We start from the raw sequence: 71234 nt of genomic DNA on the forward strand, positions 1-71234 counted from the left end.
AAAAGGAACCATTATTTCAGGCTTAACAAGTCTGGGCCCAGCTTATTAACATGCTGTTTGTGTTGTGAAATCGGAATCCGGTGCTGTCCGTGAGGGGTGGTTCGAGGGGGCCCCAGAAAATCGCCCACCTATCCCTGAATTTGCTGTCGTGTTTTCTGAAATCTCACCATTAGAAATAGACTCTTGTTAGAGCCGTAAGGGGGCCTGACGGACGTGGCCTCGCCCTTGAGGGTAGGGGACCACAGCTTCACCTCCATGGGACCCACACGCTCCACCCCAACAAATATTTTGTGACCCTCCTTTACGGTCTTGAGATGGAGTCGCAGATCGCGTGCCGCTGCGAAAAGCAATCTGATGCCTTCCTTTCGTAGGAAGGAGAAGTGGAAGGAAAGTCAACGTGGTGGCTCCTGTTTTGTGTCAACCTGGCCGTCCGTGGTGCCCCGAGTAGACCCCATCCTGGCTGTGTCTGGGACGGGGTGTTCTGGTGAGATCCACATTTGCGTCTGTGAGTCTGTAACCCAGATGGCCTCCCCAGCGTGAGGGGCCTCGTCCGGCCTCGTGGGGGCCCGAAGAGAAAAGGCAGAGGAGAATTTGCACCCCTTTTCTCGTTCGCCCTTGAGCTGAGACGTCTCCTCTCAGCTTCTGCTGCCCTCAGACTGGCCTGCCCGGGTTTCCAGCCTGCAGATGGCAGGTCGTGGGACTTCTCAGCCCCCGTGACCCTGTGAGCCAACTCCTTATAAATCTCCTCTCACGTATAGCTTCATATTTTTCCCATCGGTCCAGCTGCTCTGGGGAACCTTATACAATAATTTAATAAAATAATGTGTATTTTTGTATGTGAATGCTGGGGGACAATAATCTGGAAGATTCCATGGAGTAGTCTGCCGCTGGTTGGCCACTCACTACACGTGAGGTCACCAGCTACAATAATTAGCGTTGTGGGCCGACAGCAAGACATCACGGTGACTCGAATAACGCAAGTTAGTGGAAGTTTCAGACAAAGTTCACGGCAACGTGCCTTCACGTCGGGTGCTTGTGGATTCGAGGGGACATTCGAAGCGCGTTAAGACTGTTCATGAAGAGGGGCGCCTGGGTGGCTCAGTCGCTGAAGCATCTGACCAGCTCAGGTCATGATCTCATGGTCCGTGGGTTCGAGCCCCGTGTCAGGCTCTGTGCTGACAGTTCAGAGCCTGGAGCCTGCTGCGGATTCTGTCTCCCTCTCTGCCCCTCCCTGCCTTGCACTCTATCTCCCTCTTCCTTTCTCAAAAGTAAATAAACATTAAAAGAAATTTAAAAAAAAAGACTGCACATGAAAAGGGGTGCCTGGGTGGCTCGGTCAGTGGAGTATCCGACTCCTGATTTCTGCTCAGGTCATGATCTCGGAGTTTGTAGGTTCGAGCCCAGCGTCAGGCACTCTCAGAAAGGAGCGTGCTTGGGATTCTCTCTCTCTCTGTCTCTGTCTCTGTCCCTCCCCACTTTGTGCATGCACACGCTCTCTCTCTCTCTCTCAGAATAAATAAACTTAAAAAAAAGACTGTGCATGAAAACTAGTGTTTGTGGGTAAAACAGGCTTCGGTTCTGTGCACACAGTTAGAAGCAGGTTTTCTACCTGTGGGACTATCCCCTTCGCGACAGGAGGTTTAGCATTCTTGCCACAGACAACTGGGAACGTGACACCGTGCTGAAAATGTCCCCTAGGGGGCAATGTCACACCGGCCTAGGAGCACCGGGATGGGCCACAGAGAGTGGAGTGGTGGCCCCAGGAGACAGAGGATGAGGGAAAGGCCGTCACTGGGATGCTAGCGAGGGGGGGATACCCGGCAGAGGAAGGTGGGCAGAGCCCTTAGGAGGATGCAGGGTCCAAGTCGTCTGTGACTCTGATACTGCCCCCTTGCAGCCCTTGTGCCCGTGACCCAGCACGATTCTCATCCTGCCATCAGTCCACACAACTCTGCGTCCACACTGTGCCCCGCGGGCCCCTGGAAAACCCCTGATAGGAATGAGGGGACTCATTTTGTGTTGACACAGTATTTATAAGGTTAGGGAGAAGTGGCAGGAGAAGGTCTGTCCCCTCCTTTCCTGGGCGATGTAAGGGGGACCCAGAATAAAGTCCATGCAGGCCCTTTGGGATGCCTTTGGGGAGCCTGGTCCCATTCCTTCGCCTCAGGCTGAGGCTTCTTCTAGAACATCTGCAAGACCCAAGATGTGAATTAGCTTCCTCTCTCCAAAAGACCTACATAGAATTTCACAGCAGGCATTAGATCTCCCCCACTTACAAATTCTTATTTAGAAAGATGGAAATGGGGGGCATAAAAAACAAAGGTAGGGAACTAAATATCACGTGCTTTCTATACACAGTCCCATTTATTCGTCAAAACATCCCTTCTGCGGGGCACCTGCGGGGCTCAGTTCCTTAAGCGTCCGACTGAGGCTCAGGTCGCGATCTCACAGTCTGTGAGTTCGAGCCCCACATCGGGCTCTGTGCTGACGGCTCGGGGCCTGGAGCCAGTTTTGGATTCTGTGTCTCACTCTCTGCCCTTCCCCCACTCTCTCTCTCCCTCTCTCAGAAATAAATAAACAATAAAAAAAAATCTGCCAGGATCAGAGGATTTCAGCCAGGGAGCTGCCACCCATACCTGCGACCCTCTTGCAGAAGAACTTGCTGGAGACCACGGCTTCTCAGGGCTTTTCGCTTGGCTTCCCGTCTCCTGGGGCTGAATGAGACACCTAGCAGAAAATGAGAATGAATTTTTAGGCAGAGAATCTTACACCCCTCAGCTCCTGATATTTTGCTATGGAGTCCGGAGTAGGATTTGTCTTCCATTGGTCACCTAAAACAAGTAAACCATCTGGGGGGGGGGGGCTCATTTTGTTTCGCAACAGGCACAGGGCAAACTGGCCAGAACCAAGGCTTTGCTTTGGGCTCCTGTGTTCTTCTGACCCGTGTGGGGGGCACCGAGCTGGCCCCAGCCCAGGGACCGACAACTGTCCCTACAAACCTATGCTGATCTCTCCAAGCGAGGTTTCAAACTGGTCCTGATCTTTCTAAGTGGGGTCTCAAACCGCACAGAAAAGCCAGATTAGACCTGAAAAGAGGCTAATTCAGACACAGGTTCATTTTTTTTTTAATGTTTATTTATTTTTGAGACAGAGAGAGACAGAGCATGAACGGGGGAGGGTCAGAGAGAGAGAGACACACAGAATCGGAAACAGGCTCCAGGCTCTGAGCTGTCAGCACAGAGCCCGACGCGGGGCTCGAACTCACGAACCGTGAGATCGTGACCTGAGCCGAAGTCGGAGGCTTAACCGACTGAGCCCCCCAGGCGCCCCAAGACACGGGTTCTTTTACATCAGCTGGGAGTCTGCTGAGGTCATTGCTAAAAAGAACAAGCAGAAAAGTATTTTGACGATAAACGTCATTGTTTTAAGTATTTAAAATGTAAGGAATTTAGATTTTAATTTTTTAACTTAAAAAATCGTAAAAAATAACGGTGTGATGATATCAACATTATATATAATACCTCAAATACTGTTGTTTCGGTACTTGACAATAGCACCACGTATCAGAATCTCGGAATATAAAGTACGTGTTGCTATCATTATTACGATAAAGGGTTTTAGGATAAATAGAAGTATTTGACAGTTACTTGAAACTCATCCATCACCAAGGCCCCTTTGGATGACTGAAGTGTGTTACAACCTTAAACTTGAGACTTAGTAAGTGATGCGGGAAACAAAGGCCGAAGGAAATGGCAGACAAAATTAAATTTCCTTATAACCTGCAGCCCATTGAGGAATTCTTGAGGCCGGCAGAGTAAAATGTGTCTCCAGGAACTCCTTTGCTAGAGGGAAAAACAACCTTGGCTTGACCATAGCCAGGCCTCCAGGAAGCCTTGAGCTTGTGAAAGTCTCTTTGGAAACTCCCTCTTGGCTTTATCTCCCGACTCCTTGAAACGGTCACCCTCCCCCCACCCCCACCCCACCCCCACTTACAGGGCAGCTCTTTCTGCCCACGGATCCTGTCCCCAGGCTTTAATAAAATCACCTTTTTGCACCAAAGACTCTTCAGGAATTCTTTCTTGGCCATCAGCTCCAGACCCCACGAACCCCACCATCAAACCCCCAAAGCCTCATCATGGATAACCCCAAAACCTTGGCCAAGAGTGGAAGGAAGATGTGGCGAGGAAAATGGGGTGGGGAGTGTTTGAGGGTCAGTCCTTGTCGTGCCTGTGCATTCTGACTCTGCTTCTCACTGTCAACCTCGGGGATTTCTCAGATGAGTAGAAAAGGGAAAAGGTTCATGGACGTGTAAGTAATACGTGCACACCCAAGGGAAAGAAAACTCTGAATTAAGTGAAACGTCAAGAACCCAGACCTGCCCGTATCACTCAACACGCTCCGTTGTGCATGCTCCGTCCGTGTTTTCCTGTGAACTTGGGGGCGGCGGGAGGAGGGATACCTTTCTCCCTTTCTGTATTAGTTATCTGCTGCTTCTTGACAGCTTACCCCAAACTTTGCAGCTTAAAACGATAAAAGTTTGTTACCTCAGTGCCTGCAGGTCAGGGTCAGGTGGCTTCGTGTGTGTCTGACTCAGAGTCCCTCCCGAGGGTGCCATCAAGGCCATCTGAAGGCTGGAGGATCTGTTGTTAAGATGGCACATTTGCATGGCCTTTGGGAAGAGTTCCCGGTTCTTCATTGGCTGCGGGCAGGAGGCATCCACTCCTCACCGCACCGACCTCTCCCCGGGGCGGCTTGAGTGTCCTCACAACATGGCGGCTGGCGGCCCCAGGGTGAGTGTTCCCAGGAAGGGAGCAGGGAGGGAGCCCAAGGCCTTCTGTGATTAGTCGAGGACGTGATGGAAGGTTAGCTCCATGGAATACTACTGGCCAAGTGCAAATCACTCAGTCCAGCTCACGCTCACGTCGGGGTTATCAAAGAATTAGTCAACGTGTCTTAAACTCAACACCCCTTCCACAAGGACTCTGCTGCGGGACTGGTGGGCTTTTCATTCTTAGTGTAACTACCTCTTGAAAACGCTGAACGAGCACTGACTGTACCACGAAAATGCAGGCGTTTGGCTTTTTCTTCATTTTGTGCGAAAACCAGGTTAGGGGATTAGGAACCAGAACGTGAGACTGGGCCGTCTTTGGTTTAAACTGGAGAGTAAGCGTTTCCACCTTTGGAATGCTGAGTACTGCTTTCAGCAAATGAATAACCCTACAGTCCTTACTGTTCAATTTGGGGAATTTGGGGGTCTTTGCCTCAAAACAGTCTCAATTCTAAAGGCAGGATTCATTTGGTTTAGAATGGAGGCCAATTCCTTTTCTAACTGTTTACGTTTCCTAATTGTGTCAGAATATCAAAGCCAATGCAGCCCACACCTATACATTGTGGTTTACTTTAGGAAGTGGGCCTGAGCAGTAACGTCGTGGCTTAATTCCCAGCTCCGGCCTTAAAACAACTCTCATAACCGTCAACGTGGCATGATTGATGACAGAAAGAGAAACATCTAGATCTGAGGTGTACCCACTGGAACCTCTGTCATTTTGGGGGGGGCATCCTTGTATTCAAAACTGGTGTGAGTTTATAATCATACCCTGTAAATTAATGAAACATTTGATAAAGCGTGCAATTGTGCAAATGTACTGAAAGGCCTTGGCAAAGACCACGCAGTGGTAATACGCCCTTTCTACTCCACTCGCATTTTCCATGATCCCCTTCACGTGGATAATTACGCGTCTTCCAGCGAATATTGTAACTCAGCACATTTCCTAACCCACCAAGGACAACGTGGAACCCTAAAACGTGACTCTTCCCAATGATCAGACCAGGGCATAGTCACATAGGCAAATGTGAGAGGCAGCTGAGTCGAAATTTGAATAATTAAAGCCTTTCCAGTTTAAAAACGCATAAAATACGAGACGCTAATTATTTCAAGTACTGACTGTGTCTTCTGAAATCGAGTGCAAGGGCAGTGCGTGTGGCAGCCAGAAGAAATTGTACAATAGAGGGGCTGGGGGATGCCGTCCTGCTCGGGTGGTCCCTCCTCCTGGGACGCGAGGCCCAAGTGTGGTCTCAGGCACCACACCTGCTCCCCGCACAGGCCCAGCTCCCTGCGTCCAAAAAACGTGCTCCCAACATGCCTTGGAGTCTGGTTTCAAGTTTTAAAGCCGTTATTTTGGGGACTTGATCTGAAGCTGAGAATTTACAGGGAGAATGGATGGGTTGGATCTTCCTCCTCGGCCAGAAAGGCATTTTTGAGGTTGCTTAATTAGCAATACAACAGAAAATGTCCTTGGCAGTGGGGAATTCAGCCCCAGAGGCACAAAAGGGAAAGGCAGGAGAGGGGCGGGGGGAAGGGAGGAGGGGAGTGAGGGGGGGAGGGGAGCGGGAAGGGAGGGGGGGAAGGGAGGGGTTGGGTTCTGAAGCAGGGCTTGGCTGACCCTGGCTCAGGGATCCTGCTGCCTCATGAGACCAGCCTTCCTGTCTCTCAAGCACGAGCAAGGAGAGGCAGACAAAACGGGGTTTGGGGGCCACAGGCGGGAACAGCAGCTGACAGAGACTCCTCCCGTTGGGCCTGGACACCGCCCCCCCCCACCCCCGAACCAGTGCAGCCTTTGGGAGATAAGCATTTTAATAACTTCCTGGAGGCTGCTGTGTTTTAAAGCTGATGTCTCTTGACGGATGCCCCGCGTCCTTCCGTAAAGGACCGCACCATGAACAAAAATGACTCGGGGAGCTGGGCTTCATGTAGCAACGCGAGCACCTCGTTGTTGACCTCCAGGGCGCGCCCTTTAATGGGCCAGTGTGTTAGAATGTTTGGGTCCCTGGGTTTTCCTCCTGCTTCACTGCTGTGGGGATGAGGACGGTCTGTGGTCTGTCCCAGATCTGTGTTCCACCCCCGGGTCCACGTTCTCGTTATCTCTACCTCTGAGACATCTGGCAATTTAGTGACTCACAAGACACATCAGCCACGAGTTCCAAGTGGTCACAGATGGGAAGGAACAAACACTGCTGGCATGAGCTGTACCAGCCTGAGTCGGGGCTTCTAGAATCTGTAACATTGGGACGCGCTTTGCGGAAGAAGCTAGCCTATTTGGTGTCGATGAAAGACACTCAGCTTATGCAGCTGAAATCGTGCCATAACCAAAGAGCCTCGAATTAGGACCCAGAAGGCCTGGCTTTTACACTAATGATTATGTGACCATGAACGGACCCTTTGTCTCTCTGAGCCTCAGTTTCCTCGTCTGTGAAATAGGGATATTACTACTTCTCGTGCGGTAGGCTGGATTAGTAATCCCAATTCTTCTATCACCTGTAAGGGATTATATACCTATCCTTTGCCACATGGGTTAGTAGTGCTTCCCCGAAGAAAATGAGAAAGAAAATGTCCCAGGCCATTGATATTGGGCGAGGCCAGGGGACTTGCCTGCCAACGGATCATGGACAGAAGTGTCCATGTGGCAGCTTTGGGAGGAAGCTTCAGTGGTTCTTGTATGCTCCTGCCCACTCTTTTGTGCTCACTAGGGGGCTCCACCAGAGAAGAACACGCCTGCTGAGCTGCCTTCCTTCAGCTGTAGCCCCAGAATAACATGGGGGCAGACCTAAATGCAGCCCGCAGCTTGGAGCCAGGCCACCCAAGCAACTCGGCCAAGCACAGTGCGGAGCAGTTGAGCCACTATTGATCCAGAGACCCATGCAAATGAAAATCAATACTTGTTCCTAGAAACTACTGAGTTTGGGATGGTTTGTTACCGGCATTACTGTGATAATTGCTGACTAATATGCTAGACCCCTCTCAGATTTTTGCAAGATTCTCACAAAACAATGAAAATGCTTTATAAACTGCTTTATGAAAGTACTCAGCTGGAGTGAACTCTCTGTAAGGCAGAAACTTTCATTATTCTACCTAGAAGAGTTCCTGACACAAAACAGTAGCTCAATAAATATAGTATTAATTGAATTGAAGGATGAATAGATGGCTGGCTGGCTGGCTGGATGGCTTCTTGGATGGATGGATAGGTGGATGGATGGAGGGAGGAGTGCACAGACAGATGGTGGGTGGATGGATAGATGGATGGACGGGTAGATGGAGGGATTGGTGAGGGGATGGATGGATGGATGGATGGATGGATGGATGGATGGATAGCTTCTTGGATGGATGGATAAGTGGATGGATGGATGGAGGGGTGGATAGAGGGATGGGTAGATGGAGGGATGGGTGGACAGATGGATGGATGGATGGATGGATAGCTTCTTGGATGGATGGATAGGTGGATGGATGGATGGATAGATGGAGGGATGGGTGGATGGATGGATGGATGGATGGAAGGACAGATGAATGGATGGATAGCTTCTTGGATGGATGGATAAGTGGATGGATGGATGGAAGGGTGGATAGAGGGATGGATGGATGGATGGATGGATGGATGGATGGATAGCTTCTTGGATGGGTGGATAGGTGGATGGAAGGATGGAGGGGTGGATAGAGGGATGGGTGGATAGATGGATGGGTAGATGGAGGATGGGTGGGTGGATGGATGGATGGATGAATAGTTTCTTGGATGGAAAGGTGGATGGATGGATGGATGGATGGATGGATGGATGGAGGGGTAGATAGAAGGATGGGTGGATAGATGGATGAATGGATGGGTGGGTAGCTGGTTGGCTGGCTGGCTGGCTAGCTGGCTGGCTGGCTAGCTGGCTGGCTTCTTGGATGGATGGATAGGTGGATGGATGGAGGGAGGAGTGGACAGAGGGATGGGTAGGTAGATGGATGGATGGAGGGGTGGAGGGAGGGAGGGGTGGATAGAGGGATGGGTGGATGGATGGGTAGATAGAGGGATGGGTGGGTGGATGGATGGATGGAATAAAATGTGTATTAACCTTGGAAATTCTACCACAGGCAATTTTCTTCAGGATTTAAATCACTTATTTCTGTTAAATATAAACATCCCCGAGAAAGATAAATTTTTGTTTACCATAATAGTTTCATTGGAGTATGTTCAATGCTAGAGACTTGGAGTGAGTATAGAAATCGTAGATAATCAGAGGTAAAGAGCAGGAATCTGAAACACGGATTTCCCGCTTTGGCTCAGGGCTAGTTTATATAGAACCTTTGGCAAAGGCTTTAGGAGTTTTACTAAAACTAGTGTTCTGCCCCAGGGACATTGTATTTCATAAAGTACATGCAGTCAGATACACATTAATGTAGTTTACGTATGCTAAATCTGTGTGTCTATTTATCTTCTATGTCTGTGCAGAGAGACATTTGTTGGAACAGCCAAGGAACTGATGTGGTTTCTCCCCACGAGGCTCTACTCTGGGAGACTAGAAACAGAACTTGGAGGGGACTATTTGACTTGTTCCGAGTCTACGCACAAAATGCGTGTGCTTCGGGAAGGCAGTGTGCAGAAATGTGGGCTGGAGCCTTTGTTTCTAACGGTGGTGGTGGGACCTCGAACGAAACAAAATAAGGCAGTTGGGTTAAGTTCTCTGAAATTTAACTATCCTTTGTAGCTGAGAGTGGGGAAAAAAGTGTGTTTCCTTGAATCGTTTGGCGACTGAACCAGGCCAGTGCAGGCCAGTGTACAATCCCTTGGAGGACCCACCTGGAGATTTTCAGTTTTCCAATCGGTACAATGATGGCTTCTATGTTCACATCATCCCCCTATCCCACTACCCCAGTGCCCGGGAAAGGTGTTAAAATGGTTTATCCAAACATACTTGCTAAGAAACCTGCGGTTCTCAGAGGAAAGACTGACTGCGGCATGTCGCTTGGTTGATTAAGAAAGATTTGCATCGTGGCGTAAGGACCACAGGAAGCCATGCGCGGCCACAAGATATTGCTTCTGGGTGTCTGTTTTGTTTTGTTTTCTCTGCTCTTTTTTGCATTGGTCGGAAGTTTCACTAAACTTGGGTGTTCCTCGGGGACAAATGCAGCCATCTGGATGTGTTTTGCAAACTCTGTGACCTTCATCACATGCCAGATGGCATCCAGGCCAACCGCACTCATGCTTCAGAGGCGAACGGGGGTGGCTCAGCTCCTCCTTGGGGGTTTACGATCCAGGACCCTTTGTTCCCTTGTTTGCGGGGGCAAGGACCATTTGGAGACCTGTCCAGCTGTGGCAAGGTTCACACCGTACCGCGCCCCCACCCACGCACGCTGTGGTTTATTTATGCTTCGGTGCAGACACCCAAGCCTTTCATTCTAACGGCTCTGTGCTCACCCGGAATCACAAACGGGGCAGCACGAGCCCGGCCCGAGGCCCCCGGGTGCAGGATGGGGACGGGGAGGGAGCACATCCCCGGGCCGTCTGTTGCCCTCGCCGGGACCAGCACTGGCCCTTGCTGCCTTCAGCTTGGAAGGCTCGCCCTCCCCCTCGGCCGCTGAGCCGGAACTGTGTGGGCCCACGGCTGCTGGATGTACCTGCCTGCCCAGACCGTTCTCAATTCTGGAACGCTATCTTCTAAGTCATGGGTCAGGGAAGGGGATCCAAACCTAGACATTGCATTTGTAGGGCCCAGGTCCAAACGCTGCACTGGAACCCGGTGCTGAGAGAGACATATGCTGTTCAACCCATTCCCCGCGGCGACACTGGGCGGGCGACGAGGCCCGAGCCTGTCCGGACCCAGAGCCACGGGGTTCAGGTGTTTGGGAAGAAGGCCAGGGGTGTCCAGCCAGCATCACAGGGCTTCCCTCCTCCTTCTGAGCTGTGGCCCGCAGCTTGGAGTTCACCTTCCCTAATCCACTGGGCGGCGTGGCTCAGCGTGGCAGCTGGTGGGATGGGACCCCTGAGCCTTACTGCCGCCGGGGTGCTGGAGGCCTCCTCCAGCCCAGGGCTCCAGGGACTCGTGGGGAGAGGGGGGTGGGCAGGGAGGAGGGGGCTGTGGGAGATGGGCAGCGGGTGGCTATAGGCAGAGACCCCTCTCTCCTCCTCTAGTCCTTGTCCGGCCGTGTCACCAGCAGCGAGAACAAGTCCACCCACTGCCTTTCAGGGACCGGGGCGCGGCCACCCGGGACAGGGGCATGAAAGTGGAGATCAGGGCTTCCTACCAAGCTGGCCTGGAGGAACGATTATGGAGCCTGATGAAGACAGAGTGCACCGGGCCGCGCCCTCGCCGTCCTTTCCCGTCTCCCTTCACCACACTTGCTGTGTCCTGTGGGGCCAGGCCCCTGAGCCCTCACAGCCGCCAGCCAGGCTCTCTTCGGACAGTGGGGGTCAGGGGTTCTGGTCCCAGCTGACACCTGCGAGGCACGTGGCTTTCGCCTTGAAACTCGCCGCCTGTGCCTCAGTTTCCCCCACTGTACACAGGACAATAGCAACAGCGTCTGCTCCCAGGGCGGCTCAGGGGACCGAATGGTTGAAAGACAAAGTGCTGGAAATAGGTGGGTCTCAGAGAACATTCCGGAGGCTTCCCTGCTGCTCTACCTTCAGCCCCTGTGTGTCCCAGGCAGATACGAATCCTCTCTACTTCCCTCAGCCCCTGTGCGTCCCCCTGATGGACCTACTAGCAGGAGCCACCACCGTGGTCCTATCAAGGGCATCCGAGCACAGGCCCTTTATGCAGCCTATGTCATTTACTGCACAAAACTATTATCACACCCACTAAGAGATGAGAACTAAGACCCAGAGTCTTAGTAATCAGGTAATCAGGGTAATCGTTAACTGAGGCCACACAGCATAGCCGGGACTTGAAGCCAGCCTCTCCGGACCCCAAAGCCTGCATTAGCCATTAGCTCCTGGGCGCCAGTGTTTGACCCCCTTCCACGGGGCAGGACCTACTCCCTTGTCCTGACGGCTCCTCAGGATCTGAAACCTGTCCTTCCCCCAACCCCCATTCCTGGACACTGGTGATGCCTGCCGTGGAGTCTTAGGAGCAGAGCGTCCGCCCTCCGTGCACGACAGTCAGCATCCCGTGGACAGGTGGATAGGCACACGTATGTGCCCAAATATGCCAAGAAAGCAAATAAATCCTCCGTTGTCCTCTGCACAGCCGACCAAATTTTCTTTTGCTCTCAGATTTTCTCTTCTCAGGAGGAAACCCAAAATCTATACTCCAGGGGGACTTGTAGAAGGCATGACCCTCTCTGAGCCCAGTCTCAGCGTCCCCAGGGAGCACCATCCATCAGACAGATGCGTGGTAACGAGTAGGTGGGGTGTTCTCTGCAACCCGGGGAACCACAGGTCGTCTCCACACGGTGCCCGTGGCAAGGCCACTGCGGTTATTGTTCCTACCACGGAACGATTTTTACTGGTGTTTCCTCGTGTCTGGTGTCCGTGGCCAAACTGTGTGGAGAACCATACACGTCACTCAGAGTATCAGAAGTTTTGCATCGTTAGCCCGTGGGTTTGGATAGACCCCAGTCCGCACACAGCAGGAGGCTAACAATTTATATGGTAAACATGTTAACAGTAAGAAGGTTACTGTCATAGCTAGAAACCTGAGAATAGATTTAAACCAAGGATTTTAGAACTAAACCGCTTAGCTAATATTTCCCGGAGACTGAGTGCGAGGTCACTTAAGGCTGACGCTTGGGTTGATTAGCTTGTTTCCAGCAACATGGAGCCTTCTGACTTAATTAGCCGTGAGTGGGCGTCATCCCCACAAGACCGTCCCGTATGTGGAACAGATTTTCACTGAAGAGTTCTTGTGGTGCGCTTACGAATTACTAGTCTCTCCTTCTGAACGGATGTTTTCTCCCTGAAATACCACAGATGAGCCGTATTTCCTTGTTGCTGGCATTTAACTGTTCTATCTGGACCTTAGGTTAGGAGTCTGCTCCACATCTCACGAACCCGTCTCAGTCTTGGGAACAGGTCCGTGCTGGCGAGCCATTGTCTCCTCTCAGGGCAGGGGGGCTCTCAAAGTTCAGGTACAAGTTAATAAAAGACATGTCTTATGGAAACAAAAAATATATATAGGTTAGGAACGAGCTTCTGTGTCCTGAGTGCTACCAGTGAAAATCCCCAGGTGTGGGGCTGGGCGCGTCCTCGGATGGGGTGGGAGCAGCCGTGGTGATCAGACAGGCTTTCCTGGTCTGCAGTTGGGAGGTCTCTGGTGACCCTTCTCTGCGCCCGTCCAACAGGGACACAAGGATTGTGTAAACTCATGGGCTGCTGTGACAACTTCTCCGAAGTCTACCTCATGCTGTCTAGCTGTGGTTTGCAAGGGTTCAGGAAGAAGGGCAGTTTTTGTTCTCAGTGATTCCAAGTCAATTAAAAAAAAGGGAGAACATTGGAAACCCTAGTTTAGAGAATCGTAGCCCAGATATTCCAGATATTTGAAGAAACCGGAAGAATTCAGGACCCAGCCTGGTGTTGTAGGCAAACAGCAAACACTCAGAGACAGTTAATCAGAACTAGAGTCTAACGTCCACAAAGATGTGTTACTAAAACATAATTTTTTTCTCTCTAAAATCGCCCCGTTTCCTTCAAAGATAGTAGGGGCAGAGGGCTGGCCGCCCCAAGATGGGCCACTTTGATGTGAAGATCATTTTGAGTCGAAGGCAATCGAGACTCTACGGGCTCACGAGAAACTTTTCCCTTCCTTAACTAGAAGAATCTCAGTTGGGTGTCTTTCCCAGAGTAAGGGTTATTACTAATGATTAATTTTATCCGAGTGACCCGTGTGTGTGGCAGGGCAAGCGTCTAATCACCAAACCTCTGCTCTTTTTATCCCCCTGTCGGCTGCATTGCTTCCCTCTGACGTCCCAGACGCCCACACCTCGCTTTACCTGGCTGTCTCTGGAATTTCTAGGTCCGTGTGGACTCCTCGCATGTGCACTACTAAATTAGATTTTCTCTTGTGAATCTGCCTCTTGTCAACTTGATTCTTAGTCTGGCCAGAAGGACCTTGGAGGGGACGGGAATTCTCGCTCCCCGACAACAGTCAAATGAAGACTAATTTGTGCATAAAATAAGTCGTTGCAGCAGACTTGTCCTCATTATTTTCGTAAACACAGCAAGAATGGTGGGTAAGTATACAGGTGTGTGTGTGTGTGTGTGTGTGTGTGTGTGTGTGTGTTAATCACGCTTTGCTGGAACTTTTCATAAGGAATTTCAGATCAAGCCTCTAACAGCCTCTGAAGGCTGAGAAGCTAACAAAATACTTGCCATGAGACTCGTCTGCAACCTGGGCATTTGGTTACTTCTCAAGATTCCCCCAAATATCCCCAGGTTCCTGAGCCTGTCAGGAAGGGACCCTCCTTACTCACTTGGTAAATCTTTGGGAACGCTGTAAGCAAGGTGCCAGGTCGCTATTTCCAAGAGGCTTAATTGCCTCCCTAAATTCAGCCTTAGTTCCTTCAAGCTGTCTGGTTTCATCTGAGTCTATGCGTGTCTGTCTTGACTATGACATTCCAGTCAAAGCCTTGGGCTGGATTTTGGGCAAGGGGACTTCCATGGACATTCGTATTTTTAAATGACGTTTATTTATATATTTTCAGAGACACAGAGAGAGAGAACACAGACAAGCAGGGGAGGGGCAGAGAGAGAGGGAGAGATAGGGAATCCCAAGCAGGTTCCGCACTGTCAGCATAGAGCCTGACTCGGGGCTCACACCCATGAACCGTGAGATCATGACGTGAACCCAAATCAAGAGTCGGATGGTTAACTGACTGAGCCGTCCCCCAGATATTTTAAAAATACAAATGTCTGTATTTTTAAAACGGCCTCTTTTCCCTTTTTTTTCTTCAATCTTAGGAACGGGGAATAATGGAGATTACAGTTCCCAGAGGGCTTACACTACTGCTGAGATAAATAAGGGAGACTCGGGGATTGAAGGAGGGTGAATCGTTTCTGGTTTTGCAAAGATTTATAGAATCGGGACAGTTGCCTTGAAGGAGCTGCACTGCATCATAAGTGACAGGCCTCCAGGTTGCTTCTGCCCTGGGCACACCGTTCTCACTCTGACTTCGGGGAGACGACCTTACAACATCCCTATCAGGCTTTGAGTATCAGCGTCGGTCTGGCCAGCTCTTGGGTCCCGTCACGGAGCCGCACTGCCCTGGTGTGGTAGGAGGAGGCTGGATTCCAGTGCCTTGTCTCCCGACACCTTATCTGAAGGGCAAGAAAGCAGAGCAGGTGGGAAGTACGTTTCAGGAGTTGGTAATGTTGAGCTCCATTTGGTCACGAGATTGCAGTAAGTGTCTTGTCGGTTTCTTACATAAGTGGTTATCTTGTCCGTGTTCTTTTGGAGGCTTCTAAACACCAATCAAAATACGCATCCCACTCGGTGGTTTAGTTTAACATCCGGGTCTCTGTCCTTGGGTGTGCAAACACACTAATTAGGTATTTCAGAGGATCCTTATTCAGGCCATTTGAGTGCCAAAGTCATCCTCAGTGTAATTTCCCATTTATTCAGAAACTTGCAAGTGTGTGATCCGTGTGGATGAAACATGAACCTGCTGGCCTGTTGGGAGGTGTTCTCCATCCCGGGTCTCCGGTTGTGATGGTCTGTCTCCCATCCTAGCGGGTTTGATGGCCCGCACCCCCAAAAGGGTTTCATGGTGGACCGGTGTGCTCATTCGAGCCGTCTCACCCCTCCAGGTATCACCCTGGAATCAGCTGAGGGCACTTTGGGTCTTGGTTTTCTCTCGGTTTACCTTGCTAGATGGAAAGGGCTGGAAATGCTAAGTGGCCAGACTCTTATGCACCCCACACAGCAGCTAAATTATTCGCACGGGACTGCCGACCGGCCTTAACGTCTCCAACAAAAAGAACTGGCTGGGTCCCCTGCCTTCGGGATTCATTCCGAATCTCATCTGTATAACCAAGGCATCAAGCATCCAAACTGGCAATATTGTGAAGCATTTTTAAGTTCTGGGTTGAGGATTCTTCCCTCCAACCGGCCTGTAATCTGTGCTTTACACAGGATGGCTTCCCGAGAAGGCGGTGGCTCTTCCGGGGTGGTTTCATAGTCGCCAAATTATCCACTAAAAAACAAGCCAGACTCGCAGAAGGGTAGTGAATGCTCTGTCCCTTGTCTCACTGAGGACGGGAGCCCAGGAGGCAGGATTTCAGGGGGATCTGAGGAGTGCCTAGGGCTCGTCGGGTGCGGGGAGTCTGTGCAGAACAGGGCAGGGGTCCGCGTGTCTGCGAGCGGTTCTCCACGGGGGACACATGCGTCACAAGGGGCCATCTGTTCAGCTGTAGAAATTAAGGTTTGCCCATTTCCATGGAGGCATGAGAAAGACCATTCGATCGTCTTAGTACATTATGTTTCCGTCGCATCTGATTGTTCAAGAATATTGTGTGCTCGCCTCTGCTTACCCGGTTTTCTGGTTCTTCCTGGTTCGCGTTTCTCCCTGAGGTCGCTTGAGAGGGTCAGGGCGGGGCTGACCTGCCCGAGAAAAGCGTGGAGGAAGGAGGACAGTCCCTTCTGGCTCTCCCGCTTACCTCTTCAATTTCTCCCTGTTTCCAAGTTTAAAGACACTTCTTTGCTGCTGTCTCATAAATACAGTATTTTTCTTGAAACAAAATCCACACAAAATTCAGCATCTTAAATGTTTTACAGTGTAAAATCCAGTGTTTTTAGTATATTCACAAATGAGTGCAACCGTCATCACCATCTAACTCCAGAACGTTTCCATTGGCCCAAAAGGAAACCCCACCCCTCGTGCTCCCCCGCCCCCAGCCCCTGCTGACCTCCCCTCTACCTTCTGTCTCTGTGAATTTGCCTGTTGTAGGCGCCTCGGACAAGTGGAACCCTTCAGTACCTACTTTTTTGTATCTGGCTTATTTGGCGGACGAACGGTCCTCGAACCCCACCCACGTGGCAGTTTGCTATCTCGTTCGAGTTTCTGCGACAAAATACTGTAACGGGGCGGCCTAACCACCAGGCACTTGTTTCACAGGTCTGGAGGCTGGAAGTCAGAGAAGATGCTGCCACTTCGGTTCCCGGCGAGCCCACTTCCGGCTTGGTCGATGGCCGTCTTCTGCTGGGTCCTCACACGGTAGAGAAAGTCATGTCTCTGGGGTCTCTTCTAGGGTGACCTTTTCAATCGATGGGGCCTGGCCAATTAGATCACAGATAGTTCCTGCGCAGACAGATCAGATATCTAGTTGTGGGAGCTAAAACAGAGTATTTCGGGGAAGTTACAGGTCTCACCTTGCTACTGGTGCCACCCAGCCCAAAGACACCATCATCGTCCCCCAAACCACTGCAGGGGCCACGCCGGTCTTCTCATTCCTTTTAACTCCAGCAAGTAGCCAGGGTGCTCTTCCAAAAACACGAATCGGATCGCGTCTCACCAGGGCTCCGTGGCCTTTAGTAGCACACGGCAAATACAACCCAAACTGCTTAGCCCACGTCGGGTAATGTCTAAAATGGCCGCTCTGTCTCCAGCCACGTTTCTTTCCACTCTCTGCTGCAAGTTGGCTGATCCGACCAGATGGCTTTTCCTAGAGCAGGCCATGTTGGCTCTTATGTTGGCTCCTAAAGTGCTCCCGTGTTGGCTCCTAGAGTGATCCCACACTGGTTCCTAGGTGCTCCCATGCTGGCTCCTAGAGTGTTCCCAAGCTGCCTACAAGAGTGCTCCCGCACCGGCTCCTGGAGTGCTCCCATGCTGGCTCCGAGGTGCTCCCATGCTGGCTCCTAGAGTGCTCCCATGCTGGCTACAAGAGTGCTTCCGCACCAGCTCCCAGAGCGCTCCCACACCGGCTCCTAGGGTGCTCCCACAGTGGCTCCTAGGATGCTCCCGCGCCAGCTCCCAGAGGGCTCCCACGCTGCCTGGCCGTCGTGTGGAGCATCTTTCTCCTCAGACATTCACGTGGCTCCTACTCCTCCCTGCTTCCAGTCGTTGCTCAAACGTCAGCTTCCCAGAGAGAGACCTTCTCCCACTCCCTCAGTCTGGCATCAGCACCCTCTGTCCACTCTCCACCCCCTTCACGTGCCCCTCTGCTCCTTCTTCCTTTCCTGCCGTTATGTTACACGTCTATTTCTTTCCTGTTTTTCTCCTCTGCTAGAATGTACGCTCCTGAGGGCAGGGAGGTTTTGACTTCTTTAGCTTGATATGCCTGGGAAAAGAAAAGAAAGGAGATACAGCAGAATGCTTTCATTCATGACCTTGGGGGAGGCAAAGATCTCCTACATAAGATGCACAAGCCAAAAATGGTGAGCAGGAAGGACAAACAAAGATAAATTGGGCTGCGTTGAGGCTCAGGACTTCTGTCCTTCCAAAGACACCGTTTGGAGGCGTGTTAAACAAGAATAACAGCGAGTCACACGGGGGATGATAGTTGCAAACCATGCCCCACAAAATAACCCATATCCTGAATATAAAAAAAATCTGCAAATCGTGAAGAAAAAGACAACTCAGTGAAAATATGGGTCAAAACCCTGAACGGGTTCTTCGCCAAGAGGATATCCAAATGGCCAGGAAGCACGTGAAGTGCCTCAATTCGCTCATCATCAGGGACATGGGTGTTAAACCCGCAGTGAGGCACCATAGCACATCCCCTGGAACAGCTGCATGGGAAAGGCAGCATCAGGTGTTGCTGGGCCCATGGGATGCTGCACGTCTCACACACTCCCGGTGGCAGATAAATCAGTGCAGGGGCCTGGGGACGTGGTGAGCGGCGCCCATCAAGGAGGATGGATACGCGCACGGGACATGCGGTATTACTCTAGACGTATCCCCAGCATAAATGGGTTCACACGTTCGCCAAAATGTGTATGAGAATATTGACGCAGTGCTATCCACAACAGGCAAGTGCCGGGTAAGCCAGTGCGTCCCCGTCACACAATGGAACGCCACGCAACAGAGCAAATGAACGATTATTGTCCACAAAAACGTGAATCCATCTTACAAACGTAAGATTGAGCAAAAGAAGCTACACGTTCATAAGTCCACTTAGATTTAGAAAAAGTTCAGAAGAGAAGAAAACTAATGGCATTAGAAGGGAGGATGATGGTTACGCCCATGGGGTGGGGTCCACAGTGAGACAGGGGCTTCCGACTTGGCTGCTTACATGAGCTGACACTTTGTGTATTTTCTGTATGCATGTCATACTTTAATAACTTTTACTTTTGAAAACCCTCCCACAGGGGTGCCTGGGTGGCTCAGTTGCTCAAGCGTCCGACTTCGGCTCAGGTCATGATCTCACTGCTGGAGTTGGAGCCCCACATCGGGCTCTGTGCTGACAGCCTGGAGCCTGGAGTCTGCTGCGGATTCTGTCTCCGTCTCTCTGCCCCTGCCCTACTTGCGCGCTCTCTCTCTGTCTCTCTCTCAAATATAAAATAAAACATTAAAAAAATTAAAAAAAAAACCCTCCCACAAAGAAAACACAAAGCCCGGATATTTTGTAGTTGAGTTCTACAAAACATCCCCAGAATACCTAATTTCGATATTACATGAAGACTTTTAACAAACAGAAAAGGAAGGAAAATATTCCGATTTACTTCATGATACATGGATAACCTTGATTCCAAAGCCAGATGAGGACAGTATAAGAAAAGAAAGGCACAAATGTGCAAAAACGTAACACAAAGCATTAGCAAACCAAATCCATACATCTCTGTTCACAGCCGGGCTCTCACAAGTGAGAGCCGGGACAAGTGAGACACATTCACGGTCAAGACGTGCAAGAACTGGAGTAGAAGAATCAAATTTATCATTTGGAGACATGATTATCAATATAGGAAACCCAGAAGAATCAACAAAGTGTCAACGACCAGATATACAACATTGATTGCATTGTTATGCAGTAAAAACGTACTTTGAAAATATAATTTGAAAGGCGTATCATAGCAACAACAATGAAAATTAAGGTACCTGGGTATAAACTGGACAAAATGTGCAAGAACTTTCTGTAGAGAATACAAAACTGAGCTGAAGACCTTCGTGAGGAAGGAAGTGCACAGAGTGACAAGCCTGCTCGCCTGCTCAGGGCTGGGAAGATGTGACCGGGCGGGGGAGCCACCCGGACTCCATGCTGTCTAGACACAGTGTCAGAGGGCCTTTTGGGGGAAATTGCCTGGCTGACTTTTTAGAAGAGCCAAGACTCAGGAAAAGCCAAGCCCAACTCTGACAAAGAACAACCAGAATGGGGAGATCTGCTCCCCAAATGTCAAGACTAGATGGGCCATCTTTTTATTGTTACTTGATAAATTCGACCGCATTCAATAGTTACTGCTGAAGAAGTGAGAAAACAGCCCACATAGTAGAAGAAAAGATGTAGAAAAAAAGATGTGCATGATAAAGGATTAATATCTGAAATGCACGTGAAAAGCTCCTACAAATGAATAACAAAATGGGAACGCAGGAGAAAAATGGGCAAAAGGCATGAAGCGGCATTTCCTAGAAACAGAGACACAATAAACACCAACAGTGTCCACCCTCACAGGGCACACAGGAAGCAGGAGGCCGGTTCATCCCTGGGCCCTCTCTGTGCCTGGGGACCCGGCAGGTCCGGAGAAAGAGCTGCCTCTTCTCAGGTCGGTTTTGGCCACGTTGGGTGTAGGCTTACAGGTGGGGGCAGAGTGTGGCCTCCCTGGGCAGTGACGGGCTCCAGCCAGGCCCACTGACTGGACTTTGGACAAAGGCGCAGTGTGGCTCCTCATTCCCAGGGTCCCCAGCAATCTCAAGGCCATCTCTGGAGTCATTATCTTTTCTCCCTTTTGTGGAAAGTTAGAGTGATAGTCCCATCCGGGGATGTCGATGTCAGAAATCATCAAGTGCTGTTATGGGCTGAACTGTGTCCCCCTAAATGTATATGTTGGAGTCCTAACCCCTAGGACCTGAGAATGTGACCGTATTCGGAGAGGTGGCCTTTACAAAGGTGATGAAGGTAACATGAGCTCACTGGGCTGGGCCAGCGCCCAATGTGACCCGTGTCCTTACAAGGAAAGGAGGTTGGGACACAGACAGGCATGGAGGGAGACCACTGTGGACACGGGGAGAAGATGGCCGTCTACACACCAAGGAGAGAAACCTCAGAAGGAGCCAGCCCCGCCCACGGCTGGATCTTAGACTTGGAGCCTCCAGGAGCAGGAGACAATAAATGTCTGTCGTGTAAGCCGCCTGCTGTGGGGTGCTTTGTTATGACAGCCTCCCAAGATTAACATTCGTTGTGCGCCTGTGTATGTGAAGCTTTGCATCAGGCGTTTCCAGATTCCTTAGCTTGCTGCACCAAAGGATCCTTGAGGGTGACTTTGCAGTAAAGTGACCAAGCAGAAATAGTGATGAAGAGTAGAATTTTTTCCCACTCTCCCGGCCCTCGGGCTGGTTTAAGTCCTACGTAAAAGGATTCAGAGATTCCCTTTCAATCACTGCATCTTTCAACAGCACAACAAGCGTGGGTCTTGGGGTTGAGCGGCCAGGAGAGGGGACCGAGAACTCGGTCGTGGATGGTGGGAACATCTTGGCGACAGGAGGAAGGCCACGCGGTCGGGAACGTCCCCACCAAAAGAGCGGCAGGTGCACGTTAAAGCTGTGTTCTCGAGAGAGACCGTGTTAGAGGGGAAGCCATCCAAGCGATGAGAGGTTCGTTTGAGGCTAATTGGGCTCACAGCCCTTCCAGGGTCTCAGAGACCAGAGCAGATGCTGGGGACTACGCTGTAACTTAAGTGACGAAAGCCAGGCCCCCGTCTGCGATATTGGCCCACCGTCTGAGTGTGTTAACAACAGCCTGGGGGGCTGTGTGCGTCTTTTCAAAGCTCAGTGCAGGCAGCTCGTAAGTGGTGTTCGAGGAGCCTGAGCGGAGAGCTGCAGCCGAGGCGGGCTGGGGGAGCAGGGGGGCTGCAGGGCAGAGGCGTGCAGGGGTCTCACAGGCTCTGGGTGCCCGCCAGTCCTGTGCTGAGAACTTGATTTCCCAGGAACCCTGGTGCTGGCAATGGAGCACCCTGGACGCGGGAAGCAGATATTTCTGTCACGACATCGCCGTTCTGATTTAGGCAACCGCCTCACGTCTGCTTGGGGTGAGTCGCTTCTGCAGAGCCCGAACACCTGCAGGTCAAAATGCAGAATTCCTGTACTGGTAACGGGGCGGCGGGGTGGGGGTGGTTCGCTCTGGTCCGCTGACGCCCCACAAGGACACCGGCCCCCTGACCGGTCCTGCAGGAGCAGCCAACCCCCTGCTCTGCCTTCAGCAGCCCGGGAACCCCAACAGCAATGAGAAGCTTTAAGACCCAGAAACTGAGGGTTTGTTTGTTTTTTTTTTTCATAACAGGAAAATCATGAAGGTCACTCCGAGCCTTGTTTGCAAAGCAGGCTGGTCCATGATAAAGGCCTTCTTTTTTGTTTTTAATTTTTTTAACATTGATTTATTTTTGAGACAGGGAGAGACAGAGCATGAACAGGGGAGGGGCAGAGAGAGAGGGAGACACAGAATCCGAAACAGGCTCCAGGCTCCGAGCTGTCAGCCCAGAGCCCGATGTGGGGCTCGAACTCACGGACCACGAGACCATGACCTGAGCCGAGGTCGGAGGCTCAACCGACTGAGCCACCCCGGCGCCCCAGGCCTTCTTTTTTAATCTCCTTTCTTGGCCTAGTTAAAAGAAAAACAAAACACAAAAGCCCGTGAGCATGAACCACAGACCCTGCAGCGTCTGGGAGAACGCGGGGAGAAGTGAGCAGATGGCAGGGGCTCCGGGAGAGGAGGGGCGGTGGCGCCCGCGTCCCAGCAGCTGGCCGCACCCCTGGACGGGGCGCCAGGGCAGGGCTGGGCCGGAGAGCCGCGTTTCAGGGCGCTGTGAGCGGACGCATGCTTGCCCTGCCAGAGGCGCAGAGGTGCCAGTTCCCCAGCCCCGCCCGGTAGGGACGCAACCCAGGCAGGTGACAGATTCCCGACGTGGGGCCGAGAGCGACGGGAGCGCGGGGCTCCGGAATGGGAGGCGTTTGGATTGCCGCCTGCAAAGATGACCGATCACAAGCGGACATCCTTTCTGGTCCCGATCTTTGCAGCCATAAAAACCGTGAGTCGAAAACAGCGGCAGGGAGGTCTTCCTCCAGGGTTTATGCCTGGACGGCCGGTCCGGCTGAGTGCCATGGTCCTTTTCGGCAAAGGCGAGTTCACTTGTTAGGAAGAAACGCTTCAAACCGTTCCCTCTTCCGACATTTGCAGGACCTTCCATCCGAGAGGGGTTGTGACCCCCAGCGTTCCGCATCTTTTCCGAGCCTCTGCGCCTTCCGCCCTTCTGTCTACGCAGCTCATCTTTTGCAAAAGCAGCGGCAAAAGTTGTTAGAGTTTTAGGATCGGGGCATGTCTGTTGTTTAACGCAGCCATTATTAAAAATTAAGTTGTAAAAATTTTCAATCACGTAAGTTAGGTTTTGAGTGAACAGCGACACAAAACGTGTCCTTTGCTGCGATTCTCCGACACGTCCGTGTCCGTGGTTCTGAGCACGCTCACACGTGGGTGTCTGTGGGGAGACGGTCGAGGGACCGCTACGCATCCGTCCCAACCGCGTGCTCAGGGCGCGCTGGCCTCTTGACATCAGCCACGAGCCGGCTCCGCAGGGACTGGCCCGCGCTACAGCTTCCGGCCGGGTTTGTGATTCTGCCTCTTGTCCGGACTTAGGAACGTGCCAGAGAAGGGTGAGCATCGCAGATTGCCACGTGGGCCGTGGAAGCACCTACGGTGCCCGTGCGGGTCAGAGCAGACCACGGATCAGGTCAACGACAACGACTTTACGGGGAAAGGAACAGACTGGCGTGTGATGTCACGAGTCAGACCACGGTCCCACAGAGTCCGACGCGAGCATCCCGTGGGAGTAAATGCGCTGTGAGGGATCTGTGACACCCTCCTGCGTCCTTTGTCATCAGATGTAAACCGTGTGTGACACACTCGTCAGACCATTAGACTTCCAACCAGCATAGGTGTTTTGTATGCGCACGTTGTTGGGAAAGGCGTGATTCGGTATTTATCAGCACGCTCTAGATACATACACGCGCAGACTAAAAACGCGTATGTGACTCAAACTCCTCTGATTCCAGCTACCAACACCCACGAAATGTACCATGACGGAGGGCAGGAGCCCCACGAACCGGGCTATGCCCCTGGGCCCTCTGTGCAGAGATCTCTGAGGTCTGGGACCCAGGCCACGCCCCGGGATTCTGACTCAGTACATCTGGGGGCCCTGCTGTCACCAGGGTCTCTGAGCGGAGCCACGTGCCCCGAAGGGCAGGCATCACCTCCTGATGGACAGTGAGTGTGTTAGTGGGGCTTCTCCAGGGAAACAGAGCCCGTGGAAGATTATACATATTACGAAAGGAGATTTATAGGAATTGGCTCACAGGACCGTGGGGGTGGAAAATTCCCACCATCTGCTGTCTCCAAGCTGGAGACCGGGAGGCTGGGGTGCATTCAGTGCGGGCACGGGGGCCCGAGGAGCGGGGAGCCCACGGTGTGAACCCCAGAAGATGGCAGGGGGCGCCCGGCTCAAGCAGCGGGGCAGGAAAAAGAGGGCCAGGCCCCTGCCTCTTCCGCCCTGTTCAGAGGCTCCAAGGATGGTTTAATCTGGGCACCCCGGATCGCGGCCGGCCAAGTGGACGTGTGAAATTTAACCGCCGTGCCGAGCGAACTCCACAGCCCCAGAGGCTCACATCAAGCCCCTGTGATGTTCCAGAATGGAAGGTAAAATTTAGGAGATGTAAAAACTGAGTCTGCCCACGGTCAAGTTTCTGTCTAAATTACGTAAAGGAAGTGATCGGTCTCGAATTTGATTTGCTTTCCCATGCCCCGGGGATTGATGTTTTCCTCTGACATTTCCCTGCCTCCCATCCCAGGACCCGAGCAAGAAGCGAGGACCGGGTTAGAGCTTGTCTGACGGCGAGCCTCCCGTAGGCGGAGCCCCACCTGCCCCCCGAGAGCAGCTCCCACCAGGCACGTGACCGCACAACAAAATGTCCGAGTCTTGAGAAAGCGTTTTACTAGAATTCTCTTCCAATATTTACATTGTCTCTAAAGAATGACAAACTAACATCAACGGTGGAATAAAATATTTTTTAATGTTTATTTAATTATTTTGAGATACAATGTGTGTGTAAGCAGGGCAGGGGCAGAGACAGAGGGAGAGAATCCCAAGCAGGCGCTTGAGCTGTCAACACAGAGTCTGACACGGGGCTTGAACCCATGAACCCTGAGATCATGACCTGAGCCAAAATCAAAAGTCAGATGCTTAACCAACTGAGCCACCCAGATGCCCCGGATTAAAATATTTTCAAAATAATGACCTGGTTGAGAAGCAGGGTGTGTGTGAATAAAAACTGAACGCGATGCCTGTGCGGTCCCTGCGCCTGCAGCCCCCTCCCCCCAGAGTCCGGCACTCGGGGTCCCTCCAAGGCTACAAGGAACAGGGGACGCGGGGGGCACAGGCAGGCAGACCGTGGCGCTGGGGCCAGCGGGTGCCATGTGGGTGCCATATACCCACCCGGATCCCCTCTGTTTGTCTTCCCCTTCTGGGGGCTCATCCTTCCGGGGCCTGACGTGGGTGTGCCCAAGCCATGGGGACAGGACGGTGGTGCAGGTGTGTCTGGGAGAAGCGCCCTCTTCTTTCGTGTAGAAAAGGAACAGCCTTGTCCCACTGGCACGAGAGGACAGCGTCCAGGAGGGAAGGAAGGACCCAGGACCAAACCCTACACTCCGCCTCGGTCGGCACCTGGCCTGGGGACAGGCAGACGGGTAGGGCGATGGGGGGTGATGGGGGAGGAGGAAGGGCCCCCGCCTGCTGCCCTCCTCCTCCTGACAAACCGCTGCTCCGATGGACCGCCCCTCTGCTGAGTCTCGATCCAGAAGGACGGGGAGGCGACCGCAGGTCTGGGGGCTCTGAATCCGGCCTGGACCTGGGACACCTCCGCACGAGGCACCGTCCCCCCACCGCTGCTGTCCCGGAGGCAGAATTTGGCTCCGGGTCCCAAATCTGTCTGGCGCTCGGGGCCGCTGTCCCCACCGCTGCCCTCGGGGTTGGATGGGGTCCTTTTGGTTCATTCATTCGAAGCATCCATTCAACTTTTTTTTTCTTTTTTGGGTTTCCGGTTTTTTAAATACCCTTTTCTACACTCTGGTCTGTAAGTCGCCCTTGGTTTGACCTCTCAGCGCCTCAGGTCACCCGCAGGCAGGGTCCAGGGATCTGCTTCTCTGACTTAGCGACCTCCACCTTGCCGGCCACTCCCCTTTCCCAGGCATATGGACGGCTTCCAATTACTCGTTATTGCTACTAATCCTGTCCACACGTCCCTGGCCACTCACGGGAGGGTTGCCCAGGTTGTCCACAGCACTGGAGACACATCGGAGCCCCTTGAGCACAGCATCCTGGGAGAGGACGAGGCAGGCGAGCCCTCAGGCAGCTGGATGTGGGACACTGAAGCGTAACCCGTCCTGTTACCTGAATGACAAAGGACCCCCCTCCCCCCCTTCTCCCTTCACACAGCGACTTCCTTACCATGAAATTTCAACCAGCTGTGTTTCTCTTTCAAAAGTGCTCTCCTCTTGTCGGCGGAGTGATTCCTGACCTCAAATCTGCCTCAAGAGACAAAAAACGTTGATAGAAAGGAGCAGAGATGGGTATTCCCACAGGGCAAATTAAATATAGAAGTGTACAATTGAAAAGCACTTTGGGGGGTTAAAGCCTCTGTGTCTACACGTTCAAACACAGCGTGTTCTTTGTTATACTTGAGAGAATCCCTTTACAAATTGGGAATGTGGAAGGATTTCTAAAATATTTCTCCCAAATCCCAAATTCACAAAAGATGAGACTGATAAGTTTGACCACATAGAAATTTTTTAAATCTTCACGGCAAAAGGAAAAGGGCACAGATCAAAGTAAAGACAAAGAAGCAACTGAGAAAAACATCTGTGGTTTACATCACAGTCAAAGGCTAACCTTCCTAATATATGAGATCATAACTGATGAGACAGAAGGAAGGAAGGAAGGAGGGAGGAAGGAAGGAAGGAAGGAAGGAAGGAAGGAAGGAAGGAAGAAGGAAGGAAGGAAGGAGGGAGGGAGGGAGGGAGGGAGGAAGGAAGGAAGGAAGGAAGGAAGGAGGAAGGAAGTCAACCATCCAGCAGTAAAATAGCCCGTGGATACGAACCGATATTTCACAGCAAAGGAAATGCAAACGGCTCTTAAATTTATGAAGAGGGGCTCAAGCTTATTCACAATAATCAAAGTGTGGACGACACTACACTCCTGGATTGGCTCTGTCAGATCGGTGGGAGCGGACGGACGGCACGCCGCTGGGGATGCCGTGCGGGACCGTGTACGTGTGAACCGGCACAAACCTTTGGGGAGTAACTCGCAGCATCTCTCAAAATTATGAATGCATATGCCTTTTGACCTGAAAGATTCCACTTTAGGGATTTTTTTTTTTTGAGATACACTTGCTCGCATGTCAAATGGCACGAAAGTAGTAATTTCCCCTGGCACCCGAGCTACAGTACTGACCGACGGAACGCCACCCACGGAGGCCCAGTCGGTACAGTACCGGGGCTCCCCAGAAGCAAACGTTTTCAGCTCTCCTACTGTTTCTTCTGCTGGGTTCCTCCGTATTTCTAAGTAGTCTTGTTTCCAGTGTTGCTCAATTAGTCTCGTACTTCTCCATGAGTGCGTTGGCTGTTGGTGTTTAGTAAACGGCTTTTATCAACAACAACAAAAACAACAAAGTTTCTTTCCACTTCTTGAGTTTGAATTCTAAGCTGCCGTGCAATTTCATCAACCCATCTTGTGGTACCTCCTGAGATGCTCACAGGAATATTCTTCCAAAGTGCATTAATGTGATTTACAAATTGATGCCTTTTCTAATGTAGAAGCATCTTGGTAGTTGTCTCCCCGTTCAATCACGACGCGATCTTTCGGATTACTTTTAGTTTGGTTTGGAAATCCGTGGATTCACTGACCGATAGATGTTTGTTCGTACGTGAAATTGATCTATGTATTTTTTATATCATTCTGCATCTAGTTAGAAGCAAAGTTATATTAAGCTTATAAAAGAAATGGTCAGCCTGATGCCTTTCTCCTTTTTGGAGAAGAAATTGTATAAAATAAGGACTATCGGGGCATGTGGTGGCTCAGTCGGTCAAGTGTCTGACTTCGGCTCAGGTCACGATCTCACAGTTCGAGGGTTTGAGCCCCGTCAGCTTCCTGCTGTCAGCGCAGGGCCGGCTTCAGATCCTCTGTCTTCCTCTCTCTCTGCCCCTCCCCTGCTTGTGCGTGTGTGTGTGTGTGTGTGTGTGTGTGCGTATGCGCTCTCTCTCTCTTTCTCTCCCTCTCAAAAATAAATAAAAATAAAATAAAACAAGGAATGATCTGTTTCTTAGTACGTTGAGGAATCAATAAGAAAGATCTCCAAGATAAATATTTTAAATAAAAATGACAGTACTTTTTTATTGCGGTAAAATACACATAACAAAATTCACCGTCATCGCGATGTTTAAGCGTGTCGTTCCGGGGCGCTGGCCTGCGTTCATGCTGCTGTGCGCCCGTCACCACCGCGCGTCTCCGGGACCCTCATCTTTCCTGAGACTCCGTCTCCATTAAACTGTGACTCCCCGTCTGCCTTCCCCTCCCCTCCTGGCACGCACCCTTCTTTTTTCTGTCTCTAAGAATTTGACAACTTCGGGTCCCTCGTGTGATAGAATCACACAGTATTGGGTTTTTTGCAAGTGGCTTATTTCACTCAGCATAGTGTCCAGATTCACCCGTGTTTGAGTCACACTTTAGCCACGACCCTGAGCATGATGGGAGCGACTGTCCCCTCCTCCCTGCTGGGCAGGCCGAGCAGGGGCTCCCCCGGGCGGCCCCCGCCCTCCGCCAGCTGCTACGCCAACCCTTACCTCCCCCCTCACGCCCCCGACCCAGCTTACCCCGCTGCCCCACGTCACCTGAGACGAGTTCCTGGACCTGCCCCCCTGGGCCGCACCTCGAGGACGCCTCCGTCCTGCCCGCTGAGCTCCTGTCATCCACGGAGGCCCAAGCGCTCTTGCTGCTGACGCCTTCGCGGAGGGGACGGCCACTGCATCCTCCGCCAGCCGGGCAGACTGTTGTACCGCCTCGACGCTCAGGACTGTACTGTCCTCACCCGCGGGCCCACGCCATGTAAGCCCCTCGCCCGCGTGGCCGTCCGGGGGGGCCGCCCTGCACCGAGCGAAGGACCCAGCGCAGCCCCCCGCGGGACGCAGGTGGGGAGGCTGGTCAGACACTTCCTGCCCCCCCTTCCCGCCGGGGGCTCCGGTCCTGTGGCTGTTAACACGCAGATCCGAACAGACCCGAGCTCAGTTTGAGCACAAACATTCCCCTTGGCCGGCTCCCAAAGGTTCTTAGGAGAGCCTGCAATTTGCACTCATCTATAATCTCACCACTGATTTGCAATCTCTCCTCATTTTCTTCTTTTAGGCTGAGTTTCTCCCCACACGCCTGGTCGTTACTTTAGATCATGTTAGCCTCCCGATGTAAAGTCACGGGCTTTGTGAATTTTCACGAATTCTTTCCAAGAGGAATCGTCTAAACACGGGCTTTGTCTCAACCTTTTCACAAAGCAGCATATGTGAGCCTGGACCAATTCTGAACTTCATTTTCTCACGTGTGAATGGGATTAATAGCACTGATCTGGGCACAGCCCCGAGGGTTAAATGAAACGGCACACAGGCCCTGCTGCTCCGGCCTCAGTCCCAGACCCGGAGGCGCCGGAGAAGCCGAGGCAAAGCCGCGGACCCCAGAACCCGATGCCACGACCCCCAGAACCTCAATGCCGTGGACCCCAGAACCTCGACGCCATGGACCCCAGAACGTGATGCCACGGACCCCAGAACCCGACCCTGTGGACCCCAGAACCTGACACACGTGAACAGATGTATTTACGGCTGAGACAGCAGTGGAGAGGGGACGAGAGGAAGAATCCCCGCGTGGTGGATGGCAGTCTACAAGAGGGACACGGCCTGTCACCAAGACGGGACGTACACGCCAGTCTCACCACACTGGGAACAGATGGCTCCCAGGCACGTGAGCTCCAGGGAAACGTGAGGAGAAATCTGGAAGGCGGAACGCTCTGTTTAACAAACACCGGACATAAAGGCAGCACGTCACGTGTGCCGAGAGTTCCTGAAACTTCTAGAAAGCAGGAACCGGCACGTGGATGTGCCCTCCCACGTTCCCAGCAGCATCACTCACCGCGGCCAAAAGGTAGAAACGGCTCAAGAGCCCGTCGACGCAGCAGCGGGTGAGCACAGGGCGGTGTTTTGTGCAATGGAATGTTATTCAGCCTCAAAGAGGAGCCCATCGGAGCCTACTTCAAGGGAGCGGGAGGGATTCCGGGTCAGGGGACGGGGCGGGGGGTGGGGTCTGGAGCGGCTAGAGCGTCCAGAGAGCGTGGACACACGACTCGCCCGTCCCGAGGGACGCTCCAGAGGAGGAAGAACCGCAGACAGAAGAGATAAAATCCACTGACCCACAGCTGGGCTGTGCGATCACAGCCCGTGCAAATGTCATTCTCCGTCCTGAGCGTCCCGTGTCTGCCCTGTCCACCCTGCATCTGTCCCCCCCCCCCCCCCCGACATCAGCAGAGGCCCAGGCATGCACAGGTCTTCTGTCCTGGTCACCTGCTGCTTCCCCGGCCACAGACACTGGCCGTGAGCCAGGAAGGAGCGGGGGCCACGAGAGCCGGTGGGGACCCTCCCCCTGCCCGGCCGCCCGGAGCCCGGCGGGGCCCATATTTCCAGCAGCCCGGCCTCCGTCTGCTCCAGGGCCGGCCTCCCCGGGCCTCGTGTTGACTGTGCCTCCAGCACCTGCCGGAGAGGCGGGCCGTGTCCGCCTGTATGCCCTCCGTCCTCGGGCCCCTCAGCGCCTCCCGCTCCGTGTTCGCCGTGATCTGGTGTTTTCACGGGCACCGGAGGACGGACGGGTTTTCAATGCGTGCGAAGCAGAGATGGAAGCGAAAGGAAGGTCACGTCAAGGTCAAGCCGACGGGGTGTGTGAGCCGCTCGGTCCTTCCTGTGCCCTTTTCCCAAATCCCCCGCAAGGAATCAGGAGGAGACTGACCGAAATGAGGGCTGACGACAGGACCTTCAGCCCCCGGTGTCAAAGGTTTTCCAAAGCCAAACAGAGGTTGTGAAAGCCATCGGGACCTCGGCCTCCCGCCCCCTCACATTCCAAGAGGGACTCTCCGTCCTGAAGAATGTGCTGCCCGGAGCCCGTAGGGTCAGAAATGTGACCAATTGCCTTTGGAAGCTGGAGTTCACATCACCCGCCGAGCACGCCTTGCAGCCGAACGGCCTCGTCCCCTCTGGCGCGTTGGGCTGGGACAGGACGGCCTGTGGCCTCCGCATGTGGGCTGAGCAGAGGAGGGGCAGGCGTGTTCCCAGCTGGGACTCCCCCACCTCCTATCCTGGGCGCACACATCCAGCCCGAGGGGCCGGCGCCCACCGTGAGGACGTTAGCTGGGGCCGTGCAGGGTGCGGGCTGCCGCTGGCCGAGGACTTACTGCCCAGCCGGGCGTGGTCATGAGCCTCCACCTGGACTGTTTCCCTGAGGACTGGAGAGGGCGGGACAATGGGCACTTGCCGATGTTTCCTGATGGAGGTGTCACCGAGGAGAAACACAGTCGCTCCTGCTGTACCTTGGAGGGAGCTGGGGGTGGGGGGAGGGCTCCTGGGGTTCCCCTTCCTGCTCAGGGCAGTGAGTCCCCTAGAAGACTGGGTTCCCGCAGGACGGTGCGGATTGGAGGAGGCCCCGGAGGGCCACTGGGTCCCGGGGGCTGTGCCTTCTCACTCGAGCACGAGGGTCGTCCTCGGAGGAAGGGAGAGCCGCTCCACACTGTACGTTCCCTGGCAAGTAGAGGACCTTTTCGGGGGGTAATTTTTTTTCATTTATTTATTTACTTTGAGAGAGAGAGTGTGCGAGCAAGCAGGGGAGGGGCAGAGAGAGAGGGGGAGAGAATCCCAAGCAGGCTCCACACTGTCAGCACAGAGCCCAACACAGGGCTCGAACCGATGAACCATGAGATCATGACCTGAGCCGAAACTAAGAGTCAGACACTCAACTGACTGAGCCTCCCAGGCGCCCCTAGGGTAGGTTTTTAAAAGCATGCAGCCCCACCCCCGCTTTCGTGGGCACAGATAATCCCTTCTTGCTCTATAATTTCCTCTTCCGCATTCAAAATAAAGTGAACAGAAGATAAAAATAAATACATCATTGTTGAAAGAGAGGAAGAATTGTAAAGTAAAATACACCAGCAGGTCAAGTAGGGTGCAAGAAAAGGTCAAGAAGACAAGCATAATACGGTTATTTTGTTCGCTAAGAACAAAACTCACGCTCTAGGAGTGGCCTTGGCCAAGTCTGAAAGTCTTAAAGCAGGTGGGAAATCTTTCAAGGCAGGGACATCCAAGAGAAGTATAATGCAGGCCACTCATAATTTTATACCTTCTAGGAGTCGTGTTAAAAAAGTAGAAACAGCTGAAATTGCTTTTTTATGTTTATTTATTTTTGAGAGAGAGAGAGAGAGAGAGAGAGACAGAGCACGAGTGAGAGAGAGAGAGAGGGAGACACAGAATCGGAAGCAGGCTCCAGGCTCCGAGCTGTCAGCACAGAGCCCGATGCGGGGCTCGAACCCATGGACAGCGGACCATGTGACCATGACCTGAAGTGAAGTCAGACACTCAACCGACTGAGCCACCCAGGGGCCCCAGCTGAAATTAATTTTAAAATTAATTAAACTCAATATATTGTGCAACTCAGTGTCTCCAAATGCCCTCGTGTCAGTGTGTAACGGGTACAAAGTGCGTGATGAGGTATTGCACGTGTGTCTCAGCTCGGAGCAGCCACTCTCAAGGGCTCAGTAGTCAAGAGTGGGGACGAGTGGCACCAGATCCCATAGCTCGGTCTCAGCACGAAGAGTGGAGGCTCCAGTTCCATGTGGCAAACGGAAGGTTCTCCGGCACCGACCAGAGGCTCTGGCGAACAGGCATCCGACGTGGGGGAGGGGAGCAGGCTAGAACCACCAGAGAAGGGGCGTCTCCACCCCTCCATGGGGGGCGTCCTTCCCGCGAGGGGCACTCCCTGGGTCCCAGACTCAGGGTCCAGCTGACAATGTGATTCTGTGGATTGTCGTTCACGTTTCTTTGATTAGTAGTGAAATTAAACAATTCTCCCTGGTTTATGGCTTATTTTTATTCCTGATTTTATGCTCGGAACCAAATTACAGAATTAGGAGACTACTACATACAATTCACTTGGAATTAAGATGGGAGGGAGAGAAGGAGGGACAGGGAGACGGGAGGGAGAGAGAGAGAGACCACAGGGGCAAGAGTCAGAGGCATGGGTGATGTTAACCAGGAACCCATATCCACATTCTGAACGAGCAGACGCTTTCCTGTCCCTGAGGCTCAGCCCTCCCTGCACCCACACCCTGAGCCGTGTGACTTGGGACTTTCCCCGCTACAGGAAGCACATATTTCTTGGTCCTGTTGGTGTTGCTTTGAGCCACATGGCTTGCTTTGCTCTTGAACATCTCCCGTAGGCACCGGAGGACGTGGCCGCAGTAGCTGGTCGCAGAGGAGAGGCCTCCTCGCTGACCGCAGCCCTGCAGCTCGAGGCTGTGCTAGCCCGTGAGCAGGACAGCACACGCTCATGATCTTTCCCCATTGGGTGGGGCGGCTTGTTACAAAGCATTGGCGACAGCTGACCAGCAGTGCTTGTGCAGACGCTGGAGGCACAGTGCGCGAATATACGATACGGCAATATGCGCACGTTCCCCCGAAGCTAGCAAACACGCGAGGGTCAAGGCAGAGTCCGGGGGAAAGTCACCCACACGCATGCACGCTGGCGAATTCTCTTCATCCCCCCACGTGGAAGGCGACCCCACGACGCTCCCACGCGGGAGGGGGGACCATCAGACTGCCACCGAGGTCCTTGTGGAGACCCTCGATTTCAGAAGCAGTGGTTACAGAGATTTTGAGAGAAAGAGCGGAAATATCAGAATTCTACACTCAGCCAGACTCTTGTTTGCTTTGAGAGCAAAAGAAAGATGTTTGCCACCCAGGCACTCTTTGTGAAAGCAAAAGCATTCCTCAGTGAAATATACCACCCCCACCAAAAGTGAAAGAAAACTCCCCACAGATCTAGAGGCCAGCTCCAAAATCCATTCTTTCTCCACCGCCCACCTTTTCCGGAAATACGTTCCGAGAGGCATTAGACTCCCAAGATGGTCACAAGAGTAGGGTTTATTGGTCGGATCCGCGTGGGAGACAAGGCTCTGTCCTCACAGCATCCAGTCACCTAGTCTGGTGGCTGCTGGCCGCCGTGGCACGATTACGGCCACGATGCCACGGGTGAGGAAAGCTGGCGATTCTCACAGGTCCCACGGCTGGCGAGTAACGGGCGGGGGTGGGGTGGGGGTGCTCAAGGCACCCCCCCCCCCCGATGCCGGACACTGCTTTCCGATGTGAGGCCCCGCGGCATCCGCACCGCCCCGAACGCGTACTTCTCGGCCGTTGTGTCTGCACGAGGGACGCTCAGGGAGCCACAAACCAAAACAAAATATCCGTGTGTTGTCTCCGCCTGCCCAGTGTCCTGCTTCTGTTGTGTCCTTCCCAGCTCCGTGTGTGGCCCAGGGATGAGGATGTGATGTGCTCGAGGCCGGGCCCCGGAGGGGGCAGTGACACAAGCTGGGATCCCGAGTGACGTTTCCTGAGCGCTTTTTTGGCCAACGGGGAAGATGTGTTGCCTGTAGGGTTGTAAGATGTGACCCACGGGATGCCAGCGGCTGGCAGCCACCCCCCTGACGAGGGGACAAAGCCCTGCGCTCGGCTGTACGCGTACTTCCTGGACGTGGGGCTCTCCGGGGCCATTTCCTCTGTTGGATGCTCCTCGGAGGGGTGGCCCATCGCGGTAGAGAGAAGCATCCTGCAGTGTGGACAGGAGCTGGCGTTGTGGGAGACCGCGGTGGGGGCGACCCCTCGGGGTGCGGTAACTACCGGAACAAACAGCTCCCTAATCTGTCTGTCCTGAGCTTTGCCAAATTGTAATTGCGCTCGTGGGCTCTGGGGGCTGACGGCAGCCCGTGACAGCCGGCAAGAAGACCGGGACCTCTGGACACCTCGGTCCCAACCACGAGGAGCCACCTTGTGCTGGCCACCTGGAGGGGGGTGGGGCAGGAAGAGGACCCATATCAGACAGGGAGGCCGCCCTGCGCCGAGCACCCAGCACAGGGGGTCCGACCCAGAGCCGGGACAGGGTGAGATCACAAATGCACAACGTGGAAGTGTCCACAAATGCACAGCGTGGAAGGTCACACCGTGACCACTTGCCATGCAGCACCCTGGGAGGGAAGGGCTCTCAGGCTCCACTGATGGGGGGGCCGGCCGCTCCGGGATGGACCCGCTTTCCACCCCCGCCCCCAGTAGCTTCCACTGAGTCCCCGGCCACCAACTCCCACCCCGCAAAAGGGTTCATTTTTAAAGAGAATCCAGAAATCCAAATATCTATCTGAAATCCCTTGGTACTTAAACATTGGACAATTGGTGATTATTTTCCTCTTTTGTAATCGGCATAAAAAATGCCAAACTTCCTTCAGGCAGCGTTTGCAGGCCGCTGATTTGCAAGTTTGTTCTAATCATAAAAGGCCCTCGGTGCCTCACGCAAAAACCGGGGGCAGCCTGTCTCCACTGGTGTAGTGACAAGGGAAAACACTTTCAAACACTTAAAAACAAACAAACAAAAAAAAACAAACAAAAAAGAAAAGTATATGAGGGTATATTCCAGAGAAGAGGCGGACTGTCACCGTAACAGGACTACATGTGATCCAGCTTTCTTCCACCCAGGCTCCTCTACACCTTGAGTCACGGTCCCTCCTCGAGCTAATTTTCAGGAATCGCCACTTCGGCACGCGTATGCCATGTCCTCATATCGATGGCCTGCCTGGGCCCCACTCCCGTGAGAGGCAATGAAATGTTCGCCAAGAAACCTGGGGAGCCATTTCTACAAAATACGTTCCATAGGGTGTGAGCCACACAAAGGGCTTTAAAAAGGTGTGTGGTCCGTCAAAGGAGTTGTTTTTTTCAAGATTCCCAATATACATAAGCATGTTACAGGCTCCCAGGGGCTCCGCATTGAAAGCAAACAAAAGCAGAAATATCTGTCCCCTTCGCTTGACCACACGCCTCCCCAGGTCATTGAACAGAGAGCCCCCCGTTCTCAGCAGCCCTGTGGCCGACCCAACTACGGATGGGGGTGTGTTTTGCACAGTTTATAAGCCTCCCCGGCAGCCCGCAAGTCCCCGCAAGCCTCGTGTGGCTGAGTTCCCTTCGTGGGTGGGAGACACCTGCAGGCGGTCCCACTGAGGCAAGAGTCTGGCGGGCTAAAGAAAATGCCTCTCGTTTGTACTTTTAACAGACCCAAGATGGGGGCACAGACAGAAAGGATGTGGGGTGGGCTGGTAACTGCATTGAGTTTGGTGGCCTGAACTCTCCTGCTAGAAGGCAGAAGGCGTCAGGATAAAGAGCTAAGGCCCCCCGGACGCCGTGTGCAAGAACCACACTTGAAACAGTTTGAGCTTCCGTGACTGCTCGACAGAGAAACGGCGAGGACTCGGACGCCTGAGAAACACCGCACCCCGCCTCGCCCCGCTGACACAGGTATCACAGTCATTCACGGATTAGGGGAGACCGCCTTCTGGGCTGTAAAACAGGTCTCAGTGAATTTTAAAGGGCTGAAATCATACAGCATGTGTTTTCTGACACAACAGAAAAGATAGCTGGGGAATTGCCACATATCTGCAAATTAAGCAACACACTTCTGAATAACCCATGGACTGAAAAAAAAAAAGAGGGGCTCCCGGGTGGCTCAGTTGGTTAAGGGTCTGACTCTTGATTTCAGCACAGGTCATGATCTCACAGTTTGTGAGATCGAGCCCAGGTTGGGCTCTGTGCTGACAGATTCTGTCTCTCTTCTCTCTCTTTTCCTCTCAAAATAAATGAAATGAACATTTAAAAAGATCGGAAAGTGCATTCGTTTCCTGGGGTGGCTGTTACAAGAGTCTTGGAAGCCAGAGGTCTGTATCAGTTTCACTGGACTGGAAGCAGGGAGCCATGGGGGTGGTGCTCAATTTGGGCTCCAGGGGAGCATTCTTCCTGCCTCTTGCGACTCCTGGGGGCCCAGGGACACCGTGGGGTGAGCATCCCTCCCCGTGTGCCCTCACATCACCCTCTGTCCTCATCTGTGTCCAAACCCCCTCTGCCTCTCTCACGAGGATGTGTGTGGCTCCCTTGGAAGGTCCAGGATAAACTCCCTTCCCGGGACCCACAACGCAATTACGTCTTTGCCGCGTAAGGTGATATTCACAGGGAATTAGATAGTGGACCTATTTTTGGAGCCGCCATTCAACCCACTACACAAAGGAAAATAGAAAATATTTTGAATGATAATGAAAACGCAAAATATCAAACCCTTGGGATGCAGCTAAAGTCATAAGTAGAGGGAAATTTAAAGTTACGAATGTTTATATCCTAAAAGAAGAAAGCTATAAAATCAGTGGCTGATGTCCCATATTTAGAAGCAAGAAGGAAAAGACGAAGGGGAAGGCGAAGAAGGAGAAGGAGAAAAGAAACCTAAGTAGATACGTGGAAGGAAGTAATAAAATAAGGGAAGAAATTTAGGAAATGGAAGATGGAAAATTGATAGAGAAAGTAGATAAAACCTAGAGCTGAGTCTTTGACAAGATCAGTAAAATCGATAAACTTCTAGACTGATCAGGGAAAACAGAAAAAACCCAGAAAAATTACTAGTATGAGGAATAAGAGAGGAGACACTGCTCCAGACGCTGCAGACATGAAATGATAAGAAATGTCATGAACAACTGTGCCAACAGATCTGACAGCTTAGATTAGATCGACAAATTCTCTGGAAGACACAAATCATCGCTGCCGACGCAAGAATTAATTTGTTTTGAAAAACGAATGGTCTTATATCTACCAGAGACATTGAACTGGAATTAAAAGCAGAGAGAACTCCAGATGGTTCCAGTGGCTAACTGTACGCAAACTATCAGAAAACAGAGGAGGGATCCTTCCCCTCCCTACGGAGGCGGCAGTATGGTCGCACTAGATCCAGACAGCCCCGTGTAAGACAATAAGGTTACGAAGCAATCTCTCTCATGAACATAAATGCAAAGACTCTCATCAAAGCACTGGCAAACTGAACCCAGAAATATACAGAAAGGATAATAGATCATGGTTCTAGTGAGTTGAATCGTACCCCTCAAAAACGTGTGCTGAGACTCTAACCCCAGGTACCTGTGCAGGTGCCCACACTTGGAAATTGGGTCTCCGCGGATGCAGTTAGTTAGACTACGACGAGGTCATCCTGGATTAGCGTGGGCCCTTGGTCCCATGTGACTGGTGTCCTTGTAAGAACGGCAGAAGACAGGCGGAGAAGAGAACGTCTCAGGAAGACAGATGTACAGAGCAAACAACGTATGATGGACGCGGAAGTCGTAAAGCAAGGAACGTCAAGGATGGGTGGGCACCACCAGAATCTGGGGAAGGTGACGAAGGGTCCTCCCCTGGAGCCTCCTGCGAGAACACGGCCCTGGCCACACCTGATCGCAGACCTCTGGCCTGCGGAACGGTGAGAAGGCAAATTGGTGACAGCGGCCTCTGTCTGTGATCAGCGGGGTTTTATCCCAGGACGGCAGATCTGGTCTCTTGTGTGGGAAGCCAGTGGTGGAATTCATCCTATTAACAGAATAGACGATAAAACATAATCATTTCAACCGATGTAGAAAAACATACTTAACATCCATAAATAAATAAGTAAATAAGTAAACAAATAAATAAACACACCCCCACAAACCAGAAATAAAAGGAACTTCTCTATTCTGATAAAGGGCACCTACAAAAAGCCTACAACTGATATCACACTTAATACTAGGAGACTCACACTTTGTCCTAAGACCGTGAACAAGGCAAAAATCTGTGTTTTCACCACTTTTAGGCAACACGAGACTAGCCAGTGAAATTAGCCAAGAAAAGAAACAAAAGACATACATACTGGTAAGGCAGAAGGAAATCTGTCTTTAGTTGCCAATGACGTGACTAGGTGTGCGGACAATTCTAAGGAATTGCCGAAAAGATCGCGAAGTAATTTAACACGGCTGCGGAATATAAGGCAAATATAACAACAACCAAAAATCCAGGACGCTTCCCCCTACTACCAGTGCCAAAATTGGAAAAGGAAGTTTTAAAATACTTATAATCGTATCAAAATGTCTAAGGAGAAATTTAACAAAATAATTGAAAGGCCTAAAAAAATACACTGAGGGGCCACCTGGCTGGCTCCGTCGGAGGGGTGTATGACTCCTGATCTCAAGGTTGATGAGTTCAAGCCCCACATTAGGGGTAGAGAATACTTAAAAATCAAATCTCTTCAAAAAACACCCTGCACATACAATACTTGCTGAGAGAAATTACAGAAGTCTCGACTAAATGGAGACCGTGTTCATGGATTGAATAGGAGGTATTGTTAAAATGTTAATTCTCCCCAAACTGATCGATAGCGCCAACGTGCCATATGTAGAGATGTGCGCACCCCTCCGGGGCACCCACCTGAAGATTTCAATCCTTGAGGCCTTGCGGCAGTGGGGAGCCCATAAACCCTCTCACAGCCCCACAGGTGACTCTGAGGGACATCTTGGGCTTTAAGAACAACTGTCTAGAGGAGCGCCTGGGGGGGCGTCTGACTTTGGCTCAGCTCATGATCTCACGGCTCGTGGGTTCGAGCCCCGCGTCGGGCTCTGGGCTGATGGTTCAGAGCCTGGAGCCTGTTTCCGATTCTGTGTCTCCCTCTCTCTCTGCCCCTCCCCCGTTCATGCTCTGTCTCTCTCTGTTCCAAAAATAAATAAACGTTGAAAAAAAAAATAAATGTTTCTTAAAAAAACAACAACCGTCTCGAATACCGGTGGCCTGGAGTCAGAAACGGGGTGCCCTGCGTCAGGAGCAAGGTCGCCTCCGCCTGAATTATTAAATGTAAACCGTAAACGACAGTGCTCCTGGTCCCCCCAGTCGGAATTACCGTAGGGTTTCCAAACAGAGGGCTGTTTCTACCTTGCCTTTCTCCAGCGTCTCTTGTTGCCACCTGCCCAGGCCTGCAGGTGCACAGGCCGGAGACAGCGCAGGAAACCAGGGCAGGAACGCGGCCGTCTGGGAACGATGCAGTGACAGGTGTGTCGCTGCCGATCACCCCGGTAGGGCTTCAGCTGTGTGTCGTTAAGGTGACTGTAGTCGTAAACAGCGAGGGAACACTTATGGTCACGTAAACGCGCCACATTGCCGGGCACGGGAATCACAGGATGTACTGTCTCTGTGCTAGCAATAGATGGTTTTCGAAGTCACGGTCTTAGAAGCCCAACAGACCCTCTCCAGCCCAGCTCGCTGCCCTCAAAGAACAGGGGGTGACACCTTAAGAATGTGACTTCACTCTCCACCGATCACTGAACGCCACTCCACCCGGGGACCCTAACTCCAAATTTTGCCTTTATTTTTTTCTTTTTTTTCAACTTTTTTTTTTTGGGGGGGGGGGACAGAGAGAGAGCATGAACGGGGGAGGGGCAGAGAGAGAGGGAGACACAGAATCAGAAGCAGGCTCCAGGCTCTGAGCCATCAGCCCAGAGCCCGACGCGGGGCTCGAACTCACGGACCGTGAGATCGTGACCCGGCTGAAGTCGGACGCTTAACCGACTGCGCCACCCAGGCGCCCCCAAATTTTGCCTTTAAAAAACCCTCCCTTGTAAGCCATCCGGGAGTTCGGGATTTTGAGCATTGGCTCCCTGTCCTTCTGAGGGGCACCGCACCAACAGACAGCCTCTCTTTCCTCACTGCAAAGCTCCGCGTCCGATTCATTTATTTACTTCTTTATTTCACTGGCTTGCTGCACATCAGGCAGGCCAACTCTCGTTTGGTTGGGTCTAAAAACCAAAGAGGACTCTGCCTGCCCCGGTAGGTGATGCCGGGGAGGCTGATGTGACAAGTTGATGGAAGAAAGACATGAGACGAACCAGACCCGTCAGTCCCAGGAGGCGTCCGCACACGTGAAGCGCGCCCCAGCTTCCGTCTGCAAATTCTATTTGTGAGGACAAAGCAGCTCCGAGGATCCAGGGAGATAAGCAGGCAGGCGGCACACGGGACAGAGCACCGCCCCGGGCACCAGCGTCCTTGCTGGTTTGACTCACACACACCCTCACACACACCGCGGACTGTTTCAAGAGGGTGGCATGCCTCGATTAAAAGGTGCTCCAATCCAGGGGCGCCTGGGGGGCTCAGTCGCTTGAGCGTCCGACTTCGGCTCAGGTCACGATCTCGCAGTTCGTGGGTTCAAGTCCCCCGTCGGGCTCTGTGCTGACGGCTCGGAGCCTGGAGCCTGCTTCCGAATCTGTGTCTCCCTCTCTCTGTCTGCCCCCCTCCTGCTCTGTCTCTCTTTGTCTCAGAAGTAAATAAACATTTAAGTAAATAAATCATACAAACAAAGGCACCCCGATCCCGCGTTATTGTCGTTCTGGGAGACGAAATCTGCACTTTCTCCCCGGCTCGACAACATGAGAAAAGGTGAACTCCGCATTACGTGGATACGAAGCACGCCCGGGTGTTCCCAACTGGACCGGCCTGGTGTCCCGACCCCTGGCCCTGGGGCCCCCTCTCCTGGTGGAGGCACAATGCGTCTCCTGGGCCGGGCGAATTATGCATGCGTCGGTCGCAGACGCAGCCAGGCGGGGGACAAAGGAGCGCTGCCCGCCTGCGTCCTGCTTTTGTCGCGGCCGGCCGTCTTTTGTGGTGTGGCCTGGGAACGCGGCGAAGGAGCCACCCCCGCTGCAGAAGCCCCCTCCACCTGGCTGCGGGCGCAGAGCGCAGCCGCGGCCCTATTCTCATCTCCTAGGCAACCGGAGGCTGAGAACCAGATGCCAAGGGAGGGAGGTGGATTCCATATCGGGAAGGAGAGATTTGAAAGCTAAAGCTGGGGCTGCCGACAAAACCAAAACGTCGTGGGGGACGACTGTCAGATGGAAGACAGCCCCCCCCCCCACCGACCCCCTTGCCGCCTCCAGGAAGCCCGTGGCCTCTGACCGGCCACAGCTCTCTCTCTCTGCTCCTGTCCCCGCACGCTTGTTGAACAATGGACCCGATTTGAAACCCCTGAGTCATTGCAGTGGAGCCCGCTAGGGGTGATTAAATAATAAAATCATTAAAACTGACAAGGAGGCGGGATCCTTCAAAAACACAAAATCTGTCTGAGATGCATGGCGAAATGGTCTTTTGGACGCACCGCGAAATAGTAACTCACCACCGTAGACGCAGATTGGAAATAAATTCTGAGCCAGGAAAGCTCCGCGTTCCCGGGGCGCCTGGTGGGGGCTGTTAAATGGCTGACGTTCAAATACAAATCCTAGCCTCCCCCCCCCCCGGGTCTGCCGGGGTCCCCTCCCACCTCCCCCAACTCCCCACTAAGAAACCCTCCTTCTCTGAGTCCTCACCCCGCACTCTGTCTGCAGCCCCCTCCTGATCCTGTCTGTCTCCAGGCACAGCCCTGCCCGACAGACAAGATAGACATTTAAAAACCAGTCATGTTTTGGATGAGTGTGGCTTTGAGGCACAAGACGGATGAATTATTTCCTGCCGGTTGGCGCCTCTGCCTCGGGCGTGGGTGGGAGTGCTGCGCAGGGGAAGGGGAGGGAGACAGGGTGTTTCCAGGGAGGGACACGACAGCAGACCAGCCCCTTGAGGGCTGCTGACACCCAGCCGCCTCCACCGAGGGAGTCAGAAAGCGAGGGTCGACTGAGCCCGCCTTACATCTGCATCGTTTAGGAAAATCCATGTATTATGCCTTGTAGGCACCGGGGTAATTTTTGCACAGGTAGATCGTTGCTATAATCTGAGAAATTGCTTCCCATCGGGGAAAGAGGGTTTGAGGTTCTTTCAACAACCTAAGAGGTTCACGTCAATGCGTCGCACAAAGAAATAACATCCTCTACATAAGGCAGCCCAAGCCTCTTGGATGTTTTCAAACCCTGCTCGTGAATGTCTTACTAAACCGGAAGCCTCAGGACTTGGCAGGATGCAGCCAGCCTCGCGTATAGCGGACATCCCATCCGTATCTGTCTTACGACACACATCGTGACTCTCCTGTCGTACCCCCAGCCATTCGGAGGAAACCAGCCTCCCAAACACCCTCCTACCTCTATTCCCTGGCGGCACAGAGGTTGCTAAGGGAGTGAATGATCTAGTCTAGGCCAGCAAGCAGAGGGAGGTCATGAGTCTCACGTGCACACAAGGAGGCGGGCGTCCGTGGTCTGACGGGGGCTGCAGGCGATGGGCATCCCAAGGACAGACGAGCATCGCAGTGAGCCAGCTCGATCTTTTCGGCAGAGAAATCTGCCCTCACAGTTCCACCAGCAAAGGACAAGCCCGTGCCCGGGATCCGGGTCACCTGCCGGAGGACTCCTTCTAGCTGTGTCTAATAACTTGTTACAGATCGATCGCTGAGCAGTGTCTCTTCATCCTTCCCGAAGCCTAAGCTCTTCATCTCGTGGGGTATTTGTTGAGAGCAAAGAGATCCTACGAGAGGTCGTGGGCTCTGTCCACGTCTTGTAGGGGGCACCTTACATTTTTAAGAAAAGGGGGGAAGGGTTTGCCCTGTTTTACTCACGCTTTGTTAGTATCTTTCTCCTTTCGTGCACATAAAGTCATCTGCATCTAGAAAGCCGGATTCTCTCCCGTCTCTGGTTGCTTTGTGCCCTGGCGTGTTCACCTGGGATGTCAGTCATGCCTGTCTTCCTTCCCCTCCCGCCATCCCGTCTGGCTGGAGCCAGCCTCTTCGGGCCCCCGTGGCGGAATCACTTCCCCAGCACCCGCATTTCGTGGAGAATGGAGAACGCCCGTCTCTTCGCCGGGCTGGAGGAAGCGCTTCATGCCAGCACCAACACGGAGCCTGGAACGTAAGTGCCAGTACATCGCCGTTGGAGGAGGCCAGCGAGCTACGCATTTCACTTCTGCACAACGGCAGGAGAGGCTTGGTCTGGTTCTCTCGCTGTTGGCACATACTTAGAAAAATTAGCTGCACCTCCGCTTGGCGTTTCGACGAGCGGGGTACCTTCTTCCACTGGCATCGAATAAGATGCTTTAGGTGGTCTCCAGGCTCCCCCTGAGTTTTCAGTTTTCAATGCTGTGCCATAATTCTCCCCAACTAACGACCGTGACTGGTGACCCCTGACACGCAGTCTTGCAAATTTTCTTTCTGCCTCTGTTCCTCTTTTGGAAGATGACAGTTCAGAGCACCTTAGTTGCAGGCGATTCTCTTTCTCATGCAAATCTCACCATTTTGCACAAATACCGGTTGTATGTCACGGACAAATCCGCTATTTTCCTAACGCCTCAGCAGTCTGGAGGAACCGTAATCGCTAGCCGTGCTGCGTTGACGGAAGGCCACGCGGCAGTGCAGGGGAGGCGGGCCCAGTGACCCGCAGAGGCTTGAGACGCCCCTGTCTCAGAGAGAAACCCCCAGCAAGTCAACACCCAGTTTCTTTTGCCAGGTGTCCACAGATGGGCCAAGCGGCCCAGGATTCTGCCACCGCCCCAGCACGGCCGGCCCGCATGTCCACCTGAGACCCCAAAAGGCACGGGGCTAGACCGCGCCGTCTCCGGGTTTCACGAGGTGCAGGAGGCTTTGCCGGGAAGGAGGAAAGAAGTGGGAGGTGACAGGGCTGACCGATGTCTGGGGAAGTGGGAAAGCTGGCTGTCGCTGCACCTGGCGAGGTGTCTTTGGAGAAGTAGAGTCATGCAGAATGGAAGTTCCCACCGGTGGGGGCAGGAGGGCGGGTGCCTGACCAACTGTTCCGGCGCCTGAACTTTACGGTCTTTTGGAAACTCCTCGGGTGTTCTGGGTGGCCCGCACCCCTAGCATTTTATAAACGAAACCACCCCTGAGAGAAACAAATGGTTCTAATCATGCGGATACCAAGTACAGGGCATCTGGAATAGATTATCTGATGAAAGCACTCGTGATCGATAAGAAGTGATTTAAGGTTTCCGTAAGAGCAAAGCGGAAGGTGACAGAGCTGAGTAAAGCGAATATGTGTCTGTGCGTGCATACACATACACGTATGCACAGACACACATAGACGTTGAAGGAAGTCCATGTACACACGCACATCCAGTATATACACACAAACACGTGCGTCTGTTAATACATATTCACAGAAGAAAAGAGCATTAACATAACATAAGGGCCTCAAAACTGCTAACTTAACAGCACAGATGGTACATGCAAAATCCCCTGTTCTCACTTTGTTATATCAGAGACGCAATCGTGGCTCCGTGGTCGCTAATACGGCACGATCTGCTTCGTCCTTCCCCACCATTTCTTCGGGCTCTCGGGAAAACGCCCCTCTGGGTGAGTCTGTGTTCAAGAGCCCTGGCCCCGGTCTGGGCTGCTAGCGTAAGATGGAGATCCATCAGTCTGGAGATGGACGGGGAAGAGATTTCGCTTACAAAGCTCTTGTACTCCAGAAACTCATGGATCCGTCAGAAATCAGCCCACCGAGGTTCCGGTCCCAGCACTACTGTTTCTGGGACAGTTTCAGTAAGCCTCGGTATCTCTTTCGTAATCACGGAAGTAAAGATACCAGGAGCCCCACCTAAGCCATCTGATTATTGAGCGGTGTTTGGGAGACTCACGGAGCACTGCCCAGACACCGGCACCCACAGGCCACCGCGAATGTGCCGAAGGGTGAGGGTCGCGGTAGCGTGAGCGGCTGGGAGAAAAGGAGCCTCTGTTTCTCGTTCTTTCTGTGGGACTCGCCCAGCGCGTGGGTCCGTGAACAACTGTTGTCTGGTTATCTGAGATGGAGAAGCGGGGAGTCTGGGCAGGTGCACACGGGAGCTCGGGGCTTGCCCCAAAGCCAGGTTGACACGCTGACAGCCACCCGAGCTGGCCGGAATCCCATATGCTTTCTGCTGCGGCTTCCTGTCCTCAGAGCCCCGGGACTGTCCTTCATAGAGGGTCCAGACAGGCGACCCAGCGTGTGTCGGGTTGGGTCAGACCTCGACTGTTGGTGGCTTAGGAAAAGTCGCCACAGGGGAGTGGTCGCAAGGGTCAGCGCTGCACCCCAGATGCTCCTCTCGAGGACAGAGCTCCAAGAACGTGGCTCCAGGCGGGGCCCTGGCTGGTGCCTCACACGAGTATTTGTGCGGGGCACGGGATCTTCCGGTTGAGTGCCACACGCTCGTCGTACGTTTTTAGAACACAACACACGTTTCCTCTGAAAGCCAGGTTTGCTCCCCAGGCAGGAGCCCCTCACTGTGACCCTGCCCCAGGACAGCGTTCCCGGCCTCCATCAGCGTGGATGCTCACAGAACCGGTCACGGGTGGCTAAGGCAGTGGCTCTCCAGCAGAACCCTTACCACTCATCCAGACGAATATTCTTGTGCAAATCCGCTTAGGTGCAGTCCTGTCTGACTGCAGGATCCGGCCGGGACCCACCCTCCAGGAGAGTCACTCTTCCGCTTTGTGGATTAGAACAAAGGACAGTAGCAGAAGTCGTGGACCCTGAAATCGAGGGGGCTTGATGGGTTTAAAAGCACAGTATGAAATTGCAAATGGAATGGGCTGGATTTGTGCAATGATTTCTGGTTTGCAAAGCACTTTTACACAACACCACGGTCTGAATCTTTGTGCCCCCCCCCCCATTTATAAGTTGAAAGGTTAATCCCCTCGATGAGTATTTGGAAGTGGGTCTTTGGGAGGTGATGAGGTCATGAGGGTGTGGCCCTCATGGATGGGACTAGTGTCCTTATCAAAGAGGCCCCAGAGAGCCCCCTTCCCCTCTGCTGTGCAAGCACACAGGGAGAAGATGGCCATCTGGAGTGCCCTCGCCCGACCATGCTGGTGCCCTGACCTGGGACTTCCCAGCCACCAGAACATGCAGAATAAGTCTGTGTTGTTACAAGTTGTCCCGTCTGTGTTATCCCGTTGTAGCCCAGAGGGACCGACACGTGCTGTTCTGTAGGGTCAGTGTGTGTATCACCCGAGTTTCCAGCTGCCCGTAGGACACGCTTTACTTCGGCATCACCCGAATGGAAACCGATTAATTGAATTGTCTCCCCAAGTACAGCTGGGACATGGTGATGCTGTGGGCCAGCCAGCGTTCTTTGCACACAACAGAAAGACCCCTGCTACCCCGGGCACCGAGGGCATTTACCGGGTGACCGTACGGGCTCGTAGGAAAGCGGACAGGCTCGTCAGAAAGGACAGGAACTGGACCACCCCCAGCACCGCGTGTCAGAGTTCACAGGCAACTCCTTAAGGGCACTGACACTGGGCCACGGAAACGTCAACAGTTTTCTTAGTCTAATTTCCAGGGACAACAGGGGACGTCCCCTCGAGGCTTTGGACGCAGCGGGCCTGCCGCCACCTTGATCTCAGAGCCTGGTCTCCAGAGCCACGAGGGGCACGTTCCTTCTGCTGTTCCCACCCTTCGGATGGGACCCCCGGCACAGGAGGTGGACAGCCGAGTCCACGTTCTGCCCTCCACTGCCCTCACCTTTCTCGCTAACCCGCGTGTGCTTGCAGAGACACGTGTGCCTTCCTACACACACGTGCACACACAGTTTGGTGACACCTAGGCGTCCGTGCGGGCAACCCTCGAAGGTCCTCGTGGATCCTGGGAAGGCCGGCCACCCCACGGAGCCTGCGGCCCCGAGGATCCAACGCAAGCCCTCTGTGGTCACGGACGACGGCGAACACGCAGGGCTCCCGGGTTTGAAGCCGGCTCCTGAGTTGAGGCAGAGGCGGAAGTCCCGTTCTGGACTCCCAGCGGCTCTGCTGGCCCTCCCTCGCGGTGCTCTCACCTCACTCGGGAACGTGGCTTCCAGGGAACCGCGGTGGCCACCGAAATTCCTATTTTAACGTGTGCTACTCATCAAATGTGGGAGAGCTGGCTCCTCGTGGCAAAACGAAGCTAGTCCAGACAAGAGGGGATTGAGACGAGCAGACAGAATCCAAGGATGTGACGGCACAGGGACGAGGCTCATTCCCCCCGGCTGCCGCCTCTCACCGAAAACCAGAATTGCCGGGAAGTGTCCCCAGAGACCGGACAGTGTGGCCCCCCTGAATCACACCTCCCGGCCAAAGCCACAGAAGGAGGTTTGAAGCTCAGAGTTCACAAGGGAGCGTGGGGAGGGGGCAGCTCATCGAGCACGAAGGAATGAAGGGGGGACTGGTCCCCCCTCCCGAGGAGAACGTTCTGCCTACACGTGGCGTTCCAAAGCTGAAGGACCAGGTTCAAGTTCTCCCTCACTGGGAAAATAATTGTTCTTGATGGTTCTAGGGAGCCTCCGCAGAGAGCTGAGCTCCGTGTTTTGGAGCCCAGAAAGGAGGGGGCACGCCGTCCGGGGAGGAGAGCGGGGTCCGGGGCCGCTGTGGTCAAGGGAACAGCTCCAGTGCGGCCGCGTCACTGTCTGGAGAAAGGCCGTTGGAGCCGATACAGTAGCCGCAACACCACAAGGGGTGTGCGAGCCACTGGGACTGGAGACGTTTTGTGCCTGCGTGTTAGTTCAGAGTCCGCGCTGTCAGAAACGGAGCTGGAATTAAATGGAAGCTTTCCATCAGACACGTTTTCCACAAGCGGACGCAGCGGACGCATGTTGCTTAGCCCTTGCTTCTTCCGTATCGAGAGCGTTGCTGTGTCCTCAGCTTTGCGGTTTAGGAGGCAGCCGCCGGGCCGCCGCCTGAGATGCTGCCCACGGTGACCCGAATGTGGCGGCGCTGTGACTCCTCTTTGACAGGTGAGACCCCTGCACGGGCCGCTAAGCGGTGAGCGAGGACTGTCCCCCCACTAGTCCTTCATCTTCCCTCGAACCTGACGTCCGGATCCCCCCACGATGACCGAAGGACAAAGCAGCGTGGCACAGTGACCCCCGCCTCCAGCCGCCCCCGCCCGTAGCCTGCAGTCACCTCGTCTGGGTCAGAACCAGTCCCGACGTGTCTCCTTTCAGTGCATCCTGGGCACTGGGCATGGGGTCCCTCAAATATCGGGCTGGCAGTGTCTCAGCTGGCCGTTCAATACTGGCGTCCATAGGGTTTTTTCTTCGTTTTCAAATGGAACTCAAGCTCGTATAATTGAATTAGCTTTTCTTGATTCTTGACGTGTCTTGTCGCTGGTTCATGCCCGACTCTCCTGCCCCCTTGTACTCATTTCGTGTACACACGCCCTGATTTTTAGTAATGCCATGAAAACCCAATACTTACACCAGCCCGATGACCCCGCCCCTTCCACACTGATGACCACATCTGCGTGCCTCCCTCTCCCCCACCCCTCCCCCCACAGGTGTTCACGGTTCTCCTCAAGTTTTTGTTTTACACACACACACACACACACACACACACACACACACACGCCTAAGGAGGAGCATTTCATTTAGATTTTGTCGTTTTTTCTACCTTGTGTATTAGAAGATAGTCATTCAGCGGGAAGTTCGGATGTTTACTCTCTGCACTGCAGGTGGACCTGGAACTCTCTAGAAATGCAAATTCTTGAATCCTCCCTCTGGCCCTATGGAATCAGAACCCATGGTCTGCGTTTCTCTGATGACTCAGGAGGCCCAGAACCTCTTAATTTTCTTACTGGGTGTTTGTGTTCTCTCTCTTCTGGGACGCTTGGTAGACTTTTGCCCCTTGCTATGGGGTCATTTATCACTTTCTTAATGATTTTAGTTATTTATATATTCTTGACACTGATTCTTTCGGGTTAAATGCACTGAGAATATTTTTTTTTCCCACTTATAGTCTGTTTTCTCTATGTTGTCTTACGATGAACAGAATTTCTAATTTAAAAATTTTTTTTTCAACGTTTATTTATTTTTGGGACAGAGAGAGACAGAGCATGAACGGGGGAGGGGCAGAGAGAGAGGGAGACACAGAATCGGAAACAGGCTCCAGGCTCTGAGCCATCAGCCCAGAGCCCGACGCAGGGCTCGAACTCACGGACCGTGAGATCGTGACCTGGCTGAAGTCGGACGCTTAACTGACTGCGCCACCCAGGCGCCCCAGAATTTCTAATTTTAATGGAACAAGTGTATTATTTTTGTGGTTAACACTTTTGATTCTTATTTAAGAATGCCTTCTTCAGGGGCACCTGGGTGGTGCAGTCGGTTAAGCGTCCGACTTCAGCCAGGTCACGATCTTGCGGTCCGTGAGTTCGAGCCCCGCGTCGGGCTCTGTGCTGACAGCTCAGAGCCTGGAGCCTGCTTCAGATTCTGTGTCCCCTGTTCATGCTCTGTCTCTCTCTGTCTCAAAAATAAATAAACATTAAAAAAAAAAAGAATACCTTCCTCACCACAAAGACAGAAAGAAATGTACCTACGTTTTCTACTAGAGATTTTACAGTATTTTCTTTTGACACACAGGTCCTAATCCAATTTACAATAGCTCATAATAAATGTTGACGTCTCGTACTCAAGTTCCCTCACTCTGTGTTGACCATTCCTTTTGTTTTGTTTTGTTTTGTTTTGTTTTGTTTTGTTTTAGAATCAACTTGTAAAACTTCATGGAAGATCCTTTTGGGAGTCTGCTTGGGCTTGCGTTACACTGACAGATCAGTTTCGGGTGAATCACCACTTTCCGCACGATGTGCCCACACTGCCTACAGGAACTCGGGATTCTTGTTCAAGTTGTCAACCTCATTTTCAAAGCTTTGCACACATTGCTTGTAACACTTCTCCCCAAGTCTCCTCCGCCCCACGACCTGGAACCCAGCTCTCCCCTCCGTCCGGAGGCTCATTCTGAGCGTTGGGGCTCGAGAGATTTCTCTGTTCTAACACAGAGCAGCCCCAGAGACAGCAAGTTCTATGCCACATTCACTATCATAATATTATGTCAATAATTTCCTGATTCACTGTGAGATATTTTTAGGAAGATCACTTATTTCCTTTTACTTTAAAACATTTCCCCCAAGTACTATCCTTCTTCAAATGTTTTATTATTTCCTGAAACCAAATCAAAGAGGAGCAAAGTGACTTCCCACTGTCCTTCCTGAAGCTCCTCCCCTCCCCCCAGTAAGCCTGCTCACCTGTTAGCCCAACTCAGTCTGTGGCATTTCTCCGTATCCTCCCCCCCCCCCCCCCCCGCATAGCTTCCGAATAGTTTTTTTTTTTAAGTTTATTTATTTATTTTGAGAGAGAGAGAGAGAGAGCACGAGCAGGGGAGGGGCAGAGAGAGAGGGAGAGAATCCCAAGCAGGCTCCTCACTGTCCAGTGCACAGCCCGACTCCCGGCTCAAACTCCTGAGCCGTGAAATCATGACCTGAGCCGAAATCAAGAGTCGGGCATGTAACTGAGCGAGACTGCCGGGTGCCCTGATTCTAAATATTTTTGAAGTGAAGATCTGATCTGTAAACAACAGTCTCTCTTTAAAATTGTTCTCTCCACATGATACGTAAAGCGCCACATCAGAGAATCTGAAGTACACGGTTTAATAGGTCAATTTAGCTGTAGTAAAGACACGTTAAGGGTGGCCCGTAATTTTTGTTTCTGTTCGTGTCAGTCAAAATTAGGAAATATGCTGTTCCTGTCTCATTGGTTTTGTTTCCAAAACAAACACACGTACTTTTTGATCATCACATAAGTGGCCTCGCCAGGATGATCTGAAATTGTAACTCTTAAAAGAAACAGCCAAATTTTAAGGCATCACGGGTTATGTATTGAAATGAAACTTAGCAAGAGTCTGTGTTTTGGGGATCATTTAGCGAGACATGATTGAAGCGCCCATGAATCTTTAGTTCAGAAATTAATTATTTTGGGGGAAAGGGACTTGTGGATTAAAGACAATTACTGAGATGCTTTTTTTTTTTTTTAATTTTTTTTTTTCTCAACGTTTTTATTTATTTTGGGGACAGAGAGAGACAGAGCATGAACGGGGGAGGGGCAGAGAGAGAGGGAGACACAGAATCGGAAACAGGCTCCAGGCTCCGAGCCATCAGCCCAGAGCCCGACGCGGGGCTCGAACTCACGGACCGCGAGATCGTGACCTGGCTGAAGTTGGACGCTTAACCGACTGCGCCACCCAGGCGCCCCGAGATTCTTTTTTTTAAAAAAATGTCTATCTATTTTTGAGAGACAGAGAGTGTGCACATGAGTGGGGGAGGGGCAGAGAGAGAGGGAGACACAGAATCTGAGGCAGGCTCCCGGCTCTGAGCTGTCAGCACAGAGCCCGACGCGGGGCTCGAACCCACGACCTGAGCCGAAGTTGGACGCTCAACCCCATTGAGCCACCCAGGTGCCCCTAGATGATCACTGAGATTCTTAAGCCTTGGATTTTCACGGTAATTCACATTATAAAATGAAAAAAACCTCAGACTTGAATCTTTAGTAAATTTCACTTCCACCAGAATAAAGGTTCGGGAAAATGCATCCCAAATGCTACTCAATCACTGTCAAGCCATAAGAATTCACTAAATATTCTAATACGAAACTAAACATAATTCCATCTCGGAGAAACATGTGATTTGAAAACGGTCTCACAATCTCAGAAATGTAACTCAGTGCAGTAAACATTCACTGAGGGCGTCAGGCCCGGCTGGAGGCTGTGAGGGTGCACAGATGAAGACAGTCCAGGCTCTGCCCTCAAGCTATGCAGCCTAGTGCCTCTGGGGGCTCCTCCTGACATCAGCCATCACCGCACAATAGCTTCAAATATCCCTGCTCTTTCTTTCGGATGGTTGGATTCTGAGTCGGCTGAAGTATTGATTGGCGATGAGTCTTGATTTGTGGAACACGTGGCTCGTGTGCTGTGCCTCCGTCACTTATCTGAAAGATAAGGCGAGTCAGCCTGCCCTTTGGAAAGTTGATAGGGGAAAAATGCAAGGCACTCTCCAACGTCTTAAAAAACCCATACGCATCCCACACTTCTGTCGGGATGGACCATCAATTCTTTCTTAGCTGCCGTCATGAATCAGTCGGAAAACGAATCCCTCCCTCTCCCCGAGGTGACGGATACGGGAGAACCGAGAAATCCAGATGAAATACAAGGAGTTACGCAGGAAAGATACTGCTAAGTGGGGGAATAAAAAAGACGGATTGCAGAAACGTCTATCCAAATGGCGCTTTTGTCTACTGTTGGGTAGTAAGAATCTTATATTCTGTTCCAGAAGCCACAGAAGAGGAGCGTAAGTTGGGTGAGGCGGTGAGGCTGGCCCAGCTGTGGGCGTGAGTCCCCGCCGTGTGAAGCTGCGACCGCTCTGCGATGGTCTTCGTGTTTTACCCAAAGGGAGCAACCCCTTGGGTGGTATTTGTGGAGATCCACATCACAGATCTTCCGGATTTAGAACTTTTTGTGTGCTCATAACTATCCTTGAGCACGCAGCCTGAGTGTTTGCTTTGGACACGATACTCACGGGTCTTCGTTCGTCATTAGTTGCACCACGGTAGCGTTTTCTGATGCAAACGGGAAGAAACGTCCAACAGCGGTCTGCCTCCATTTCAAGACAGTGAAAGGAGTGGGCACCAGAGGTCACGGCCCAGACGACTTAGGGTGACCATGAAATACAGATCTGAAGAAAGAGGGTTTGACCTTTGAAAGAATCCTTTACAGGTGCCTAGTGGGAGGCATCTCTTTGCATTGGAAATATTACTTAACCTGCAAAAAAAAAAAAAAAGAGAGAGACAGAAAAGTTGGGGGGGGGGTGCTGTACGTGCAGAACAAGGCCGTCCCGTGAGGAAGGGGACCTTCCGTGTGGGAAAGAGCTTCTAGTTTGTGTTGATTTCCTGGAATTCTGGGTGGATTCTTCAGAATGACAAAAATGACAGCAATGACCACTAAAACATGAAATAAAGATCTCTGCTAAAGTCAGTAAGGACTTTGCTTCTATAAAAGGAAGTCAAGAAATACAAGGAAGTGTTATAACCAGGGGACACGTGTTCCTGAAAAACACTATTTTGGGGAGAGAAAGAGTCCGTTGAAATCCATCCTATGAAAAAAGGCGAATGAATCAGTTTTAAGAAGTATCTTAGGAATGGTGATTATTGCTTCATAGTTGGCTTTACTCCGCATCAGTCCCAAGAGAGGCTGTTTTCAATGATGTGGCCTCTGCCACTGATGGTCTGTCTGTCTGTCAGGCTTTCTGCCAGTCGGTCAGTCGCAGTTCACACGTGACCTGCTGTTTCAGAACAACCAGGTTGAAGCCTGACAACCGATCTCATTATAGTCACACAAAGGTCCGTGACAAACAGCTGATGGGCGGTGGTGGCTTAACTCCCGTGTTGGACAAAGGGCCACAAAAGCCCCAGGGTTTTTGGGTTTTGGTGTTTGGTTTTCATCTTAGCCACAATTCCTTCTTTAAAGAGTAGACCACGTGGGCCATCATGCTTTTAGATTGCTATTTCTTTAAGGTTTCGTTGCTGCGTTTGGCGAAGCGATCACTTGTTTTGATAAGACAGACCTACCTCCGAAGGAAATGAAATACATTTCCTGAGCTCCGAGAACCAGAATTGCCCTCGCTTAGCCACCTTTGATTACAGCACCGACAGCAGACAGAACAGACAGGGATGTAGCTGACACGATGACCTTCAAGCAATCAAACGGTACAAATCCCTGTCCTTGAGGGAAGCAGTAATAACGAGGAGCCTGAGTGCTTGTCCATCAAAATCCTCATTTTTATTCAGTTCTCACTGTGAGTTCAGAAATGAAAACACGACACGGAAGACGGTCTGTCGCATTCGGGGGCTGAGAAAGACAGAACGCATTTCTAAATGCACATGGATGGACGACGTAAGAGGGACACTAAATGTGTGTACGTAGCATCTTTCCCAAGCTTGTTTAAGAGTTTCCTTAAATGGGTTAAACAAACAGTGGTGTGCAGAAGGAGAGAGCTCACATCAAAAGCAGTTCTGGCCCCAGAGGGGAAGTAAAACAGAAACAGAGCTGAACCCTGGTCTCCAGGGTGGAAGGTTAGGCCATAATTGCCTCCTCCCAGGACTTGTAAGCGGTGCCGGGGGTGATGGCAGACAGTGGCCACAGCGCGCAGATAAGATACCAGCAGGGAGCTCAGGAATGCAGGCTTCGGGAGGAATTGCTATAATAAATACCTTTGATTATGAAACGCAATTTCCCCAGGAGCTCAGAGAGCTGCCGCACATTTTGTTTCTGTTGTCCTCATGATGGATTGGGGGGTTTATTAGAGGCAGGTGTTTTCAGCCTGGAGTTGTTCCTTTATTGAAAAATCAAAGCCCACGGAAGTTAAATACAACGCTAAACAATACAGCGAATCACCTCAAATAAAAATCGCGCCGCCCCCCCCAGTTTTGTCCGTTTTTTTTTTTTTTCTTAGAGCTAGTCTGTGCCTGAATTTTTTCACTTGTGGGATTAATGTGAAACCGGATGTAGGGTTGCCAGATTTAGTAAACAAAAAACACAGGACGCTCAGTTACATGTGAATTTCAGATAAACAACAAATGTGGTTTGGCCTAAACGTGTCCTTTGCTGCATCTGCCGCGAACTGAAATTAACAAAATACTCATTGTCTGTCTGAAATTCACATGTAGCTGGGTGTCCTGTATTTCATCTGGAAACCGTGACCACGGGGCTCAGGTGCAGCTGACACAAAGGCTGGATGTTGTCTGGTCATGTTGCCGAGAGCTGACTTTTTCAAGCGTCCTTCTTTCTGTTCATTAACTCCTCTACCAAACCTCTGCCTCCAAAGGCCCTGGCACCGCCCTTGAACCCCGCCGGCTTTTTGCTCGTAAGTCACTTAGATGGAGGCCCTGTCTCGGCGCCCCCCATCTTGTGGGCCGAGGTAGGTGTCTGCGTATCACAGAGCGGCTGCCACTTCATGGCACTGCCCCCAGGCTGCGTCTGTCCCCCTGTTCCAGGAGCCCGTGTCCACGGCCGGTTGATGAAGCACAGATCAGCTCACCCTGAGCTGGTCCAACCCCAGTTCTCCCACCCGACGCTCTGAGCTTCTTGGCACAAGACGGCATTTCTCTTCTGGTCAGGAAGCTGTTATTAGTTATTTTTAAACTTTTAAACTAAGATATTATTATTGCTTTTGGAATTTTCAGCAAAAAAAAAAAAAAAACAACAATACCGTGTTTGCCTCTTAGTGCACAGTAAACATTTGTGGAATGAAAGAATGGGTCAAAGTAGGAAAGAACACAGTTCTCTCGATCAGAAAATGATAGCTCCACAATTATCCAACAAACCCTTTTATTATTTCATTTTATTTTCTTTTTTTGAGAGAATGGAGGGGAGGGGCAGAGGAAGAGGGGGAGAGAGACGATTAAGCAGGTTCCGTGCCTAGCATGGAGCCAGATGTGGGGCTCAATCCCACGAACCACGAGGTCACGACCGGAGCCAAAGTCAAGAGTCAGACGCTTAACAGGCTGAGCTACCTAGATGCCCCCAAGAAACCCTTTTAAAAATACAAACTGCCCTCTGGATATTAAAATGTGGTTCCAGGGGCGCCTGGGTGGCGCAGTCGGTTAAGCGTCCGACTTCAGCCAGGTCACGATCTCACGGTCCGTGAGTTCGAGCCCCGCGTCAGGCTCTGGGCTGATGGCTCAGAGCCTGGAGCCTGCTTCCGATTCTGTGTCTCCCTCTCTCTCTGCCCCTCCCCCGTTCATGCTCTGTCTCTCTCTGTCCCAAAAATAAATAAATGTTGAAAAAAAAATTTAAAAAAAAATAAAAATAAAAATAAAATGTGGTTCCAGCAGAATGAAAAATGGACAATTTCTTAGGGTATCTTTTCTTTCTGGCCTGATTACCACCTTTCTCAGCTTGCCACTGTGGTGCTGGGAAGTCAGGCCAGCATTCTGTAATAGCTTAAACTTGTGTTAACATCAGTTGAGCCGAGAGTGGTATGTCCTCCATAATAGATGCCTAATGTTTATGGAGCACATGCACCCATGCGTTGGGAGGAAGGTGGCCATCATGGTCTCCACGAAGTAGACAGCAGCTCAGCTCGCCAGCCTCACCTGCCACCAGAAACCCCAGTGTCCCCAGAAAAGTCAAGTACACTAAGAAGGGCTTCAGTCTTGCCACAGAATGTCAGCTCTAAAACTAGGTGTATCCAACAGGTGCCTGGTGGCTCAGTGGGTTATGGGTCTGACTCTTGGTTTCCGCTCAGGTCATGATCTCGTGGTTTGTGAGTTCGAGCCCCACCTCGGGCTCTGTGCTGACAGTGAGGAGCCAGCTTGGGATTCTCTCTCTCCCTCTTTCTCTGATCTTCCCCTGCTCTCGTGCCCTCTCTGTCTCTCTGAAAATAAATAAACACTAAACAACAACAACTAAGTGTATCTACTTCCTAGCGCGGCTGTTACAAAGTACCTGGAATTATATTGGTTCTGGAAGCCAAAAGTCTGAAGCCAAGGGGTGGACAGAACCTCTGAGGTCTGGGCAAGTCCTTGCCTCTTCTGCTGTGGAGGAGACCCTGTCCTTGGTGCTCCTGGGACCTCGGCTTGGCGCCGCAATACTGCTATCTGCTGTGTTATCACACGGCCCTCTTCCTGTGGGTCCCCTCGGGATACAGGCATGTTGATGAGGAGCCCCTCTAATGGCCTCAGGGTCGCCTGGTCATATCTGGGAAGACCTCTTTTCCAGCGGCCTTATCACAGGTATGAGGGGTTGGGACTTCAACATGCCTCTTTGGGGAGGACACAAATCACCCCATAACGCTAAATGTCATAACACTCTGTCTCCTGCACTGGCTGTTCTACAAAGCCCAAAGATTTCCAGCCACACATCGTCATCCAATTCAGTTACCTGTCGATTACAGAGGACGAGGACCTCATCGTCCATCGGACGTCCATCAGAATATACACCGAGTCCCCGGGCTGTCAGTTGGTGTCAGTCACGAGCGTCAGCCATGACACCACCCGCGATGCACGGGCGGTGCCCACTAAACGTTTCCTGAAAAGAAAAGTGAACGAATGAGCCACCAAACTGACAACCGAGCGACAAGCAAGTGTGGAATAATTACGGGCAGACGTGGGCTTTTGCAGCGGTGGGCACACTTCTGAGACCCCATCAAAAAAAGCTCACCGCTGCCTTTTGTGCCCCAAGAAAGGAGAAAAAGAGCTGATGGCCCGTGATCTCACGGTGAAATCTTATCACTGAGGGTTGTCAATGCAGCGGCGTTTTCATTCGGTCGTGGGTATTTACCATGCCTTCCACGCACGAGAATGGAAAGAAACACGGGAGCCCTGTGATGGGGCGGTGTGTGCAAACCCTCTTCAGGTTCAGTGTCTGACGTTCCCGGTGGCGTTTCCGCCTGCCTCGTCCACGAGCAGGCTTCTCCACACGGGGCAGCGCCTTGGGCCTTCGGGAGCACCATCGAGTGGCTTTTCTTAAAAGTGGGCCGCACCACTATCCCGGGGAACTTTCGCAAACTCCAAACACCCGTTCTGTGCATCTCGATGCTGGGCCTTTGAAATCTAACAGAAGGAGCCAGAGAGGGTTCCAGAAAACAAGCAAAGTAATTTCATTCGCAGATGACCCAAGTCACCGGGTGGATGAAACTCCAGGGACTGAGGGTGTCCAGTCACAGAGCCAGGAATGCGCATCAGCTGCGGCCCGCCGAGCGCGTTCTTAGTTACACACGGTCTCACGTGTGCAGCAAAACCGTGCCACGGTTTCAGGTCACACACGACCGAAACCGGTTAGAAGGAACGTCGCAGAGCAGAGATGTTCCAACGTGAAGAGAAAAGGCACCGAGTCGGCTGATGAGCACCCTGGGATGGCCAGCGGGGACCGTGTGTCAGCTCCCTGCCAGCCCTGTCCTGCACAAGCGTCACAAAGCCGCAAGCCTGGGCAGGAGCCGCGAGGGTCATCCCGTCCTTCAGATTCGGCCACCAGCGGGCCCTTCGTGGAAGACAGTCCTGTCTGAATCAATCTTTCTTTCTTTTCTTTCTCTCTCTCTCCCTCCCTCCCTCTTTCCCTTTCTTTCTTTCTTTCTTTCTTTCTTTCTTTCTTTCTTTCTTTCTTTCTTTTTCTTTCTTTCTTTCTTTCTTTCTTTCTTTCTTTCTTTCTTTCTTTCTTTCTCTCTCTCCTTCCCTCCCTCCCTCTCTTTCTCTTTCTTTCTTTCTTTCTTTCTTTCTTTTTCTTTTCTTTCTTTCTCTCTCTCTCTCTCCCTCCCTCCCTCCCTCTTTCCCTTTCTTTCTTTCTTTCTTTCTTTCTTTCTTTCTTTCTTTCTTTCTTTCATGTTTGTTTATTTTGGGGGGAGAGAGAGAGAGGGACACAGAATCCGAAGCAGGCTCCAGGCTCCGAGCTGTCAGCACAGAGCCTGACGTGAGGCTCGAGCTCACGAACCGTGAGATCTTGACCTGAGCCGAAGTCGGATGCTCCACCGACGGAGCCCCCCCAGGGGCCCTGTTTCTTGCCCTTTCTGGCTGCAGGTCTCACACATGGAAGAGGCACGACTCTCAGCTTTATTCCACATCCAACATTCCACTCTTAGCTTCAGAGGAAGACCCTGTGGCTGCCGGGCCCTTGCTGAATGCCTCACTTGACGCTGTTTGTTGAAACTGTGCACCGAGCCCTTTCTATGCGGAGGACTTGGTATAAACCAGCAATGGCATCCAAGCCTCCTGGGTGTGAGCTGCTCTGAAATCTGAGATGCTTTTATGATATTTCAGCGAAACTTAGAGTTGCTCTAATTCAAACTTCTATACAAACCTAGAACTTTCTTCCCGCTAGCTCAGCTTTTCCATACACACGCCTTTCAGGACATGCCCATGTCTTAGCGAGGTGGGCAGCTCGATCAACAACTCAAATGGCTAGAAAGTTCTTCTTTGTCCAGTTGTTGAAAACCATTGGAATAGAATAGAAAGCCCAGAAATAGATCCGGTAAGAGAAGAAAGTGGAGGGTACATGCAGACAAACGGCCAATGTCCTTAACGTACAAAGAACTCTTACGAATCAATAAATCAACAAATAATCTAGTGGGAAAGCGGGCAGAGAACACGAAAAGATAATTTACCAAACAGGAGATATCACTGGTTCTCAACCACTCAAGGTCATGCAAAATGAAGCTACAAGGAGGGGGCGTTTTTAACTCTCCGGTGGGCAAAGATCCAGAAGCTTACTAAGACCTGCGGGCCAGGCTTTGAGGACACAGGCATCCTTCTCCGTCGCTGGTAGGAAAGCACGTTGACAGAACTCACCTGAGGGCTACTTGACAATCTCTACCAAAATGCAAGAGCGCATCTCTCTTGCCTCCCGATTCCACTTCTAGAACGGTAAGTCACAGTAGCCGTGCTCCAACATTTTGGGGTTGGGACCACTTTACACAAGAAACATTCCTGACGATCCCCAAAGCTGCTGATACTTACCGCACGAGAAATTGAAACTGAAATTTAAAAGATTCTATTATATTATGAAATAACAACAGACCATTGTGTCATCATACCTTCCACATCCGGAACCAGGAGTAACCGCGAGCCTCCGGCGGAGACGACAAATATCGATTGTGCCGTTGGAACGATTTCGACTCACGTTGCCACTGTTGATCAATTCTGCTACCCTTCGCCGTGATTTTTCCAAGTTTCCAGCAGACGTACCTTCGTTATGTGTATATATATTTTTATGTAATATCAGCAAATACATCTTTGAAGAAAATGCTCACACACTTGGGTTTCGTCAAGGGCCTGTTGGAACCCTTAGGGAAAAAAAGAAATGTAACACGTACTTGATATTTCACGCGTGCCTATTTGCTGCCAATAATCAATAAAAAACCAGGACATGCTGTTGAGAACGCACTGTACGCATTATAACGCATTATACGCATTACCTGCTGTCTTCTGTGGCCCTCACAATAATCCTGTGAAACAGCATTGAAACTCATCACGTTTTAACCCAAATACAAGCCAGGGCCCCGCGTGGCTCAGGCTGGCTCAGTGCCCCACACAGATCCGTAGCCAACAGTTGTCGGAGGACGGCCAGCTTCCCCAGAGTCTCTCTAGAAGGACTGGAGGGAATTGGTGCCACCAGCCGCGTTTCCTGAAGGGCCCCCGGTATTCACCCCCCCAGGACTGCCATAGCACAGTGGTTAGAACAACACAACTGTGTCGTCTGTGGTGTCCAAAATCGGGACGCTGGCAGGGCCGTCCCCCTCCAGGTCCTCCTCCCAGCGGTCCCTCCCTGCTCCCTGCCTTGGTCTCCCCCTCTCCCTATGGGATGCCGGTCACGCAGGATTGAAGGCCGACCTTCTCCAGGACGGGCTCACCTTAACTTCTACAATTCCATCCACAGTGACTCAGTTTCCAAGGAAGCTCATGTTCTGAGGTTCCGGGAAGGACATAAGTCTGGGGGACCTCCCAGGACAGCCTCTGTCTTACTTTTACGTTGTCCCTTGAGTCACAGCTTTTCTGACATCTCGCGCATTCTGGCCACGGCCTCTCTCCTCTGATGCGACCAGGGCACTGGCGCCCCCTTCTCCTGGTTCGTCCCCTGGCTTTCCGTCCCTGACCTGGCTGGCACCTACCTTCCTTCTTCCACTTTTGCGGGTTACCGGTCACCGGACTGGTGGAGACTGGCCGTGGGGGAGCCTCTCTTAGGAGCTGGGAGGCGGGGAGGCTGGGGCTGCGCCAAGGGAAGCTGGTGGTGGCAGTGCCCGCAGCCTGGTTACAGCCGGTCGCCCTGACTCCTCAGCTGGTGCTCCTTCCGTGCCCACGACTCCTAACGAGGCTGTCCTCCTTCCCCTCTTCTATTCCCGGGGTCCATCAACCCCTGTTTTCTGTCCCACTGGGAAGGGAAGCTGCGAATGAGTGTGGGCAGCGGTATCCCCTGGGGTCGGAGCACAGGACCTGCCCTCCTGCAGCCTTCGTGCCCCAACAGAGCTGCCTGAGCTCCGGCTGTCTCCTCACACACCACACAGCTGCACACGCTTCCCTTTACACCCGAGGCCCCGGCTCGATAGGCCCTGTCCTGGCATAGCTGGGACTTTCTGCACGTCCTACTTCAACGCCCACAGTAATTAATACTGAGTTTTAAAATCAGTTCTCAGGGGTGCTCAGGTGGCTCAGCTGGTTAAATGTCTGACTCTTGATTTCAGCTCAGGTCACGATCTCAGGGTTCACGAGTTTGAGTCTCACGTCGGGCTCTGCACTGTCAGTGCAGAGCCTGCTTGGGATTCTCTCTCCCTGTCTCTGCCCCTCCCTCACTCTCTCTTCCTGTCTTTCTCTGTCTCTCTCTTTCTCTCTCTGAAAACAAATGAATAAACTTTAAAAAAATTAAAATACAGGGGCAGCTGGGTGGCTCAGTCGGTTAAGCGTCCGACTTTGGCTCAGGTCATGATCTCACAGTCCGTGAGTTCAAGCCCCACGTCGGGCTCTGTGCTGACAGCTCGGAGCCCGGAGCCTGCTTCGGACTTGGTGTCCCCCTCTCTCTCTCTGCCCCTCCCCCACTCACGTTCTATCATTCTCTCTTTCAAAAATAAATGAACATTAAATTTTTTAAATTGAAAGTTAAAAAATAGAAATGTGCTTACATCTCCACAAAAATGATCGATCGATTATTACCAAAAATGACATATTTTGACGTATTTCTTAACAATGTGACCCAGTGTCACAGCACACAGCGGTGCCCGTGCTGCAGCAAATACCTTGCGTAATTGTTCCCAAACGCAGGGAAGCTCCCGCCGTGCTCCGTTGTGCTCCACTGTGCCCCGCCGGTCCAGCAAACATTTATGATTTATCCTCCTCCTCCCCACTGTGACCACGCATAGATGTTCTAGTGAGGATGACTGTCATGTTCATGCTCTACTTTTGCAGAAACATCTAGAATCAGAGTAAGAATTATTCTTACATTAGAAACTTTGCGTTGTCCATGATCATTTTCATCCTCCTCTTGAGGATGTTGGAGACACAGAAGCTTGCTTTCTAAATAAATGTCTCTTGGTCTGACTTGACATTTTTCTAATTTACTTATTTTAATGTTTATTTGTATTGGAGACAGAGAGAGAGACGGAGACACAGAATCCGAAACAGGCTCCGGGCTCCAGGCTGTCAGCACAGAGCCCGACGCAGGGCTCGAACTCACGGACCGCGAGACCATGACCTGAGCTGAAGTCGGATGCTCCACCGACTGAGCCACCCAGGCGCCCCTGATGTGACAGTTTAAAGCAGCACTTAGCATCATTAGTAGGACCCCACTAAAAACATCAGCATTTCCCAGTTCAAGGAGAGAGGCTACGTATTTATGGGCAGAAGCCAGTCACAACCAAGGCCACTCACTCACGTGGCGACAGAACCCTCCACAGCAGCCTGAAAACTGAAACTGCGCGGGTCACACGTTGATGACATCCTGGGACAGCATCCGGCCCCACGGAAATGCTGACAACAGGGGCCCGGGCCTGAGTGGTTCGAGTTCCTTCTCCTGCTCGACTATCAGGTACGGCACGGGGACCCTCTTTCTGGCGTTCTCCCAGGGGCTGAGTTGTGCGTTCGAAGTCCAAGGTCTCCCCCGCCCCATATCTGCTCCCACAGCACTTTGTACTCACATCCGTGACTCTGTTCTGCAGCTACAACTCCCTCCCAGTCGCACCTCCCCCTTCCTATTAACTTGTTGACCCCTGAAAGGCAGAGACAGTGGCAATGTTTTCATCGGAATCCAAGTACCTCACACAATGCCTGGCACGCTGAAAAGTGTTCTGAAAACGCCGGTGTTATATTTCAAAAAGTTTAAGAAGATTCCAGGAAGACATTTTTCAGAGACTGTAGGCACTCGATTGAATAAAAGGGAAGTGAGAACTAAGATTTCCATTATTTATTGAATTAATGTTTCATTGCTGCGTAAGTCATCGTAACTGAGATAAGGTATAATATATACTCCATGAGATCTTGCTTCCGAAAATAAAACAACACCGTCTACCCCTTAGGGAGTTAGAAGGGGGTCATTCCTACCCTTCATCCCTGGCATCAGAAGATCCCGGAAAAATGATTTCCCTGGAGATGAAGTGCGCGATCGTCAAGCTAATGACTTCCAAATCGACAATGTAACACGACAGTGAACAAAAATGACATGTTTCCTGGTCGTGTGACTCTTTTTCACCTCTGGTATTTCTACCCTAAGCAGATGAAACTGTACGCGATTGCTAAGTACCAGGTGACCCTCAGGCAGCAAATGCTACTGATCCAGGAAAACAAGAAAGGACCGGACGCATGTCTGGTCGCAAAGAACCCCCGGTGGGCGAGCTGCTACGAAGTCTGTCCGCCAAGCGGGTCTTGTTCCAGGGGCCTTGACGAAGCAGGACCCCCAGCAGCACCTTCTCTGAAGGAGTAGTGGTTCTGGAGTGAACCTCGGAGGGTTTGTCCGAGCAGCAGTGGACAAGGCCACCCTCTTCTCTGCCCGCGCCACGGCTGACGGGCCCGTCCCGGCCAAAGGCAAGGAAACCCCCTCCTGGTTGGACAGACCAGGACTGCCGGAGGCTGGCAGCCAATTTCCAGCCTGGACTGACTGCTGGACAAGAGTGTCGTGCCTTGACTCCCACCGTCGAGAGTCTGGAGACAGTTGGATCTGCGAGCTCAGATGATGTCTGTATCCTTCGCCGTGTCCTTCTCACTTCTCCCGACACGGCTTTCCTCTCTTCTTAAGCCCTCTGCTTCCTCCCTGCGTCCTCACCAGCTCCAGGCTCCCGGTCCTCACCTCCTTCCTGGTTGCTCTGAGCAAATTCCCAGGACAGATGCTGATTGGATCTACTTGGTCACATGACCGTTTCTGAGCCAAGCACCAGGCAGGGAAGGAGCATAGTCCTGGCAGGCCTGGGCTGTGTGCCCACTCCCCGATCCGAAAGGAGGTAGCCGTCCTCTCACAAACCACATCCCTGTCTCATCTGCCATTTTGTTTTCTTCTCCATTTGTCCCCTTTTCCATTCTCTTTTCCTTCTTTCAGTTATCTAAATAATTCTGGCCTTTTCTATTGGGACAAAGGAGAAGATGGAGAAGTGTTTCAATAAGCTTGTTTATGTCTACAAAAAAGAAAACCTTGGGGCGCCTGGGTGGCTCAGTCGGTGGGGCGTCCGACTTCAGCTCGGGTCACGATCTCGCGGTGCGTGAGTTCGAGCCCCGCGTCGGGCTCTGGGCTGACGGCTCGGAGCCTGGAGCCCGCTTCCGATTCTGTGTCTCCCTCCCTCTCTGCCCTGCTCACGCTCTGTCTCTCTCTGTCTCTCAAAAAATGAATAAACGTTAAAAGAAAAAAGTTGAGGGCAAACCACGACTTTCTAAGTCGCTCTGTGTTTAGCTCTTTGCCGCTGTGCAGACGCCGTGTCTGGAAGCAAGCCTCAGGGCAAAGAATTTTCTGATTCCTCTTTAATGGGGGATTTTACGTGGCCCTGGAAATTGAAATATAACTTAGAGATGCTGACTCATTCTCCAACACAGCCTCACTGTGGCAGCCTTAACTCTCAGAAGGAAACCGCAAAATCCAGACCCTGCGTCCGGACTGAAGTTCTTCACGGGCCTATAGGAAACGCCTCTGGGACTCCTGCTGGCCGGGGCCACCGGGGGTCGCGCGGGGCGGGCGTGGGCCAGCGCACTGAGCGTCCTGCCTTCCTCCAGGTCCCAGGGCTCAGGACACACACCTGTGCCGCACCCCATGGGCGTTTGGCAGGCACCTTCTGTGCTGCGGGGAGCAGACGTGCCCCCTTCACCATCCCCCAGCCCCCCTGCAGCACCACACCCCTGCTGTGCTGTGCTCCGGGAGGGAGGGGCCGCGCGGAAGGCTGTCTCCAGGCAGCCTCGGTGATGACCGGGGGTTTTTTTTCCTGGTGCTTTTTGTAAATAATAGAACAAAGCCTATTTTCTGCCAGGCGCCTCCCACCCGGCTGGATGCTGAAGGAGCAGATCTGCCAAGGCCCCCAGGGCGGCTGATCCTACTTGCTGCGCACAGAGCGAGCTCCCCTTCTAGGCGGAGTCTCCATAGGGGTGTGTGGGAGAGCACCCCCCACCCCCAGGCCTGCAGGCTGGGGGGCCCTGCGAAGCCAGGACGAGGGCCAGGACTCGGAGAACAGGGCTCCACCCTCCCTGCTGCATAATTCATTACTCACAGAGGCTCTGGGGGGGGAGGGGGGGGTGCACCTGCAGTGCCCATGTCCGCTCCGCATTTCAGCTTCTTTCTTTCTTCCCAGCCTTGCCGCAGGGGAATCTGCATATTCCGCCACAGCCTGGCCCTCCAGATGACGGGGGAACACCCGCCATTTGAGGGGAGGGCCCCTCTGGCCTAATTTCCACCAGGCAGGCTTCACATTCCTTCCAACGTGTTAATGAAATCCTCGTTATCAGGCAAACCGCACAGAAGAATGCGTTTTCCCATAGGAATCGGATTATAATTGGGGCTGGCCCTCCTGGGCCTGGTTTCACCATCAGGGAAGCATAGCCAGGGCTAATAACAGCACCATAGACGATGATACAAAAACGATAAATCTTTACGACCGTTTAAAATAAGAGCGCTCGCTCCGAGGCCCGTAAAGATGGTCATTTATGGACTGTCCGCATTCTTCACGGGTGAGGCCCCCAAAATGTAAATCTGTCAAATCAGACTCTCCGCCTAAACCAGTAAGTGGGCAAGAAGAAATCCCAGCCGCACGCTGAGTCGAATGCCGTGTCTCATTCTTTGTTAACATTCAAGCAGATAATTTTGGAAGCGGATGGTTTGGCCTGCTACGGTCCAAAGGAAGTGAAAGGTAATCTTTTCTCCTGTTAAATTCCCATATGGGGCAGAGCCCGTGAAAATAATTTCATTGTCCTTTGAGTTCCAAGTGAGGATATTGTTCTCAAAACATATCCTCACAGTAAGGAGATATTTGAGCCTTCAGTGGAGACCCAGTTCGGGGTTATCCTTTCTTGGTTCCACTAAGGAAGCCTTGAAGGTGCACAGGCCCCAGAGGGGTTATTGCCCAGGAGTGCCTTTGTCCGCGGCCTTGAACTCAGGTTGGCTGCCCTTGTGGACTCAGGATCCTCAAGGCCTCAGAGTCGGTCAGTCTCGAATTGAGGACGTGAGTTCCTCTAAACCCCACTGCACTTACATCCACCTGAGCAGCCCTCCCAAGTACGAAATGTCATTATTTACATTTTCCAAGTGGAAGACCTGAGGCTCAGAGGAGGTCAACGCTCTTAGCCCAGGCTGACGTGGGCGAGAGCTCCTGGAGGGGGTCCCCCGATGGCAGCGCCCTCCCAGGCAGACTGAGAAAAGGTGTTAGGAGCTGAGCGGGGAGAAAGGGACGCTCCCGGGGGAAACAGGGGTGCAAAGATTGCAGAAATCCATTCTCCTTGGCCTCCCCCCTACTCTCTGTTACTTTCACCTCCTGGAATACGCTTTCATGGCGTTCATTGTTGAACGTGGGGGAACTTTTTGATTGAAAAAAAAAAAGAAAGAAATGTGTGAGTTCTATGGGACTCTACCCCATGAGCAGAGGTTGAGATGCTCTGACAGCTTGCATGATATTAGCTCTGAAAATAAAATTTCTGTAGTATTTTTAAATGTCTTGGAGCTTGGTTTCTAAGACCCTCGGGGCTTATTCCAGAGCGGCAAGAATTTGAGGGATTCAGACTTTCAGGAGCTGGAGCCCCGTCACCCTCATGGGTTTCATCCACCGCGCGACTTCTGACGGGAGGGTCGGGAAGCCTTGGTCCTCACCCCGGTTCTGCTGTTGGCTCCAGGGTGCCCCCCTTTGCCAAGCTTCCTCTCGCCTTGGTTTCTCATCGCGCGTGGAGCAGGCTGATGGGGACAGCCTGGCTCCTCTCTGGGGTCACCGGCCAGGCCCCTCAGCATCGTGAGAGATGCTGGAAACGCAGAATCTCGGGGCTGCTCCAGACCCGCTGAGTCAGACTCTGCATTTCTGCCAGATCTCCGGGTGATCTGTGCACTTCACGTTTGACAAGTGTCATCTTAGATTTCTAGGCGGTTTTGTGTCTGCAGGCAGTTGACTTTGTTTCTAGAAGCAAGAGAAACAAAGCCATTCTTTTCTGAGAACACACGAGGTAGGCAGTGTTGCCTGCATAGAGGGTCCCCAGGAGTCGTCCTCCGCCTGGATCTGTCGTCTTTTCCCCAAAACAACGTGGAAGCGTGACATCGGCTCCACCCTGGCTGCGCCCCAAAGACACATTGTTTCTGCCCACGCGCACTTACCCTGCCGTCCCCCTCAGCTCAAGTTCCTGTCCCCCAATCCGAGCGCATCTGCGTTACCCTGGAGAGCTGACTTAATCCTCACCCCTGCTCTGCTTCTCGCCTACTCAGGTAGACCTCGAAGGCAGGGAAGAGTTTTCTCCTTTCATACCCCCAGACCTTTGCACCAAGCTGGGCACACAGTCTATTCTCCACGGAGACTTGTTGAATGAGGACTGGGTCGTCACCAAGCACCCTGGAGCCAGAGGGCTGTTAGGACCACAGCCCACTGTGCACTGATGCAGAGATGTGATTTGATTGTTTGATAAATTCCTCCGCTGAGTCAACTATTTCCAAATGAAAAGGTGAGCGAGCTGGAAGATGTTACAAAATCATAAAACGGGATGGAAAAAACAGGAATTTAGATATTAGGCTACATACTCCTCCCCTGTTCTGCTCTGAGACCGCATTTGAGGTCATTGGCATTTCTGCACTGGGAATAGAGGACATTGCATGGTGTCTCCTTGGCTACTATTATGCCTGTTCTTTTCTTCTTTTAAACTATTGGTGCAAACAAACTCTTTGGTGAAGTTTCACATGCAACTCAAAACTCCAATATCAGATTTCCCATATTGTTTTAATAAGGGGTGTTCCCTTGGGGCACCTGGGTGGCTCAGTTTGTTAGGCGACTGACTTCCGCTCAGGTCATGATCTCACAGTTCGTGGTTCGAGCCCCGTGTCGGGCTCTGTGCTGACAGCTCGGAGCCTGGAGTCTGCTCCGGATTCTGTGTCTCCCTCTCTCTCTGCCCCTCCCCTGCTTGTGCTCTGTGTCTCTCTGTTTCTCAATAATAAATAAACGTTAAAAAAAATTTTTTTTTGAAAAAGAGTGAGTCATTTCCAAGATGTGAATTGTGATCAGAAATAAGCAGGGCCAGCAGGACACTCAGCAGGAGGTGCCCGGCGGGGGTGGGGGGCATTGGGGCACTTGCACCTGTGCTCCCCAGGGTGCCGACCCTCAGAGTTAACATCAGTCTCTGCAAAAACACGTTCTGTCTGTGACGTCCAGCAAGTCTGACCGCTACAACATCCTGCAGGGACTCCCCCGTCCCACATCTTAGTACCCCGACCCCCCACCCTCAGCTCCAGCCCCAGGGCTGTCTTTGAAAACGCTGAGGGGGGTGCAGCTTTGAGCCTGGCACTGCTGTTCCCTCCGTCTGCAATGCTCTTCCCCGGTTATCTGGAAGTTTAATTCTTTCACCGTTGTGGAATTTAGGGATCAACGTATGCATCCCTTTCCCCCATTCAACTCGAAGATACATTTGTGAGACCGGCCATCTTTTTTTCTTAACTCAGATTTCTTTTTAATGTTTACGTAGTTTTGAGACATAGAGACAGGGCGTGAGCCGGGGAAGGGCGGAGAGAGAGGGAGACACAGAATGGGAAGCAGGCTCCAGGCTCCGAGCTGTCAGCACAGCTGGGGCTCGAACTCGGGAACGTGACTGGCCATCTCTTTACTGGGAACTGTGCGACACCACGTAGCATCCATTCAGCTATTACTATGACCATACCTTTCCTTCTATTCATCAAAGCAAACTCTGGCTGCATTGTTTCCCCCAGAAAGATAAGCCCCAGCCCTAACCCTCAGGATCTGTGAACGTGACTTTATTTGAAAACAGGGTCTTTGCAGATGTGATCAAGCCAAGACGAGGTCATTAGGGTGGCCTTGACGTGGTTTTGAGCTCCTGGCGTCCAGAACCGGGGGGGGATACAGGTGGACTGTGTTAGGCTGCCGGTTTGTGGAGCTTCTGCGGGACGGGTTAGGATGTCGTGCACTCTCCTCTTCCAGGTGTGGTGCGAATACGACCCGCTCCGTCCGGTGTGCGCCTCCTGCCCTGCGCAGAGCTGCGCCGGCCCCCGCGAAGCCCCGCTCTCCCTCGGCTGGCCCGCTTCCCTGCAGGCGGCTGCTTCACGAGCAGGGGCAGGGCAGGTCCCAGGTTCCGGCCGTCTCCCCCGTTCCGCACAGCTTCCGCGACCACGGGGCCCGGAGCACCGTAGGCCCTTCATACTCATTTTTGGATGAAATCCTACTAATTTGGTGTTTACGATTTACAGTATTTATTTAGAATTTAGTACTAATACTAAAAAAATTCGTGTTTTTTCCGATGGTGAGAGTGTCTGGGTTAAGAAAACGTGCCCGGTTTAGTCACTAAAGCTGAATATGCCGGAACATATCCTCAACCGTATTCACGAACCCGGCCTGGATGACGAGAATTCCCCGGGAAGAACTGACCGTTCCTTTTTGTCGGACGGCTCGCTCGCCCTCCTCCGGCCCCGGCACCCGTCTGCTGCCGTTTGCTCGTGGCCGTCCTGCCTCCTTCCTCGGCGAGCCCTCCCTGGCCTCCTCTTGCCCTGGACACGGCCTCCTCGCCTCCCCCCTGCCACCCCCACACCTGCTGCCCTGTGCCCCCCACCCCCGGCTTTTCTTCTGCTGGAAGCTTCTTTGAAGGATCTTCTCGTCTCCTGGGGCTCCTCATAACTCCACGGGGCCTCAAAAGTCATATCTTCCAGGGGCACCAAAGCCCTGTATTCAACTGGACACAACTGATTTCACATGAGCTCCCAAAACTCAGCTGGCGAGACCTTCGGTCTTATTATTCTGTTCCTGCCTTGTGCGTGCGTGCGTGTACGTGCGTGTACATGTGCATGCGTGTGCATATAGGTGCCTATCTGTGCATGTATGTGTGTGGGTGCGTGTGTGTTCGTGCATGTGTGGAATGTGGTGTGGAGTGTGAGTGCATGTGTCGGGGGTGGTGTGGGGGGCGGTGTGTGTGTGGGGGGGATGCGCACGTGCAGTCCACGTGTGGGGCGTGTGGAATGCATGCATGCGTGTACGTGTGACCCAGCTGGTTAGTGAAACCAGAGGCCACGTCCGGAACCCTCGTGCCCTCTGATCCCCGAGGTGTCTCGGTTTATCCCAGGCCCCTCCTGGCAGGTACGGCTCTGAGTCCAGGAGAGCCGAGTGTCCCTCCCTTTGTCACGAGGAAAAAGCTGGGAACACGCTCATCGGATGTCTGCTCCGGGGAGGGAGCTGCAGCCCAGGCCCCCCTCCCCCGCCTCCCACTCAGCACGCGGTCACGCGGGGCACCTTTTGAGGAATCAGCCCGTTGGTGCCGTGG

At 52.3% G+C, this 71234-nt stretch overlaps 1 long non-coding RNA gene across 3 annotated transcripts; it reads right to left on the reverse strand.

The window, feature by feature from the left end:
• Positions 1–17873: 17873 nt before the first annotated feature.
• Positions 17874–60294, reverse strand: LOC109500049. Of its 3 annotated transcripts, none has more exons than XR_006598496.1 (4): positions 60123–60294; positions 57724–57870; positions 38223–38663; positions 17874–18020 (listed from the first exon to the last, which is right to left on the reverse strand). It is a non-coding gene; the product is annotated as an uncharacterized LOC109500049 (long non-coding RNA). The 3 variants fall into 3 exon arrangements; XR_002157697.3 differs by lacking the exon at positions 17874–18020 and adding an exon at positions 33083–35068; XR_002742558.2 differs by lacking the exon at positions 17874–18020 and having other exon boundaries at positions 37888–38663.
• Between the last annotated feature and the right edge of the window lie 10940 nt (positions 60295–71234).

This window comes from Felis catus, chromosome B2 (assembly GCF_018350175.1).
Source record: "Felis catus isolate Fca126 chromosome B2, F.catus_Fca126_mat1.0, whole genome shotgun sequence".
NCBI classification, from domain to species: domain Eukaryota; kingdom Metazoa; phylum Chordata; class Mammalia; order Carnivora; family Felidae; genus Felis; species Felis catus.